At 39.7% G+C, this 72089-nt stretch overlaps 1 protein-coding gene across 1 annotated transcript in view; it reads left to right on the top strand.

Moving 5' to 3' along the window:
- The first annotated feature begins 71011 nt into the window (after positions 1–71011).
- The window catches only part of LOC122792429 (synapse-associated protein 1-like), a 353118-nt gene continuing 352040 nt past the window's right edge, over positions 71012–72089 (top strand). The window contains exon 1 of the mRNA XM_044060219.1: positions 71012–71272. Within this exon, the coding sequence (XP_043916154.1) occupies positions 71110–71272 (163 nt within the window). The 5' untranslated portion in view covers positions 71012–71109. The remainder of the gene's footprint in view (positions 71273–72089) is intronic.

Genomic DNA, 72089 nt, shown 5'->3' with positions numbered 1-72089 from the left:
GCCATTAAAACTCTACCTGACATGCTTTGGATAGTACATCTCCTATATTGCCTTTATAATGATTCCTACTATTACATGTTATATTTATTTTAGCACTGTGTTCTTGTAAAGCAGGCATGGCTTAGTGGTAGGTCATACAGACTAATGTTACCAAGGTCCTGGGTTCGAGACTGACAGTGGGAATTTATTTTTCTGAGCAAACTTTCAAACTGAGTACAGGACCTGTCAATCAAAGTGCCATAAAGGCACTTTTAAGCACTTTAAACCAGGTCTGCGCTGCTTTGCTGAGCTCACGCAAGCACTGGCGGTGAGCTCCGCTAACACAAGCGCACACCAGCTAATTTCTTTGAAAGAAAAGAAAAAGGGGTGACAGGAAAGTGGTGAAAAAGGGGTCACAAAGAGGGTAAGACAGTAGGGAAACAAGCGTGGGATTTGCAAGAGGGATGTAGGTACGGCCCATAGATGCCCATGTCTTTGGCAGCAACAGCTGTGCATTTCCATGTATTTTGGTGAGACATTGGAAACCTTTCACCCCTGAGAGAGGTGTCAGGACAACATTAATATTTGTTGTAGAGCCAATTGTAATTAACTGTTTCAATGTCAAGCAGACATGTGTGCGACATGGACAACTATGTATGGGGCGTAATTTTTTTGTGGGTACAGAGTGCCCTTTTTTTTTTTTTTTGCAGGTGAGAGTGGTATGTCAGGTGAAGGAAGTCGGTATAGCTGGGGAGGTAGGTTGGGTAGGTTAACAGACAAGACAGACAAGACGCATACAGGGGCGGTGTATGACACACGTGGGGGGGTTACACAATTGACGGGGACAGAGGTTAGGATTTCCAAGATGCATGAGCCCACAGATGGCAACAGTGGAACTGATATCCCCACCCATAGGCAGTTGCCACTGTTCCTTCACAGCCGTGGCACGGGCTGTGCTGGGGGCTGTGTAGGCGGGGCAATGGCCGGGGCCGTTAGCTGTGCCACACGAGCCTCAAGCTGGCGTAGGGGCCCAAGAACAGAGTCTTGGATCTCCCTTCGCACCACAGACCGGACACCTTGGAGGGTGAGTGGACGAACCCCTCCGGCCACACTTGCAGAGGGGGGACCGGCCCCATCCCCTGCAGCGCTTCCACCCGAAGGTGGCACAGGGCCACCGGAGGGGTCCGGCCTGGGCACTAGTGCCAGGTGCAGGCGCCAGCTGAGGTGGGAGAGGTGGGTCCGCTGGGACCCGCCTTCCCAAGCGTTCTAGGTTTGTGAGTTGTTATGTTAGTTTGGGTTAGTGGCATTTTATTCCATTCAGATTAGTTGTAACAGCATGCATTGGTATTCCCATCAAACAAACACCCAGATATTAACACCATTGAACAAGGGGCATATCAATATCACATGCATTATTTGAACAGAAATACACAGTCAAACAACATGCAGGGTTGATTAATGGCAACAGGCCATCAGATTTGCAGGTATGAACAGGGCACATGCACGAACAGACATGCATATATTTTTGAAACGGACAAATGTCCATGATTAATGAAATGTTCACATACCATTATTTAGTGGGTGTTGTTCATAGGTTCATAGGTTCATAGATTAGTACTAAGCTAACTGCCCTTGCCAAAGCCCTGTTATATGGAATTATAGGGTTGGGCGGAGATAGAAAGTGATGACACATTCATACGTTACACATTGATTTACATTTGTAATAGGTACACAATTAAGTTGAGGCTGATGTTTCAAAATAAATTTTATTTGACTGTCAAGCTACAACTGTTACAAATACATCAATATCCTACTTATTTTGAATTTGATCAGATACATCATCCTGCTACACTTTGATGACAGGACAGGGGACAACTATGGCTGTTTAGTCTGTCAGATAATCATTCATTCTATCTGCAAATTGTTTACTGTGATCACCATATACAGCATTTGGCCTAGACATTCCAGATTCTGACACACTGAAATCAGTTTGGGATATTAAGTTGTACTTCCCACATGCATTTAGTTCTGTAGAAACACACTGGGGCTACTATATTCAGGGGTTATTACTACTTTATTTATTCATACATGACCCTTTCTGTCACTCTCACACATCCTGCAACTTCTCAGTTCAGGTTGCTACTTCTAGGCTTTGTTCACATGTTAGACTGGTGGTGATTCAAACACTTTCCAACAGCCTCACTTCTGTCATGATTCAGCATTTCAACAGGGGATATATCTCACATTTGACTACCTCAGATTCTGAAGCTGTACTCTCGAGACTACTGCAGGTTACACTATTTTAATTAATGGTGGGGCATCTGTATTACAGCACTGTTTAATTCTATCAATTATATTTCCAGTTAGACTTGCATACTGATGAACTTGTTGCAGCCATACCTGCAGACTTACAATTCCTGCTTGCACATTATATTACTTTTAATCAATACACTGCAGTGTTCTGATACATGCTACAGTACAATATTTATTTACAAGTAATGGGTGGGGTTACTAACCTGCATGGTGGCGCAGCCGCACCAGCCTACGGCCATACATCTCGCGATTCGCAGAGCGGACACCTGCAGCTGTAATATGAAAGAAGTAATATTGGACTACACATCTCCATGGTATCGGCCAGTTGAAATCCTTACATACATAAGCAAAATGTAACTTACTCAGTAGTGGGGCGTTGGGCATATCCCAGGCCTCCTGGATCCATTCAGTCAACTGGTCTTCCTTGCGTCGCTTCAGGTCCGCATGGTGGTGACGGACCTGCTCACCAGTGCGTGGAATGCCAGTAGCACTGGTCAGATCACGAGCCAACTGGTCCCATGCCTCTGCCCTATACGCTCCCCATGAGACCTGGCCCTGCATGAGTTGGGCCTCGTGATGATGGACAAGGAGCCAGACCATGTATCTGGACTCCTCAACGCCCCAACGCTGTGCTCGAAAGCAACGTCCCTCACCTACTCCACTCATTCTAACTGCAGGTCTGTTCTACAATCGTTTCTGCTGTGTATTCCCACCTATGGGGCTTATATATGCCGCTTTTCCGCACATTTCTCTGATTGGCCGTTTTGGAATTGTATCTACTTCACTGGAAATGCTTTATCATGCTCCATTCTGGATTTTATCCCATATATATGCTATTTCTGCCTTTCTAGGTATTGCTGTCATGGTTTAGTACCTTGACTCTAGTGCATGGTATCCTGGGTTCGAATCTGACAACTGATTTTTGATTTTCCTGAAAGATATGAGTTGAGGACCTGTCAATCAAACATGCCAAAAGCACTTTTAAGCACTTAAAACCAGGTCTGCGCCGTTTGCGGAGGTAACGCATGCGCACTGGCAGTTAGCTTGTGGGAGCGCGCAAACGGTGTCGCTGGGATAAACCTTAATTGGCTAGTGACACACATGTTCAGCTAAGCACAGCTAGTTGCAAATGGTTTCAGCCTATTAAACCGGTGCTTAGCAACGGGCACGCAGTTTGCAGCTTTTTAAACACTACTCAGCTACGGGCACTCCGTCTCACAGCAGCTTAGCTATCAGTACATTTCTGACTATTTTTATTATTGTGTTACTTCGGAATATATGCTCCATTTCATTCCATTTTACAAAAGGGAATACATTTACATTTGTACAATACTGTCAGGGGGCTTTTTAGTGCTTATTTACAAAAAAAAAAAAGGCTGTTGTGGGGGCTCGAACCCTGCCTGCCTACTCTTAGGCTGGCAACTCTACCGCTAAGCTATTACTTCTTGGCTTACTTTGCATATTTAGTTCTTATATCCTTTTCCACTGACTGCTAACTGTGATTGCGCTAGTAGCACACCAGCACACAGGCACACAGTAGCAAACATTTACGGGGTTTAAAAAAAAAAAAATGGTTTTAATTTAATTTTATAACATCTCTTCACTTTATACAGTGATGGTCTATCGGGCATGTGTTGTGTAGTGTGTTTATTCACATTTCCATGGCCTCTCTCGTGGCTGTTTACTTTCAGCCATTCTAGTCTTCCGGGGGCGTGTCCGCTTGCAGGGCTTAGCCTACAGACACGCCCCCTACTCTCTTACACGGACCGTGTAAGAGTTGCTAGTGTGATTCAGCATGCCTCATGCACCTCATGCATATGCATGACATGCTGACATCACACAGTTTCACTGCAGCCTCCGTGTAAGAGTTATAACTCTTACACGGAGGCTTCCTGAATTTGGCCCAAGGTCTATAACTAGGTAGCACTACATCTTGATATGAAAGATGGGTTTTACAAAATGTAAATTTTCATGTCAACTGACTTTTATATTTCAAAGGCACACATGGTGACATCAGTGTTAAGGCCTGAAACTGCACACCAAGTCAGCTATGCACACCCAACAAGAAGCGACCAGTTGATTCCATCTTGCACTGCAAGCAGAAAAAGTGAAGAGAAATGAGGACCAGTAGGCAAAAGAATGGCAGTGTAGGCATATAAACCAGAAAAATGGATTAGGTTCCAAAAAGTCATGTTAGTATGACTGCCGGCACAAAAGAATGAGCAACCAATACGGAACTCTGTTCATAAGGACAAGCTGTAAATAAGCACAACTGAAATGTATTACAAAATTTCTGTTGACATCTGTTACCATTGTACCACAGGCCAAAAAACTATTGAGTAACAGTGACCAGTAGGCAAAAAGAACTATAATGCAGGCAATAAGAACAAGTGAAGTGTATTACAAAATACATATTGCATAATGACTTCACTGACATTAGCTGCAGGTGGAAAGACTGAAGAATGACTGTGTACAGTAGGCAAAAAACTTAATGAGAAAGGACAAAATCATTGTTTTAAGTTAAATACCAAACACTGGAGGTGAACCTCAGCTTTTTCTACACAATTCTCTCCCTTTCTTCCCCCCAAACATGTGAAGAGGCCCCAAAAGAATTAAAATATTGATATTACAAGCTCTCTGGAATAGAAGACTAAAGTCTGAAAGAACAAATGTTTAGGTAGAAAGTCACAAGTTTTAAGGGGAGCACACCAAACTATGAGGCAATAAAAAGTTATGGAGCAAAAAACAAGACATTCCCAAAAACTATTCCCACTTTAATTGCAAACCAGCCAAACTTCAGGAATGCAGTGCCACAATGACAGGCATGCAAAATATGTACAACATTTTCATACACCTAGCTACTACTTCTCAATGTCTTGGCACACAGTTCTGAACAAACCAAAGTCATTGGTAGAGCAAAATATTAAAATCATTGACTTGCTAGAAAACCTCATTTATGAGGGACATAACAGAGGTGCAAAGCAAACATCTGGAGACAGACATTCCCACAACCACCTCCATCCCTACCCTAACCCAAAGCACAAGAACTCTGGATAAAAGCACAAAGCCAGGGAATGAACCATGCATTACATGGAGGATATGAAGTCTATTTCTCTAGTAGCTTCAGCCTTCAACAGTGTGCTATATAATCATTTTTTGTGAGCGAGGAACAGACCAAAATATTAGGCAAACATTCTACAACATTCTCCCAGCCCCTAGCCCCCTGTCCTCTCATTACAATAATTCTAGTAGACAACGCCAACAATAATTACAAAACAAATGCTATAATAAAGTTAGAGGGATACTAGAATAGCAGGGTTTGCAATAGCATGCATTAAAACAGTACATTCTGCAGGATTCTCAAAGTCCCCCCAATGTCTCAACTTAGGCCATGGCTTTTGCAGCCTTCTCTATTTTCCTCTTACTTCCATTACTTCTCTGTCTCATTCTTACATCTTGTACTACTCCATTACCACCTGTCCATAGACATCCCACTAATCCCCATACTAACTGCTTCTCATCTCTGCAGTACTTTATTACAATCTCTTCCTCTATCTTTTCCATGAACATCCCTCTGCCTAAAATCAAACTTCCTCCCCCTCACTCTCTAGCATCTAAAACCAAGACTAAGTACTTGACTTACAACCCATTTAATTTCAAACTTTACCAACTTCATGTAGCCCTACTTCTATCAGGAGACATACATCCAAATCCTGGGCCCATCCATCACCCCACCATGCATAACTCTACCTCTCCCAACTTAATAAACTCATCCTCTCCTAACAAACATATTTCCTTTTATGAATGCCCGTAGTATTCTAAACAAAGTTAGTGAAATCCATGCCTGGATAACCTTCCACACCCCTGATGTCATCACCCTAACAGAGACTTAGCTAAAACCCCAAACCTCTGATAAAGACATTCTCCCCCCTGGTTATAATATACTCCACATAGATCACCAAAAACAAAAAAGGGGGTGGCGTAGCCATCCTCTACTCCCACCACCTCACCATTACAAGTATTATTTCAAAAGCCACTTGTACCCTTATGATAACTAGAGACAGATTATGAAAAAACTGGTCACAAACTAAGCTCTCTGCAGACTTACAAAAATATAAAGGACTCAGAAATATGACCAAAAAACACATAAACAAAGATAAAAAGGACTTCTATAACAAACCTCCCACAGCCCTAAAATCTAATCCTAAAAAATTCTGGAACTCTATTAACCAAATATTACATCCCGGTAATCTTAGCTTCTCCAATCCATGCCCAGACAAGACATCTAAAGAAACTGCCACTATCTTCAATACCTATTTTATTGATTCAGTATCTAAGCTACTGAACCCTAACCCAAACTCCTCTACTACTAACATCTCCAACTTTTCTGAACCTACTTCTAATAATATCTTCTCAAATACCTTCTCCCTCAAACTTGTACCTACTAGCTACATCAAAACTCTACTCTCTAAATTAAAACCGCGCTCAGCATCAGCTGACAATATTCCTTCCACTTTTCTTCTACTAGCAGCTGACTCTCTTGCTCTCCCTGTATCTATACTAATTAATCACTCTGTCTCTGAATCTAAAGTCCCTTCCATCTGGAAACAATGGTACACTCTACCTATACACAAAGGAGGCAATTCCTCTGATATCTCCAACTTTAGACCTATCGCTATTCTCTCCCCTCTCTCTAAAGTACTAGAAAAATGTATTCATAAACAAGTTATGCAGTATCTAATACAGGAAAATCTGCTTAAACCCACTCAACACAGCTTCAGACCCAAACATAGCACCACTGCAGCTCTATTATCCTTCCTCAACACTGTCTCTATAGCCGTGGATGACCATAAATATTTTCTTGCCTATTTTTGGACCTCTAAAAAGCTTTCAACACCGTCTCACACTCTCTTCTGCTGCACAAACTGCACAACTTCAACTTCTCCTCTGATACTGTTGCATGGTTCTCCAGCTACCTCACTGATAGATCTCAGTCAATGAGATGGCACTCTGCACTCTCCCCTCCTTTCCCTGTAAAAATGGGTATACCTCAAGAGTCAAGCCTAGGGCCTTTACTTTTTAATATATTTACTAATCAGCTCTGTACCTCCTGTCCTCAATCATCTTTAGTGCAATACGCAGATGACTCTACAGTCATCACCACAGCCACCTCTCCCTCTAAGCTCTTCTCAGCTACTCAGGCATCGTTTAACTTAGTGGAAACATGGCTCTCCAACAACCAGCTCATCTTTAACCCTAAAAAACAAAGCTGTTACTCTTCCTACCTAAAAAAGTTCAACAATATCAAATCCTCCTTCTCCATACAGTCCCTTAATAACACTCCCATTCAGGTAGAATCCAGTACTAAGATCTTAGGCGTAACCATTGATGATCAGCTTAAATTTGACTTGCATGTTAATAACTGTATCAAAAAGACTCATTCAACATTAGGGCTCCTTTACTGTAACAAGAAATTCCTTACCTCTGAAGCCAAGATTACTTTCTCTCTCTCTCTTACCTACCTTCTACTCAGTCTAATGTACAATTCTCAAATTCTCACAAATCTTAACTCAGCACTTCTGACCAAACTCAAATCTACCTACAGCAAAGTAGCTAGATTTGCTGCCCAACAAACCTACAACTCCCATCACTGTTTCTCTTTAAAACATCTAAACTTGCTTGAATTACCCAATCAGCTTCTTCTCTCTCAGCTCCAGACCATCCATTCTATCCTATACCAGTCTTCCTACTACCCAGCACTATCCCCTCTCATCTCCCATTATTCTCCCTCCAGACCTCTCCGAAGCTCTAACCAAGACCTACTACAAATCTACAAAGCCAAGTCTAAATTTGGACACAACATGTACAGCTATCACCCCACTACTGCCTGGAATAGGTTCCCACTAGAAATCAGGACCCGTACACATCCTAAACAATTTAAGACAGCCACCAAAGAGCACTTGAAAAGTCACTGGTCCTGCCACTGCACTCTCCCTCCTTAAACATCCCCTACTTCTCATACCTTAATCTACGTTCTGCCCTTAACTCCCTCTTCTCACTAGCTCTCTCTAGTCTCCCTTGACTGCTCTTTCTATTGTCTTCTAAAATCTATTAAGCAAATCGCCTCAGAGAAACATTCTATTGTAATTGTCTTGCCTTCATGCAACTACATTATGATAAAACTGGGTTTTTGTAAACACTTACACCAAAAACTATACTCATCTTAATGACATATTTCTTTTTATACATCTTGAAATAGTTATGCTCTACTCCTGATTACTGACACTGTATAGCATTGTATTGCTACTTAATGCCTTGTAATAATCCTGTAACATTGCTGTTTAATGCTAATTTATAATGAAAATTGTATAATATGTTGGAGCTTTTCTCCCCGGGCCTCTGCTGAAAAAGCTCAGTTGGACAATCCCAGTCAACAAATGTAAAATAAATAATAAATAAATAAATAAAATAATTTTAGACGAAGTAAACACAAACTAAAAAATGAGGCAAAGGTGTAACATTACGGATTTAAAACAATGTACTTATGAACTCAAAGATGCTAGAACAGATTTTGCAGGAGCATGCATTGCATGAACCCACATTGTTGATGAGGAACAGACAAAAATTACCAGACAAACATCTAAACATTGTATGACAATGTAGAATTCTAACAGCCCCACCCCCTCTCCTAACCTCTCGGCTTACCAATTCCAGAAAAGTCATAAATAACCACAGAACAAAGGTGCAACACAAGGGATAGTTTAAACATTGCCATAATAAATCTGCATGAAGCAAAACCACCACAAGGCAAAGGCACTATATTAGGGATTTAAAACACTGGGCATATGAACTAATAATGATGCTAGAATGAGATTTTGCAGTAGCATGTCTTGTATGATCCCACATTTCTGTGGAAGAACAGACCAAAAATACCAAACATCTGGACATTGTGCAACATTCTCACAGGCCCTACCAACCTCCTAACCTCTCAGCATAATTCCAGACAAAGCCAAAAATAACTGCAGAACAAAGGAGCAACATCGGGGATAGTAGAAAACATTGCTATGATAAACTTAGAAAGAGATTAGAATAACAGAGTTTTCAATAGCATTCATTAAAATATCAGTATATTCTGCAGAACTCTCAAAGCCCCTACCCCCCCCCCCCCAATGTCTCATCACAATTCTGGATGTGGTAAAAACAAAATGGGGATGATATTTATCTGTTATTTTAGTGTAATCATGGTGGTCCATGCACTACAAGAGGATTGTGTACAAAATATAAATTTCTGGCTACACCCCTAAATAAAGGGATAGGGGCTTAAGTTCATGCAACGTTGATAAGCATGCAGTCCATGAGACCATTAAGGAGTCTAGCCCAAGTTTCCAGTTGCCATAAAGCATACCTCTCAACCTCTAAGTGCAATAAATCTGTACAAAGCTAAAACTTATGGGGGGGGGGGTCCAAAATCATGGACAAATTTTATATAGTTCTCTCATAAACTCAGAACTTAGCTAGAACAATAGAGTTTGCATTATCATATATTTTTGAATGATATACTGCCTGAAAAATGTATGTCATTATTTAGTGACTACAATCCTCAATACATTGCTAGAAAAACACATTTTTTTATGAGGAACACACCAAAAATAAAAGGCAAAAATCTGTACATTCTGCAAAAATCTGGACAGTTGAGAGTATGCCATAAAGCCTGTCTGGTTAAGTGACTTGCTGAAGGTCACACAGTAGGAAAATGAAGATGGAAAGATTCAAACCATGTACTCTTACCACTGGAATCAGAACTTTAGTCCTGTGCTCTTACTCCCAGACATATTACAAGTTCAGTTAGAGGAACAGGAGGGGATTGTTGCATTCCTCAGTTCACTGATGGTCAAAATCATCAGGTGTGCTGTTTCCTGCAAAAGTACACAGTGTAATTTCTAAGTCTTACAGAGCCCAGAGCATAAGTAGTACTTGTGTCATTATCAAGGAGTCAGTTTTGCTGAAGAGTGCTTGCACTGTACTGTAATAAATCAGTTAATGAGCAGAATAACATTAAAAGAGAAAAATATAATGCCAGAAGGCATCTGTGCCCAGGGCCGGATCCAGGAGGAGGATACCTTGGCAGCTGCCTAGGGCCCAGTGCTCACTGAGGGACCTGGCCAAGCAAAATTAATAAAAAAAAAATCCAATACAACAACATTAAAAAATACGCTTCTGCTTGGTGTCACTCCTTATAAAAACAATAACTTCTTGTTTAGTGTCCAGCTCCAGTCTATTTTATTGGCTAGAGCTAGAATGCACGCAGACCAAATGAAGACCAGGAAATAGGTGTGCATGACTTAAACTTTGTGTACATAGGAGATGCATGTGGAGTGATTTCTTTAAGGAAACCAAAGCTTTTTTGCAGCTCAGAACCAAAATGTGGGAATTGCTATGTTTAGCATCAGCTCAGAACCAGAACAGGGGAATTTCTATGATAAACAGCAATGGGAAAACATACATAATGGGGGAATTACTATATGTTCAGCAGCAGGGGAAATGAGTCTATATTATATCCTCAAAAGTTGCAAACAGTGAATGCTATCTACAGCGAAAATGCCATTCAGCGAACTGTAAATAGTGAGATCACACTACAGTGAAGATCAGAAAATATGCCCTTTCCTGACTGTAGTGCAGTCTCAGAGTTGGTATATATAATTAGCTGGGGGGAGGTGGAGGGCACAGCCCCCCACAATAGTGAATTTGCTGGACGGCATTTTCACTGTAGATAGCGTTTTCTGTTTACAGCTTTCGAGGATATAATATACACCCCAGGGAAACAACAGCAAGCTGAATGGGGAGAGGAGATGCATTTGCAGTTTAGGTCCAGAATTCTTATATGTACAGAAGAACCAAATGACCTGCCAAACACTTTAACAGGTAGTTGAAGAGGTGTGTGTGTGAAATGCCCAAGTTAGGGGGCACTGTCTAGTTAAATGACATTGTCAGAGTTACACAGTATCAAACCCTGTACCTAAGCTACAGGAAGCTAGAACCTTAATCACCACACCAACAGACAGACCTCTGTTAACTCTTTTTTTTTCCTCTGTGTTATTTTCTATTTTTTGGTAAATCACTGAGGATTACAATCAGTCAATGTCAGAATTATAGTTTCAGTTTTTGTGGTTCAGAAACACATTTAGTGCGAAACATGTTGTTCTGCTAAGTTTTAATGTGATTCAGAGTACTCAGCTCTTATCTGTCTCCAGTTTACACAACATCTCTGATTTTACCTCTTATTTATGCCCTGCCCTTGAGGAAGTCACTTTATAGTAAACAACAGCATCATCATATGAGCCATGTTCTTCGGATGTGATCCTTGGTTTCCTTAATGTTAACAGAGTGTTTACTATTTAGCTGCAAATATGAGTTTAATGTTAATATTTTAACTGTGAATACATTTTTAATTTAACTTATTATTTATTTATTTTGCTGGTACATAGGTGTGAAATACACTATGTCTGGGCTACAACACTTTGTCTTGTACTTAGTGGGTGAGAGGTTTGCTTAATGGTTAAGGTGTTTACCTTACAAACATAAGGTGCAAGGTTTGATTCTCACATGCAGTAATTGGCTAGGCTGAAAATGTCCCACAAAGGCTATGAACCTATGAGTAAGGCTTTGTGCAGTTAGTTTCTTCCTGTAGTACATGGTTTGATTCCCTCAGCCTTCATTTGTCTTCTGTGAGAGTCTGTTAAGTGACTTCACCTGAAAGTACTCCACAGATGCTCCTGAGAAGAAACACTTGTGTCCAGTGGGTGCTTGGTACATTTGTTTTTTTGTATTTTGGCATCCTTCACATCACCACAATTTATTCTTCAAGGGCAGTAGGCACAGATAGGTGTAGGTAAAGCACTGTATGCCAAGTTGTTTACCAGCAGCAACCTCTGCATTAGAAATAGTTCTCTTTAATGTGTAATTATTCAGATGACTTTTACATCTGAAGAGATTGTGCATATTGGCATAGCATATTTTATCTGATGGTTAATATTTCTTTTGCTCTCATAAATACTTGTAGTTAAACTGTGCTACATGTGTCTGTATTTTATGCTATGATGGTAGTGATCTTATACAATTTCATGTGGCTCACCCAAAGCTAAATTACATAAGTTATTTCTTCATAACAAAAATGAGTTTACGCAGTCAATAAAGTTAATATAACTGGGTTAGATGTGGAGGTTGTAGGCTGTCAGTGAATGGAAGTACCTTTTGTTCTTATCATCTGTTCATTTTTAAGCAGTCTTTAATTTTAATTTGGCTTTGCAGGATGTGTGTGTGTGTGTGTGTGTGTGTGTGTGTGTGTGTGTGTGTGTGTATACGAAACAAATTTGAAATATATGACTTTGATCATCATTATTGGTATTATTTTTTTATACAAACATCTGAGAAGAATGTAGTCAATAGTGTAGCTATAATTGCTTGGTTTGGGGAATGGATGTCCATTAATAAACATGACTGACCCTGCCGAACTGATAAAGTTAAAATTCATTGGTCTGGCCTTAATTGTTGAGAACATATATTGGTGGATTATAATAACAGCAATTTGAGAAGCCTTTTATGGTTGAAATGTTCTGAAATAGGTACTTTTGTCATTATATGTTCATACATTTTGTTTTACTGCTTACTAAAAGAAAAACAAAGTTTTCCAAAGGTAAGGAATAGAAGCTGCTAATGTTTGCTTGTAGCATTACAGAACAACATAGTAAGGAGAAAAAGAATGTAACATTAGTCATAAAACAAATGCAACTCATAAATAATTTCCTACATCAGTCAATCCCCCTCCCAAAAAAAAATTCTTCCCACCGCAAGGACTGGGGAATAGAATCATTTTACAGTCCCTAAATTTTACTGTGTCATTATCAATGAATAACGTTTGTAGAATTGTGATTTTCCTGTACTTTAACAAATCACTATATGAGCAAAATAACAAGAAAACATAAAAAATGTGTTACAAAACATTTGTGCCTCAGAAAGAATAGTTATCCAAAGTTAAGGAACAGAAAGTGTGTCGTATTTTATTGCAGACTTACTTAATAAGAGGGAATAAAGAACATGGCATTAGTTATAAAAGAAATGAAAATAAGGTATTTCCTACAACATTCAGGTAAATAAATAAATAAAAAAATAAAAATCTTTCCACTGCAGGCACTGGGGGACAGAACTATTCTCAATCCCTTCCTTTCCAGTAGCAGCTGCCACACATGAAACTACAAGGATCTCTATGTGCAGAGACAGTTTTGACACCTCAGTAATAGTGTAGGGGGAGGGACTGTCAATTCATCTTAGACTACAAAAGGATACTTTGAACAAAGGCCTGCAATTTAGCTACTTTTTGGTTTCACTGTATCACACCTCTCAAGTGTACCTCATTACGAGGAATGTTCCTCATTTTGCGTCTTAAGAAGTTCATGTTCTTCATTGTTCCACATTGAAATGGTCTGTCCCACATTCATTGCTAAGAACTATTTTTAGCTAATATAATTGATAAATAATACTAAATCATATTAGTCCATGAAAAGAATGTCTTGCAAGTACAACATGACATATTTTAACCACTGCTAAGAACTATTTTTAGCTAATATCCTTGATAAATAATACTAAATCATATCAGTCCATCAAAAGAATATTTTATAAGTACAAAATCACATATTTTAACCATTCTGTGAGCTTCCTAGTTGAAGTTATCAAGCTGTTAGCATGAACTCCACATTTTGTCCATCTGTTCCACATTCTGATAGGATGTTCCACATTTTGGAGATTGGACGTTGAGAACCATGAGCTGTAAAACTCCTTAGTATAGTGTAAAACGGTGTCTGAAACAATCATAAATGAGGGTCATTCCAGGAAAAGAAGAAGCAATCCTGTTACAGAAGGTATATAAAGTGACAGTGACTGACACAAATACCATTATATGTCAATCGGATGGGATTACACCACCAGCTCATTATGTTTAGCATAAGTCATATAAAACAGACTTGAAACTGATTATGGGAAGTAGAAAGGGTTAAAAAAAACAAAATCACATTGATATTAGGGTTGCCATCTTTTGCTGCAGCTGAAACCAGACAGAGGTCACACCTCTGGCACCACCCTAACTCTGCCTATCCCAACCTTTTTCCCACCCATATCCACACCCATTTTTGTGACATAACTTGTCAGGTCAGGGGAGGTGGGGTGGTTTACTTTTCCCTGATTGCATCATATTAGTGATGCTTTTCTTTAAAATAAAAACAGTTCAGAGTCTTAATTTTAACAAACAACAGTATTCTTTTTGTTTTGTTGAACAGAATATTAGAGTTTGTACATTGTTTTCCAGACTACTGGAGAATTATTCTAATTTTCAGATAGTCCAGAAAACACCCGGATAGGTGGCAAGAATAGTTGATATGTTAAGCCCCATTGGCAGACATTTGTGGGAAAACATATTAAAATTCTATAAAATTCACTCAGAGTGATTTTGAGGTGTTAAAATACACTAGAAAACAAAGATAGAGTGAAAAAAATAGATTTTTTTTTAGTTCTAAGGTGGAGTTTTCCTTTAAACTGAATACAGACCACTCCCCCTTTATTCCACAAACTACCAGTATTTTTACATGTTAAGCTTACTCTGCTTTATCCCAGGTTAAACACAAATGCAAGCCACCATTTTTTTTTAACCCAGACTCAGAAATGCAGTAAGAATAATGAAGCTCATACACCTTTTCTTCTAATTATGTAAATGTTAGCGATGAAGAAATAAAACCAAAACTACAATACAAGTAACCAACAGTTCTGATTGCCTCTACTTAACTAAGCTTTTTTGGTTGTGTATTGGTAAAGTCAGTGGTGCTGCGGTAGCATTGTTGCCTCACAGCAGGACGTTGTCCCGTTCAATTCTCAGCTAGAACGTCTTCTGTGTGGAGGCATGCGTGAATGGGCGTGCCTTCATTGAAGGTTGTGCATCAGGGCTGGTAACTCGGCACATAAAAATCCACTACCAAACATTAGCGGACCAGAGTTCCACTGTGGCGACCCCTAACTGGGATAAGCCGAAAGAAACAACATTGGTAAAGTCTCTCCCCAGTGATGGAAATAACAAAATCCAAGTTCACCATATTAGTGTGCTTGTACTCATAAAATACAAACCTCCAGTAAATATGTGAGGTATGCTACTTACATTGGTTTTATCAAGTGTTCCTCTCTGGTTTACAGTTTAACTAAGGAGATTTGCTTATCTCTCTAATTTTTTACTGTATTCCCACAGACTCCCTCAGGAAATGTTCCTACAACTGTCCAGAGTTTCACAGAATGTCCAGATTTTTCTCTCATATTTTTGATCTTTCCTCATAAAATTTGGGATTTTTTGGCAAATCATTGGGGATTGTTTTCACTAAATAATAATATAAATTTGAATTTTAGACTTCATATCCGTCAGAGAATGCATGTTAACACAAATCCTGTTTTTCTAGAAACTTTCTAGGTTTATAAGAGCAATATTTAAACTCTGCCACTATTTCTGAGCCTTTGCCCCCCCCCCAATATTTTTGGCTTTGTCCAGATTTTTCATGCTAAGTGGTAAGCAGTAGCCCCTGGCAGGCCATAATTTCCTTAGAAGTGTAAAGCTTTATCAGCAGCTTATCCCATGCTGCCTGTTGTGTACAGCAAGGTTTCTCCTCAGTTTGTCACCCCTACACATCTAAAACCTTTCCTGAAACTGATGTGCAAAAATGCCTTTGGGGATGGTAGCCATTAGATGATCAACTTGGTAAAAGAACCAGTTTTTCTACTCTTATGAAAGCACTTTGCTACTGCGGTGGTGGTGCTGAGGTAGCGTTGTCGCCTCACAGTTATACGTTGCCCATTCGATTCTCAGTTAGAGCGTCTTCTGTGTGGCGACATGCGTGAATGGGCATTCCTTCGTTGAAGGTTGTGCGTTAGGCCCGGCAAGCCAGCACGTAAAAATCTACTGCCAATCATTAGCGGACCGGAGTTCCACTGTGGCGACCCCTAACCGGGAAAAGCCGAAAGACACAAACAAATGAAAGCACTTTTCTATAAAATTAACCAAGAAGATAACTAAAGACATGTAACTAAATTTAATCATTTGCACCAGTCTTATCACATTTTGGCCTTCTCTGAACAGAATTCTGTGCCTGCATGCATTACTCAGTCATTTAATCACAAAGTTTAAAAAACTGTTGCCCAAAATATTAACTAGCCTTCCGTTTGCAATCAAGATCTTAAAGTTCTGCATCAGTAAATACAGTTCTCAGGCATCTGACCACCAGGTCATAAAAATCTGCCGTCAAAGAAATGTTTTCTTTTTTTTTATTTAATATATTCATTCATTTATTCATTCATTCATTTATTCAACATGTTTACTTGGTGGTGAAAAAACCTGCCCATCATTGTGTTAAGACTTGAGGAGGGGTCAGTTTCTGAGCTGCCTCCTTCTTAACTATGCTTTCCAGGTGGTCTGAACAATGAAATTACCAAAATAAACTCTTCTAATGCTTGTGCAGTCTCCTTTCATGATTTAATCAGACATTTTTATTTACTGAAAATCCATTCATTCTGCTGCCTGCAAATCCCAGTGTTTTTTTCTCTTCTTCTTCTTAAGTTCTAGTATCTGTTCTTATATACTAAAACTCAAGTAAGCAAGTTGTTCTTTTCTTTATCTCTTTACCACTCTCTTTTTTTCTCTCCTTATTTTTATTAAGACTGCTCATCTGTGTTTACATACTCATATCCAAGTAAGCAGTTATTTCTTTCTTATTTCTCTTTTTTTACTAACTCTGTAACCGGGCATTCTAAAATTAATAAAATCGGACTTACCTTATACTCTGCATTTCATTTCTATGTCTTGAGCCACCAGTTTTTATGTTGCACTTTACTAGTGCTTCCAAAGTATTTTCTGATGCTTCTGAAATCTTCCTAGAATTGATTGTGTTGGTCATTTCTTCTCTTTTCTCTTGACTATTCTTAGGATTTTCTGTTCTTCTGCTCAAAAGCTGTCAAAACTGCTAAGGTAGTAATGGAAAAGTCAGAGTTGCTTTGTTCCTGACCTTTTTAATACCTCCTCAGCCAGCTTGCCCCTCCCCAACCCTTCTGACTTATCCTGACCCTACCTGGCCAATACCCCTACCCTTGGATATCTGCATCTGAGCTGACCTGCCTTGTACAAATGGTGGCTTGCTGCAACCTGGCTAACCAGCTGCTGGTGTCAAATTATGTCATCTCCCCATCTATTTATCTGTCTGTCTGTCTATCTATCTATCTATCTATCTATCTATCTATCTATCTATCTAATCAGCAACTGCAAGTACATAAAAAAACACCCCTTGATATTCAGTGTTATGTGTTAAAGGAGTGCATTTTTCAGCTGAAATGCGAACCAGTAATCATACCTCTCAAGTAATTTTATCAAGAATTCTGGACAAAGTCAAAATCATGGGCAGATAAAAAGGCAAAAATCAATGAGATAGTTTAAATATTGCTCTCATATACTTAGAATTTTTCAAGAAAAATATTTTTTTTTCATTTCAATGCATTTTCTGAAGGATATCAAGCTTGAAGCTCTAATGTCTGCCATTATTTAGTGACTCTGTCCTCAATGATTTGCCAAAAAAATATATAATTCTTATGAGGAACAAACCAACAAATGAGGCAAAAATATGGACATTCTGTAAGGTTCTGGACAGCTGAGAGGTATATCTGAGCTGCACAGTAGGACTGGCCGAGTCAGAGAGTCAGCGAGTGGCTATGGGATATGGGTAAGTCAGTAGTAGTGAGCACTTTGTTCAACTATAATGCTATGCAGTCAAAGGAAAAAAAAGAAAGAAACCAGCACTTAACATGCAATAAAGTCTGACATTTGTAGAAAATGCATTGCTACTAAGAGACAGTGTACTGCTTACAGGATAGATGAGCAAATGCTAGATTGAATCTTGTTTTGGAGGTATAGTACCTTCCATATTCTTTGGTCAAGAATTTGTGACAAAGATAAAATGATTGTAGGTCAAAGCAATAATGTCACAGACATTTTTAAATAGTGCTCAATTCAGAACAGCTTCTGCATTAATGTTCATTTTGCAGAACAATAAAAAGTATGAAACTCTAACATTAATATTATTGACTGAGTGTAATAGTAATTTATAAGCAAAGTAACAAAATATTACAAGGGACAAATCAAAACTAATCAGGGATGCACTGCATAATTAGGGACAGATGACAGGTATGTTTGGATTCCTTTGCAAAGGAAATGCCTTGTTCATAGGTATGCAGGAGCGGCCTTAGGTCAACTGGTGCCCTAGGCAAAAGGGCTCCATGGTGCCCCCCACCACATCACCCAGTGCCCCCATCCTGGCCTACCTGCACCAAATAAATACTGGAAAAGTGCCCCTGCTAGAGTGGCGCCCGGCTGGCTATGTAGGTATGTACTATGTTAATGGCCCTGGTGCCTTTACAAGCCTAGCCATAGGATTACCCTGGCATAGTGTTACCCGACCATAGTTCCCACTGCCTCTGTCAAGTAGAGCCACTGGAGTTATCCCCGGGGTGAATTTTCTGTTTCCCATCCACTCATCAAGATTTCTCTTGAAGACGGTCAGCGAGGTGCTCTGCTTGACATGTATATAAAGTCTATTCCATAGCATGGGCAGTCTCTGGGTTATGAACCTCTCCCTCCAGCATGTTCTGTTAATTGTGGTAATGAGGTTGAGGTCTCTGGAGCGTGTGGTGTGGAGGGATTGGGATTTCTTTAGATGTAGCATTTCTAACAAAGCTGGGTCAGACATGGCTTTGTAAGTCAAGCAGAGATCGCCTCTAAGTAGGAGATATGAGACAGAGAACAGTTGGAGGTGTTTGAGTCTGTCCATATAGGACAAGTGTTTATGGCCTAGGATCCTCTTTGTGAGGTACTTTTGTGGCCTCTCCAGTTGTTGCAGTTGTCTAGTGAGGTACATGCAAAATGGGGCACTGTAGTCAATGATTGGCCTAATGAGGGAAGACTAGAGGGAGACAATTACCTCTTTCTTCCTGGATGTTAAACCCTTAGTAATGAGATGTGCCACATAGAAGGACTTTCTGACCACAGTGGCAATGTGGTGACCATTCGGTAGGGACAAAACCTGAGTTGAGGCTTTGATGAACAAGGCACACAGGTGAGGTGCCAGTTCACTCTGTAGTTCATGTAGAACACAGCCAGGGATATTGTCAGGTCCCATAGAAGATGTATTCTTGGCCTTGGACAGTGTTGTTTTAACCTGTGCAGCAGTATTACTGGGTGCCTGGAAATCTACTGGTATTGTGATTAGTCCTTTGGGGGGACGAGAGGGGTAAAGTTGACACTGAATCTGTCGGCCAGTATACTGGCAATATCTGCTGGCCATTCTGAATTAGACTAACATAAAACAATAGCCACTTAGACTCTCATGTGAACATTAGTAATGCATGGACCATAGTGTTAGGATTGAATACATTTCTTACATTTTTACTTACCAATGAATTACAAAAATGTACTTTGTTCAGTCCTCCTTGATGTGCATGTCATTAATGGATCTACTATAAGCGCTCGAGTCCCAAGCTCTTGACTACTGTCTTGAAACCAGAGACTTGAGTGTCTTGTAGCTTAGCTAGGCTGCCTCTTTTGCTTGAACTTGCATGCGAGTTCAAGGCAAGCAGCTGTCTCAACTTACCAGAGCACATTATTCACGTTTGAGTGAGGTGTGTACGGCAGCTATGGTGATAGAGAGGGAGGGGATGGGAGTGTGGATTACAGCAGAATGTTGCAAGCAAGTAGCACACAAGTACTTGTAATAGATCCTATCATTGACTTATGCTTTTTCTCATAATTGAAATCCATTATCCTCTATGGTGGCTTCTGTAAATGAAAAATCTAAACTTGTACTGATGGTTCCTCTTTTTTTAACCCCTTTGGGGAAATTTGTTTCTACAACCTTGTGAAACAAGTACATATTAATTATAGAAAAGTGTATACATTTTTGGGCTTTGTTGTACTGTACTGCCCCACCAGCCATATCACTCAGGATTGGAATAGGCATAGCCAGATTGATTGAGAAACTTAATGCCTGTGACGTGGTATGCAAATTTGTCAGTGACATCATACATGCATTGATTGCTGATTAACATGTGAGTTTTGAGTGTTTTTCAAGGAAGAGGGAAAGAGTTTGAAAGTGGACTGGGTGTAAAAGCTCACTTGTATTATGTTGTATGTCTTTTTTTTTTCTAGACAATAAGGTATGTTTGTTTTTTTACTACTTTCACATGCGCAGCTGTCTCAGTATCAATACCAGTAGTAGGTAAAGAGAAAGATGAAGCAGTGTAGTCTTTGTTTATCCTCTTCCTCAATGTAGTGCTAACTTTGAGTTGGTCTCTTGAAGTAGAAATGGGTGTGGGGGTGCAAACCCCCAGAAGGGGGGGGTGCAGGGGGGCTTGCTCACCTGCAAAAGCAAGGGGATAAAAGTAATATTTGTTTGTGTGCATGTGTCTGTATGTCTGTATAAATGTATACATAGATAGATAGGTTCTGTAGTAGGTGTACCCACAAGCCAGTGTCACCCAGCCCTTGTAAATGTCCAAACATGTCGGCAAGCTAAGATGACCATACTTGTTACTGCTTACTTTATGCAGTATGGGTTGTACTTTTCTTAAAATAATTAAGTTAAACAAATGTTTTTCAATTATATATCCAAACAGTAAAAGACTTCTACCAGATGTATACAAGGCAACTGACAAACACACGCTGTGGAGCAGGTCCCTGCATCATACCTTTCAATTTTGTTAAAGAATTCCAGACAAACTGAAAAATACTGGGGGATAAAGGTGTAAAATTGGAGAAAGTTTTAAATATTACATAAAAAGTCAATGGAACAACAGAATTTGTGTTAACATGCATTTCTCAACTGTGTGTATAAAATTCTAACATCTCATGTAACCGAGTAACTGCAATCCTCACTTATTTACCTGAAAATTAATATTTAAGGAGGCTTGGGTGGCAAAAGCCAGGGAACCTTTTTTGCTAGGCTTATATAGGCCCCAGGGATAATACCCTAGTACCTCCATATTAACCTATGAACCTATGGACAAGTCAATAACATGAGACAAAAAAAATCAGAGGCATTCAGCAAAACCAGGGACAGTTGTGAAGTATGCTCTGTACCTTGTCCTAAGAAATGTCACCACATCAGGTGTGATATCACTTCTGTGACCAACCTCTATTTTAAATACAGAGTATTACAACACAAAACCATTGGAAATACACTTTGCATTCCATGTGTTCTAATCTAGTCTTAAAACATAAAAATTCTCCATCTTAGTGAGCCCTTCCAGATTATCAGAAATGAATAGCTATTTATCCTTTTTCATCTCCATCAGAGTGATTAATGAAAGCAGGCTTGGGTGATCTGGACTCATGGACAGACAGGATATATGGACAGATGCCTTACTCAGATGTTTTTGGATTTTTATTCCCAAATGTTGTAAAACTTTCATCCAGTTAAATCAAAATGCTTATAAATTAGACAGTAAAGTAGGGCATATGACTGCCATTTTCGTGGCATACACACAGGGACAGCCTCTCACAGCTAAGCTGTTAGACAATTTAAAAATCACCATCTCATAAATTAATGGAGCAAGTTGATCATTTTAAATTAGCATTCCAAATAATCTATCAAAAGTCAGAAGGGGACATGCAAAAAAAAAAAAAAAAACAGTTAATACATTGCTTTTTAGAGCAAGTAAAAGGGGTCTCACTTCCAGGAGATATTAAATGCATTTATGAGGAAAATTCAAATACCCTCCCTGACATAATACAAAAACTAATGAGGAGATGGACTATGGCCAATGATGGGACATTATTCACGCATCATACTTTTTCTTTGGACGTATGTAGTGAGCCATTTCAGATAATACGTGAGGTAAGAGGTTGAGGTAGAGGACAATGGTGTGATCAACCCCCATCAGAGAGAGCTGTGTCAGCACCTCCAGCTCCAGGTTTGAAAGCAGGTGATGAGCAAAAGGTATTAACATGCTTTTCCTGTAAAAAGATAGGAGATGATAAGCAAAATTGTGACCATTGCAAAGTCTGACATAAAAAGAAGGAAGAACAGGGTATGTTTGCAAACACAGAGCCAAAAGATTCGCAAGACAAGTCAGGACAACAAGTCAATGTGGCGAGACCTTACAATATTGGTAAAGACTGCTATAAGGTTCATCAATACACAGGGAAAGGGGATGTATGTCTTGTAGATTTTCAGGCAGCTTCGCCTATAAATCCAAAATATTTAGAAGAACAAGCAGAAGAGATAGTTTGGTGACAGTTATGAAAAAAGATTGAAAAATTTAAATATGTCGATCACTCAGACACAGAGGAATATGACAAACAAAAACATGCAGTGTGCCATGTTGCATTTGAAAATAAGGGTGAGGATGAGTGGACTCCCTCACAAGAGGAGCTGCCCCCCCCCACTCTGGTATCTTTCCTGACTACCTTTGAAAAGGGTCGAGATGGATGACCACTGATTGATATCTGGGTAGAGGGGTCACTATAGCAAAATGTTTTATTGGATACAGGAGCGGCAGTATCCATTGCAAATAGACAGTTATCTGTAAATCCTATGAAAAAGGTTTGCATCTCAGCATTTAATGGCACAGGATGCTATGCAGTAAGTAGCCAAGATGTAGACATAAAATTTCACCAAGAAGGACAGTCCTGGAAGGGTATATTTTTGATGCATCCATCCTGCTCAACTACCATTATTGGTATGGACATTCTAGGATCTTTGGACATAGTAATTGATTTGCCTAACAGCATTTTGTGGATAGGAGACAGGGAAACAGGACAGGGATAGGTAAGTGCAGTTTGCTGTGCAGTCCCTCTGCCTGAGAAACCTGACAAGCCTACAAGACATGTAAATACAGACAGTGAGGATGCGTGGCAGCATTTACAATAGCAATTCCCAAACCTGTGGTCCAAGGGATCCAGTGATTGTGGAAAACTAGAAATGCCAGTAGGGATGGGTATTGATCAGGACTATATACCACCATATCAAAAACCAGTACCCCATTCCTAGCGAGGCAGAAGAACATATGGAAAAATGTATTGCAGAATGGGAAAAGGAAGGAATTATACAAAAAGGCAACAGTCCCACAAATTCCCCAATCTGGCCTGTTAAGAAAAAAAATGGTAGTTACCGTCTTGTCATTGATCTACAAAAGGTTAATCAGCACACAACTCCTAGAGCACACCTAATTCTGGGAGTTCCAGAACTGGCTGCATGTATTAAACCGCAAAGTAAGTGGTTTACATTAACAGATTTAGCAAACATCTTTTTTGCTGTGCCACTCAGAAAGAAAGACTGGCCAAGATTTCCCCTTTACTTTTAAAAACCAACAGTATGTCATGACAAGGTTACCATGGGGATTTCAGAATAGTCCAGTTATTTTTCATCAGACAGTACGGTCCATTCTGCAATATTTGGAAAAAGATGATTCAGTACTGCATTACACTAATGATATTCTAATTCAGTCTGAAACAGTGAAGGAGCATGTATGGCTTCTTAAAAAAGTTTTCCACACTCTGCAGTAGGCAAGGTTTAAGGTTAAAAGTGAAAAAAATCAGTTTATGCCACAAGAAGTTAAGTTTCTAGGCACTATCATAAAACTATCAAGAATGGCTCCTTGCCCAATGTGTGTGCAAGGCATTTTACAAATTGAAAAGCCACTGACAATAGCAGATCTACATAAATTCATGGGAATCATGAATTACAATAGGAAATGTATAGAAGATTATGCAGCTGTGGCTGCCCCTCTATACAGAATGTTACAGGAACAAAAGTATTCCAGCCTTTTAGAGTGGGGACCTCATGAAGATGAAGCATTTTCGGAAATAAAGGTAAAGTTATCACAAGCTACAGAGTTAAAAGCACCCAAGCCAAGCCAAAGTTACTGTTTGTATTGCAAGCAGCAGCAGGGGAAAAAAAACATTATCTGTTGTACTATTACAGGAATGGCAACAAGGTAGGGACAGCAGAATGGTAAAAACATTACATCGAGTCACTTTCTGTAGTCGAAAATGACTCCAGTGGAAATGAGCTATCACCCATATATCCAGCAGCTGTTAGCCATTTACTGGGGTATTAAGCAAACTGACTATTTAACTGTATTTTCCAGCATTATAGTACAAACACCACATCAAGCAGTAAAAGCTCTGATAGATGATTTTGAAATGAATAAAATCACAGATGGTATTAGTCAAGCAGTTTTTGCAAAATGGATAGCACTTTTTGGAATAAAAACTGTTACCATACAGACAGGGGACAAATATTATTTGTCAGATCACATGGGATATGAAGGAAAACAGCATAACTGCTTAGAAAAATAATGTCACCTGATGTACAATTTCTACCATGTGACTTTGACCATTTTAAGCCATCCGTCTTTGTGGATGGAGCATGGTTTTGGGACAAAGGCAAGTATTGGACAGGATTTGCCGTAGTTCTGGAAAATCCAAAACTGGGTTCTCCCACACTAACCAAGTTACCAGAACATATATCAGCTCAGAGAGCTGAATTGGAGGCAGTACTGTATGTGCTCAAGTATTACAATCCTGTTAACATTTTCTCAGACAGTGCTTATATAGTAAATTCTTTAAGACTGCATATGAACACTTGGGTAAGATGAGGATTTGTAGACAGTGCAGGCAAACCATTACAGCATGCTGAAGTACTAAAAGACATGCATAAAGTAATAGCAATGTCAAATCAACAGGGACAGCAGGTCATTTTAAAGGCGAAAGCACATCAGAAACCAACAAGTGAACATTCAGGTTAAATGCGTTAGCTGACACGTTAGCAAAACAAGCAGCACAAAATGGAAAATAGATTTCAGAATATGTACATACTGATGTAGAAGTTAGTGCCTTAAAGGAGCTAGATGAACAGTCATTAGAAAAAGATCTCATAAATATTCAAAAACAACAGGGCTTAAAAGAAGAAACTGATCAGTGCAGGCTAGCAGGAATACTACCAAAGGAATACTATGCATACACTACTTCTAAAGGATTACAGTTGCCATATGTGCCATTTCAGTTGGCATGGCAGTTGGTCAGGTTAAATCACCAAATACTGGGACATCTAGGAGCTAATACATTATGGGCAGTTGTAAAAGAAAAATATTGGAACCCAAGTTTAAAAAGGTTTGTGGGCTAATTGTAGAAGAATGCCTAATCTGCTTACAGGTAAATGCTAAGAGCAAAAAATCTCAGTTACATCAGGTACAGCCAGCAGATGGGCCATGGTATGCAGTTCAAATAGATTATGCAGGTCCTTTGCCAATAACAAAGGGAGGTTACAGATACCTACTAGTAGTTGTGGATGTTTTCTCAAAATGGGTAGAGACAATTCCCACCAAAACCATGACAACAAGGACAACGGCAGAAGTCTTATGGCAAAATATTTTCTGTTATTGGGGTGGCTGAGAATCAGTGAATTGGACAATGGTCCACAGTTTGTTAGTGATTTAATAAAGCAAATGTATAATCTGTTAGGAATTCAACAAATATTTAATGTGCTTTATCACCCACAGTCAAATAGATTTGTAGAGGGAATGAATTGTACACTCAAGGACCATCTCAAAAAAGCAGGTCTTGAAAAGGGAAATATATGGGTGCAACATTTGCCAGGCATTCTTATGGGCATAAGGGCAACACCCAACAGCAAAACAGGAATATCTTCTTATGAAATTATGTCAGGGAAAAAATGCCATTATAGTTACCTTTTGATCCTGACACACAAGACAGTAGACCTATGTTAGAAATCAGTAAGCATCGGCAATGGTTAAAACAACTTACAGAAGCATGATTACAATGCAAGAGAGCAAGCTTTCCATCTATGGAAAAAGGTCCCAATATTACTGCCGGAGGAAAGCCTTCCCTGTGGAACAAAGGTACTAGTAAAAATGTTCCAGAAGGAAGGACCCTGAGATAGCAATTAGCAGGGACCTTTTGAAGTAGTGGAACAAATAGGTTCACTGGTGTACAAAATAAAAGTTAAAAAGGAAAACAGAACAGTTCTAGTGCACAGAGATCAAATGAGAGTAGTTAAAAGTAGTGAAGACATAAAGTCACAAAAGTGACATGCATATATTTTCTTTTCAGAAAATGAAAACAAAGCTGTCTAAAGTGCACCTGTTTGTAATACAGAAGAGCAGGGGTGGCTTGTGCTATTGGACTGCCGGACTGCAGCCCCCCAGCTGTAAAAATAAAGAAAGTATAAGAAAATAAAAACAAATTCAAAATTCGCACTAGTCCGGACTGCTACTGAGACAGTCTGGAGCATGCGCAGACTGACTGTTTCAGCAGCAGTCCGGACTGGGAAACATGTAAGAGCAGAGATCCCAGTAGTCTTTGCAGTTGTAACTGCATAGACTGTTGCTGGAAACTCATCGGAGTCGGACTGCAATGTCAGCAGTCGGGGGAAGATCTCACATATGTGGACGGGCAGGTCAGCAGCTATGGATTTATGTGGATGGGAATTTGGAGCAGCTATATAGGTAAGGGGTGTGTGTGTGTGTGTGTGTGTGTGTGTGTGTGTGTGTGAATGCCCCGGTTGTTATATACTGGTGGCTAGACTCATGGTGGTGTGTTAGGGAATACCTCAGGCTTGAACCCTGTACCTTGTATGCAGGTGTTAAAGACCTGAATTCCCTACCCACCACCATTTGTAAAAAAATTGCAGATTTTTGCCTCATATTTGATCTGATCTGTTCCTCATAATATCTGTGGTTTCTAAATGTTGCAATGCTTAATATTTGATGGTGCAGTGGTAGCATTGTTGCCTCACAGCTGCAGGTTCTCAGGTTTGATTCTTGGCTGGGGTGCCTTCTGTGTGGGGTCTGCATCTTCTCCCTGTGCTTGTGTGGGTTTGCTTTTGTGTCCTCCCATGTTACAAAGACATGTATGCATTATTTCTTCCTGGGCCTCTGCTGAAAATTGTTTTTTTGTTCCAAGTCAGACTGTCCTAATTAACAAATGTTAAATAAAATTGACAGGCATTTGAATTTCAGATTTCAGGTTTCTGAATGTTTAATTCCTTACATATTTGATGGTGCAGTGGTAGCATTGTTGCCTCACAGCTATAGGTTTTCTGGTTTGATTCTTGGCTGGGGTGCCTTCTGTGTGGAGTCTGCATCTTATCCCTGTGTTTGTGTGGATTTTCTCTGGTGTCCTGCCATTTTACAAAGACATGTGTCTGCAGTATTTCTCCCTGGGCCTCTGATGAAAATTGTTTTTGTTCCGTCAGAAGTAAAATTGACAGGCATTTGAATTTCAGACTTCATATTCTTCAGAAAATACATAGTAACACAACCTAAGTTTATAAGATGAATATTTGAAATTTGTCCTTATTTTTGGGACTGTATTACCCCATTATTGGCTTTGTCCAGGTTTTTTGTGCTAAGGTTGACAGCTATGGCAAGAACTGAAGTCACTGAATATGTCTGAGGGCTGTATTCCCTCATTACTGGGTTTGTCCAGGTGTTTTGTGCTAAGAGGTTGACAGCTATGGTGAGAACTAAATTCATTAAATGATTACCATTTAAGTTTCAGTCTTCCGCTCTTTCACAAAGCAGCTGATTTGGCGTAGTGGTATGTTGCTCTGACTGTTTTGCACAGGGACCTTGGCAGTAAAATGTATGGTGGTAACACAGCATTTTTCTTTCACAAAGCAGGTGATTTGGCATAGTGGTATGTTGCTCTGACTGTTTTGCACAGGGACATTGGTAGTAAAATGTATGGTGGTAACACAGCATTTTTCTTTCACAAAGGAGCTGATTTGGCATAGTGGTATGTTGCTCTGACTCTTTTGCACAGGGACCTTGACAGTAAAATGTATGGTGGTAACACAGCATTTTATTCTAGCAGCTTTCCAAGATTATACAATCAATGTTTAATGTGTCCCTGGTTTTTGGGCTTTTGACCCCCCCCCCAATAAATTTGACTTTTTCCAGATTTCTTATGCTGCAAAGTTGAGATGCAGTTGAGTATTGAGTAGATTTTACAAGGAGCTGAGAGCTGCAGGGGAAGAGAAGTTTAGTGCTGCTTATGCTAAGTCAGCTTGCATTGTTAATAGCACAACAGGTTGTGTACTTGCTTTGATGCAGAAGGTTGTTGGTTCTACTCCCACAAGGGGTGAATGCTGCTGCTGTACTGAAAAAGTTAAGATACTAACTATGAGCCTGTTATCAGTTTACCATCCATTTCCTATTGCAATATTACTAGCTTATCATTTTAATGTAATATAGGCAATTTATTCCTCAGGGGCATCAGACACTTTATTTTTCGATGAAACCATGAAATATAAAGGTGTTTGCTAGCAGCAACCTCTTCATTAGTTACAGATTTATTTAATGTGGAATTATTTAGATGACTTTTTTACTTCTTCAGAGATTGTGCATATTTACTGATAATGGTGGGCTGTAGAATTGTGCATATTTACTGATAATGGTGGACTGTAGAATTGTGCATATTTACTGATAATGGTGGACTGTAGAATTGTGCATATTTACTGATAATGGTGGACTGTAGAAGTTTGAGTAGACTTTTATGATGGAAATGTTCTGAACTGGGCAGTTTTGTCACTATGGGTGCATGCGTTTTGTTTCATTGTTTACTGGAAAGATGTTCTGAAATGGGCAGTTTTGTCATTATTGGTGCATGCGTTTTGTTTCATAGTTTACTGGAAAAATTTTCAAAACAATAGGAAGATGTATCAAAGAGCACATGTATGTTTCATATGCAAGGGGCCTATGATTTGAAAACAGCCCAGAATTAATCTTTATCTGCCACTGGTAAAAAGTATTTTCTTTGAATGTGGGTTTCAATGCTGTTTCAATGAATGTGAGTTTCAAGGGCAGAGAAGTTTTAATGCTAAGTTTGTTTAGCAGATGTCTTGGTGTTTGTGCTGTAAAATGAAAAATAAAACTTTCAAATGAAGTCCAGATCATCATAGAAGTAAATCAGTATGCACATTAGTGTTTATGGTAAATGGAGTGAAATAGCCAAGTAATGGATCATTGGAATGGCTGCAGCGGGAGGCTCCATTCGACCATGATTTTGTGAGGGGGAAGGGTGGCAAACTTAAAGACAGCCCCAGCTGAACTATACCTCCCAACTGTCCAGATTTTCAAAGAATGAATAGATTTTTGCTTCTTATTTTTAGTTTGTTCCTCATAAAATTTGTGGTTTTCTGGCAAATCATTTAGGAATTAAGTCACTAAATAATGACACACTGAGCTTCAGACTTCATAACCTTCAGAAAAATGCATGCTAAAGTAAGACCTGTTGTTCTATCAACTGTCTCAGTTTATACAAGAGCAATTTTTAGTACTGTTCATATGTTCCCCCAATATATTTGGCCTTGTCCAGATTTATTGCATCAACAGGTTGAGAGGTACATGCTAATAAATTGCTTTATAGAATTAGGCATAGCCAAACCTCTCAACTGTCCCTGATTTTGGCTCAAAATGTTGCTCTTCCCCTTAATAATCCCTCTGCAAAATAGCAATTTTGGAAGAAAACATGGAGGGTTTACAATTAAGAAATAAATGTAATAATCAGAGTTATAGATTACTTTTATTTCAGAAATGCATGCAGATTCTTTTATTTTGTCAGCTGCCCAAGTTAGCAGTACTAATATTAAAGTGTCCCTTCTTTGACAGGTTCCCAGCTGTATTGTGTGGCTATTTTATATTTTTGCATCACATTTTTGGTCCATTTTTCATAAAATTGTGTTTTTTGGCAAATTAGTGGCAAATCATTAAAGACTGAAGTTAGAAAATAATGACAGTCATTTGAGTTTCAGATTTCATACCATTCAGAAAATTCATACTAATGCAAGACCTATTCTATTATCTTTCTAAGTTTATAAGAGCAATATTTAAAAATTGTCCTTATTTTTGGGCCTTTGTCCCACTTCTTTGTATGGCTTTGTCCAGATTTCTTGCTCTGAGGTTGAGAGGTATGACAAATGTGTCAGGGCCATCACAGTCAGCCAGAGACATTTCAAATTGTGACATACTTGTTTCACCCCACTCCCCCATGTAGTGACTCTGGATGTGTCGAAGCAAGGCAAGGATTAGTTATGCAGTGTAAATGTGCAGAGTACCCCCCCCCCAATCCAAGGTAGACACAAGTACTAGAGTGGCTTTTCATCTGTCCTTGATTTTTGCAGAATGGTCTGGTTTCTGTCATATTTTTTGTACTGCTGATTTATGCTTATTACTCAAAGTGCCTGTTGCTCTGTGTTTAAGTAGCAATACTTTAATGACCATCAGGTAAGCTTGGCTGAGATCGTAAGATGCAAGTAAGCTTTAATAAGCATACTGTTAAAGAATTGCCAACATTGAAAGCCTTTCTAATGTTGCCATGTAGATAATACTTAACTAGATAATGTATAAGCCTTGGGTATTGAAATGCATATGACAGTATTTGTAATAAAGGACAGGATTACATTATTTTAAGAAGCTCATTACACTTGGAGACTTCCAGTCATCTCTGCAGGCTTTACCCGTAAAGTAAACAGAATGCCAATCGTGTAGTCCATAACCTGTACAGTAATCCTTTTAAGCAATGTATCTTGATCTTATTTCTTGTTTGCTTTTCATTTTTTACTTTGATCATATTTTCCCCATGAAACAAGTAGATAGTTATCAGGCATCAGGTCTTTTTTTAGATAAGAAACATTTTTACAAGTCAGGGCATCAGAGATTTCTACTTTTAGCATGTTACTTGGTACTTTAATAAAGCTGAATATAAATTATAGTTAGAACTGCAGTGCAAGAAGTGGTTTGAGTTGAGTGCTGCTTGTTTTTCTTATACTTGATTTTGACTGACATTCCATATTTAAAAAGTAATTTATTTTTTCATGCCTCACAGCCTTTTTGTTTCCATCTAGATATTAAGTAAGCTGTCATGCAGCCAATGCATTGCAATACTTTTATTCTTCTACACTTCATTTTGTCTTGATTGGACTCTGATAATGACGATTTGGCACCCAGGGCAGTGTATTTAGTTAGTTTTTGTGGTTTTGAGCATAGCTCCTCCCCTTTCTAGTTGGCCGCACCCCTTCCCATTGACCCCACCCATTCAGCTGTCTCCTGCAGCCCCCCTCTGATTTGAAATCACCAGCCGCCACTGCAGAAGAGTAAAAGGCAGACAACTGTGAATATAAATAATTATGTCAAAATGTGTAAATTTAAGCATGCGTTAGTTAAACCAATATCTATTTTGTTTTTTACACTTTTTATAATTATATAATTGTACCAGGAATAGCAGAGACCCCGGCAGAAAAGGTATACAGAAGTAATATTACTAATATAAGGTTGTGGTGGGTAAATGGTACTACAAATAGAACTCAAAGTAATTTTTCTTGTCCAGGGGGACAAAAATGTCACATTGGGATCTTTCCTTTGACCAGAGTGTCACAGTCTGGAAGACAGCCAGAAGACAGGTATATGTCTAACTCTCACAACGTAAAGCAAATGTATCTTCACAAAACAATACTGGTATAAAATGCTGCATACTCCAAGGAGAAAGAGCATTCTTTCAGTTTTACACTGACTTTGTAAGCAGTACTGCAGATGGGTCTAAAATAGAACTACAGCCGGGAAATAGTATTAACAATTCAGTAATTATTGGGAGACAACCTTGTCTTTTTATTATCAGAACCTTTAATAATAATCCTACAGCCAAGTCTGATCAAGTAATCAGGGTGCCATCGACATGTACAGTAGTGAGACAAAACTACCAAAAAACAGTAATACACTTTAATATCTCATTCCCTCCTGACACTACTGGTTGTAGAAGATGAAGAGCATGGTACGATACTCCTAAGGGGGATGGGAACAGGTTTAGGTACATTGAACTCGATTGATATAGAGATATTGGCAAACAGATTAAAACTGACAGGCCAGGATATTTCACAAATTATACATTTACAGGCACAATGGTTACCTACTATATGGACATCACAGAAGAAACATGAATTTTCAAAAATACTTTTTGCAATCTTTTAATAACTCTTGGATTAGCAGGTTAGGGTTTGATGTTAATACTACTAAATTTGTAGACTGACTACATGTACATTGCAGTTTTTGTATATACAAATACAGAAGAATTCAGTGTAAATAAAATTAATGTCCAGTAATGAATATGTGTTGAGAACCATGTTTAAAAAATGGGTCCCAAGTACCAACTGGATTGAAATGCATGGGCAGCAAACATTCTGCATAGATACATACTGTACAGGAAAAGTTACACATTATAATGTAACAACAAAAGTAATGTGTCAAGTTGCAGTTTTACCACTGGTTTTTGGACCACCATTCTAGCCCTACCAGTATTGGTTACCCCAGGCAGAGGGAAATTATATTGATTTACAAAACCGAACGCACAAAATTGAACATTGTAGTCATACAGCTAATGGACTGGTGTGTGGGTAGCACTCACCATAGGTTCATAGGTAGGTACTAGGCTATTGGCCCTAGGGCCTATATAAGCCTAGCCAAAAAATGTACCCTGGCTTTCGCCATCCAAGAAAATTATTTTCCTGTGCCCCTGTCTAGCAGAGCCACAGAAGTGATCCCTGGGGTGAATTTCCCATTTCCCATCCAATCATCAAGATTTTTCTTGAAGAGTGCTAATAAGGAGCTCTGTTTGACATAGATAGGTAGTCTGTTCCAGAGTATGGGAAGTTTCTGGGACAGGAATCTATCCCTCTAGCATGTTCTGTTTATTGTGGTGACAAGGTTTAGGTCCCTAGAGCGTGTAGCTCGGAGGGATTAGAATTTCTTTAAGTGGAGCATGTCCAACAGCTCTGGGTTTGACATAGCTTTGTGTGTTAGGCAGAGATCGCCCCTGAGTAGACGATATGTGATGGAGTAAAGCTGTAGTTTTTTGAGACAGTCTGCGTAGGGCATCTGTTTGAGGCCAATAATCCTCTTTGTGAGGTATCTCTGTGGTCTTTCCAGTTGTTGTAGATGTCTTGTGAGGTACATACCAAAAGGGGCGTTGTACTCTATAATGGGTCTAATGAGTGATGAGTAGAGGGGAACAATGACCTCTTTTTTTTCTGGATGAGAATCCTTTTGTGATGAGATGAGCCACGTAGAAGGATTTCCTGACCACTGTAGAGATGTGATTATCAAAGGAGATACTACACTCCACCTGTGTCCCAAGGTCTTTTATAACATTTTCAGCATTAAGTAGACTAATAGCTATGTGGTAGTTCATGGGTACAGAGTTTTTACCAAAGGGGATGACAATACACTTTTTGGCATTTAGCTTCAGGCCATGGCTTTGACACCAGGTATCTGTCTCAGTGAGGCCCTTTTGTAGTTTGTCCACATCATTAGGAGTTTTGATTATGGCTCCTAGTTTGCAGTCATCTGCAAACTTTGTTAGCCAAAGACCTTCTGTGTTAGCCTGCACTTCAGAGAAGTAGATATCAAACAGGAGAGGACCCATGACTGAACCCTGTGGTACTCCACTTGTCACTGGTTTGAAGTTGGATTTGGAATCCGCTACTTTCACAGTGTGGGTTCTGTCTGTGAGCCAGTTGGCAACCCGTCTTGTGACATAGGGATTTATACCTAGTTTAGTGAGCTTATCTATAATTCCAGAGTGGGGGATGGTGTTAAAAGCCTTGGCAAGATCTAGATAAGCTGTTTGAACCATTTTACCCTCATCTATGGTTTTGGTGACTGCTTCAAAGAAGTCAATCAGGTTTAGGAGACATGATCTGCCTTTTACAAATCCAAACTGGGCAGGGTCCAGAGTTTGGAGATTACCAATGTCTTTGTTTATGAGTTCCACAATGATACGTTCCATGGCCTTGCAGACCAGGCTCGTCAGGCTAATGGGGCAGTAGTTCCCAGGGTCCATCATATATGAATCATGTTTTTTACAACATTCTGTAAATTTATTTAAATGAACAATTTTACCTTCTAATTTTGAGATGTTTACAGAGATAGTACCACAGTTTCTATGTATTGTAACAAATCAAAGCTTAATATTTACTAAACAACGTCCTTTTGTAGGCTGTCTTAATAATGTCACTCGTCTAACATGGTATAATGACACATTTGTGTTTACTCCAGAAAGTAAGGCTGCAATGTCTTTGAGATGGAATCCACAAGCTTTATCAATGATTAATGTAGGATTTTCCTTAGAATCAATACATAAGGTCATAAATGAAAGCAAACAGTTAATTCAACAATTGCAAAACGTTTATAGAACAATTCAAAATCACAAATTAAATTCTGTAATTGTAAAAAAAATATTTTAATCAAGTTAGTGGAAAAAAATGGAAGCAGAAACAGCCCATAATTGGTGAGCTATTTTTGCAGGATGGTATGCAAAAGGAAAAAAAGTTGTTAGACTGGATTATCCACCCAATTCTGATAGTAATGCTTGTTGTCATTGTATTAACCATGTAGCATTGTGTTTTAACCTGTTGTATCAAATGAAAGCTAAGGGTTTTGTTTCCTACTGTGTTTTCTGTAAATCATGATGAAGATTATGATCTGACTAAAGAATGCATATCAATGTAAACTGTTTTGTGTGTTTTTAAAACAAAAGGGGGAACTGTTAGAATATATACATTTAAGCAGTTAACAATAGTGCATGTACAGGGTGGCCACGGTGGTGCAGTGGTTAGCATTGCTGCCTCACAGCAAGAGGTTCCCTGGTTCAATTCTTGGCTGGGGTGCCTTCTGTGCGGAGTCTGCATGTCCTCCCTGCAGTCATGTGGGTTTCCTCCGGGTGCTCCTTCCTCCCACATCCCAAAGACATGCTGTAAGTGGATTGGACACTCTAAATTGGCCCTAGATGTGAGTGTGAGTGTGCCTTCTGTGGAAGGTTGGGCGCCGGGCTGGCAACACGACACCATAAGACTCCACTGCCAATTGTTCTGCAGACCATTGTTCCACTGTGGTGACCCCTAACCGGAAAAAGCCAAAAGAAGAAGAACAATAGTGTATGTACATGTCTGTTTGTCAGAATATATATATATATATATATATATATATATATATATATATATATATATATATATTAATGGGTTAAAACTTTCTTAGCTGAAAATTAGTAGAAAAGTAGGAAATAAAATAGAGTAGTTAATTACTATATATGTTTGTCATCCATACTGTGTGTGATAATTGTTCCATGACTAGTACAGCTGCAAGGAGAACTGCAGATAAGGATGACTTCCTAATTCCTGACTAACACAGGTCCAAGGATGACCAGGGACAGAAATGACTTCCTAAGTTTTAAAGGCTGTCACATAATTTACCTTGAAACAGAACACAAATTAATTTATCAACAGACTGCATAACATCTAGCAAATACCAAAAGTATTAACTTCAAAAGATTGCTTTCATGAACAGGATCTGAATGGTACTAAAAAAATGTGTAAAAGGACAATAAAACTGAATGTTGTTAGATCTGCTATTTTGTTAGATCTGGTATTTTGTAGAAACACATAGTTCCAAGGTACATGGAGAATTATCATCTGTATCTGTATCGAAAAGCAAACCTTTTACAATAAAAGCTGTAAGCTGTAACATATAGTACATGTTGTCTGTTACACAAATAAGTAATTTTATTACTAACTGTGCTCAAGATGTTAAAGTACAGTGTTGTAAAGTATATTTGTTATTTCATCAGTGAGCAGCCTGCTAAAATTTATCAGCACCTTAATATTCAAAATCCTAAAAGAAGACTATTTCCCTCCTTTGAAAAGTTTATACCCCATTAGACAACAGGCTTTATCCCTAAGGAACACTCAAGGTGACATCATCTCCCTAATTGGGCCTTTTAAAACAGTTGTAGGTGAGCAGGCATTTTCAAGACTAGGTCCAGCATCATGGAAATATTTGTTTTCTGAATGAAAGTGTAAAGAAATTCTCAATGTTTTGAAAGCAGCCACATCTGAACATTTATATAAAGAAACAACTTGTAAATGTTTTAGTGACAAGGCTAACTACCATGCTCTGCAGCAATCTCCTTCCTTCTCCCCATCTAACCTTCAAATTCCTTACTAAAACATATGGATTAAAGACACAACATTCTTTAGCTCTCAGCCAGCCTCTTAGCAACTGTGTGATCTAACCTGACAAATACTAATGTTTACTTTGCAACTGCAGATTTAACTTTGTAGAATCAAAATGTCTGACATAATTGTGTAAAATCAAATTGCCTGACTCTGCACAAATGTCATATTGCAAATTGTAGACTCGTTTTTTTTTTCTTTTACTGGTTAAAATTGTTCAAAGTGACTTCTGTAACTTATGTACTCCAATCATTTTATTTGGATAAAATTGTTCAAAGTGATTTTTGTAACTTATGTACTCCAATCATTTTATTCTCAGTGATATTTCTATTCAGTGTAAGTCTGTTTGTGTTTTCAGTTTTATATGCATACATTTACCCAAGTTGTAGCTGTAAAGGATCTCCATGCCAGTTCCCTTTCCTGGTTAGCAAATAGTAAATAAAATAAATAAATTTCTTTATTAGAAAAAGGTCTCTGAACTAAACAAAACTCCAAAACTCAGGCACAGCAGACAGTATTAACAGGTTAGCCGTAAATACACTTTAGAAGCACATTGATGGAATTGAATTAAATAAAAAAAACTAGCACTTCCCAGATATCTTTGTGACTGATAGCAAAGTCAAATCTGGTTAGAACTGGTCAATCCAGTAGCAGTGTGTAAAAAGGAAATGCAGCATATAGCAGCACAGATGCATTATAAGACCTGGAAAACCTGTCTGCATTGGCATTTTTCATACGTGGTCTATGACTGAGTGCAAACTTAAGGGGTTGCAGGGACAATAACCATCTGCCCAATTTATTGTTGACATCTATCTGTTTATGTAGCTATTATATGGCTGCATACTCAGTAACTAAATTCTGTCCCATTTGGTCTGACTGCTTAATCATAACATCTTCTCTGATCTCTCACTTGGAGCTTAATTGGCTCCATATCTTCCCATTATTCCTGTAACTTTTCCATTTCATTACCTCTGACCAGCTCCAAACATTCCATAAATTCATTGAGTAGTCCTATTAAGTTCAATAAGTCAACTTTGTCACTTCTAAGCTGTCCATGACCTTATTTCTATATAGTCTCAACATTAATTTAGGCTCTTTCAGCTCAGGGAATGGAATCATAGAACTACTCCTTTCCAGCTCATTCGCTGCCTCAGCTCCTTCATATCTCACCAATTTTTCACATATTTTCTGTCTCTCTCTCTCTCTCTCTGTCTCTGTCTCTCTGCCTCCTTCCCACAACACTGAGGGACAGTAATTTCACTCATCTTTATACCATTGTCAAAAGAGATGTACGCACAAAAAAGACCTAAATAAGTTTTCTTGTTTATGCTACTAAGTTACATAACAAACACAAAGAATCCACCCATCCATCCATCCATCCATCCATCCATCCATTTTCTAAGCACAGTGACAGCAAGCTCAAGAGAACAGACAAGACACTCTTGTTCACAGTAAATCTCCAACTCATCCTTTTGGATCTCCAGGCATTTTCAGACAAAACAATGGATATACTCTCTCCAGTGTGTCTTAGGTTTATTTCAAGGCCTTATCCCAATGGGTTATATATTTTACACCTCAGTGGGAGCTGTCTAGAAGTCACCATTACCTACAAACTATCTTAACTGATGCCTCTCAATTCAGAGGAGCATGGGCTTTACTCAGATCCTCATAGTTTGTCAAGCTCTTCAGTTTGTCACAGAGAGTGAGCCTATCAACTAAGCGATGAAGATCCGTTTCCACTGCTTGTATTTACAAGCACATCCTTTTGTTTATTCACTAAAGATACCAAGGATAGGGAGGTAGAAAGTAAAATGAAAGATTTCAACTTTGACTCAGTTCTGACATTACTTCACTTCCACAGTCCAGAACAATGTCTGTAGTGCAGATACTGCTGGACCAAACTGCAATTAATTTCACAGCCTCCAGTACTTTAACTCCTGGTTCAAACCCAAGTGTTAGAAAAATATGTAATGTTAAGTTGTCAATCTCTCCTTCATTCTTGCTGGATGGGTTCGGAGCCGATCCTCGGCTCTGACTCGGCCACTCTAAAAGCTCGAGAGCTAGTTTCACTGGCTCGAGGCTCCCCTATATCCCACAATGCTAGGTGGTAACTCCTCAGATCTCGTTTGCCGCTACGCGATCGAGGTGCTTTTTTCAACCGGTTCAGGTTAGTTGAATCTTTTGACAGTTTTAGTCAGTCAGACCCCCTTTAAGTTAGCTCTTTTTATAACTTTTAAATAGTTAAATACTTTTAATCCCCTTTTAGTTAATTTTTCACTAGTTTCCTATCCTAAATTATCGAACCTTTCCCTCGGGCTTTAGGCCCACTCCCTCCCTCCCTTGGTAGTTGGAGTGTCTGTGTTTTTGTAGGGAATTTTTTGTTTAAAACTTTATAAGTTTTATTTTCAAAAGTGTAATCGGTGTGTGTGTGTGTGTGTGTGTTTGGGATTACACTTTTACTTCTCTTTGGACATGTCCAAAGAATCAAAGGTCTCAGGATTCAAGAAGTGTGACTCGTGCTGTCAGAAGATGTCTCTGACAGACGGTCACACTTCTTGTGTTTACTGCCTGGGACCTTTGCATCTGCAGGACTCATGTGCTGTTTGCCATGGCTTCAGCCCTAGAGTCCTGCAGGAGCGAAAAAATAAATTAATTCTAAGAGGCTTATTAAAGCCTGAGGGTCCCTCGACTCAGTCATCGGGGAGACCCTCTAAGCCCTCCAGACCTTTGGCTCCAGCCTCTGAGCCGACTTCTGGGGGCTCTAAGTCCATTCGAACATTGGCTCAGGCTGGAGCCGATGAATCTCGAATTCATGTACCTACGGTGTCCTCGGCTCCGGCCCGAACCGAGGAAGACATAATTGAGTTGGCTCCGATCAAGTTATCGGAGCCGACAACTAAAAAGAGGTCCCATTCTCCATCTATCGGCTCCGTTCATTCGGCTCCAGCATCACCTTTGCTGTCTGAACGGAGCCATAGATCCCACTCTTCTAGGTCTTCCAGGTTATCGGACCATGACCTTCAGAGAGTAGTGAGTCGACTTCTTAAGTCCGAGGCACTAGCCCAGATGCTTCAAAGTCCGACTCAACAGTCGAAGACTATCCCCACCACTCAAAATATTCCTCCTCTGACTCTCTTGAGTTCGGAGCCGGGGCGGTTCGGACCCGAGACTGTGATGGTGTCGGAACCGATACCTTTGTCTTTGGTTCCGTCATCGGCTCCGATGTCTTCCTTGGAAGAATCTCGGCACCGGACTTCCCTCGTCGGCTCCGAGGGGGCGAGTGGCATCGGACCCTTGTCCGACCCCGCTCTCCTCTCGGTGCTTGGCTGGTGAGTTCGGCTCCGACATCAGCCTCGGAGCCATCACTGTCGGTGCCGGGGGAGGTTTTCAGTTTTTCGGAACTGAGACCTCCGGCTCTGCCTGACAGGGGTGCCTTTGAGGTCATGAGGAGCGTGTTAGAACCAGGTTCTAATCCACAGTCGGCTCCTTCTGCCCTTCCCTCCATGGTGCCTCCGGTGATTTCTACTCACTCTCTTGTTCCCGACCGTAGAGAGCCAGCTCCTCAAGTTTCCCCTGTGGGGATCTCCTCCTCTTCCGAGGCCTCTCCTGACCCTGTAGGAGAGCCCCCTAGGAAGATGCAGTGTAAGAGGAAGCACATTGACTCCCCTGAGTCTGTCACCTCTGACACTGATTTAGAGGATTCTGAAGGTTCCCCTCATTCCCCCTCTGAAGATGTCTCCTTCGCAGACATCCTTGAAATCTTAAAACAGAGGGGGAATTGGCCAGCCCTCAACCCTTCAGAGGATGAATCAGTGTACCTTGAGGCATTTGGCTCTCACCCTTCCACCTCCTGGGTGTCCCCTCCCTTTGACCCCCTTAAGCAAGTGGTGGCAAAGAAGGCTTGGGCAGCTCCTGACTCAGTGGAACCCACCCCCAGGAGACCATCTAAGTTCATCACGGCCCCCAAGGATAAAGAGTTTCTGACCAAAGGCATCTCTGTTGATGCTATGGTGGTGGCTGCAGCTACCAAGAAGGAGTTAGCTGATCCTTCGGTGCCTGTTCATCCTCCTAACAAGGAGTCTAGGTCAATGAACAGGTATGGGAAGCGGATGTTCTCGTCAGCGACCTTTACTATGAGATCGCTGAATTACCTGTGTCATTTTACTCGACTTCAGAGGGACTTACTCAAGGAAGCGAGTGAGATGTTGAAGGACCCAACAGCTGCGGGTTTTCAGGACAGGATGAACTCTCAGCTGGCTACCCCTAATTCTATAACCAACTCCTCCATGCGCCTCCTTTCATATGTGGCTGATGGAGCAAGTAGAGCGGCAGGTACAGGTGTAGCCTTGCATAGGCACGCCTGGATGCGGCTTTGTAATTTTGCGGACCCCTTTAAGGCATCCTTCACTAATTCCCCCTTTGATGGATCATCCCTCTTTGGTCCTCAAGTGAAGGAAACCCTGACTAGATGCGAGACTGATGGCAAAACTCTTTCTGCCGTCGGAGTCTGTTTTTCTACTCCTTCTAGACCTTACCCCAAAGGTCAGAAGGGGGGAAAGATGTGGTTCTGTAAACAATCTCAAGGAGACTTGCCTGACGCACAGAGTCGATTCCCCTCTAGAGGCAGAGGGGGGAACAACAATGGTAGACGCCGTCCCAGAGGCAGAGGGGGCCCGCAGAATCAGGGCAGTCGAGAATCCTTTTCCGACAAGCCTTTTCAGCATCCCTGAGGTGTTGCCCGACTGTCCACCTTTGGAGGCAGTCGGGGGAAGGTTGTCACTGTACCCAAAAGCCTGGCTATCCCTAACTCAAGACAAGTGGGTACAGTCTATCATTTCCGAAGGCTACAGAATCCCTTTCCTTTTCATTCCAAAGCTGTCCAAAAAATCCCTTCCAGACGTTCCACCCAGTCAAAGGGAGCAAGCAGCATTAGAAATTTCAAAGCTGCTCGCAAAAAGAGCTATTCAACCAGTGCCAGCAGACCAAGTAGGATCCGGAACCTACTCCAAATTCGTTTTGGTTCCAAAAAAAACAGGGGACTGGAGACCCATTTTGGATCACAGCAACTTGAACAAGTTTATCAAGAAAACAAAGTTCCGGATGGTCACGCTGCAGTCCATTCTTTTTTGGAACGGGACAGCTGGATGTGCTCTATAGATCTCCAGGACGCGTACTATCACATCAAGATGAATCGACGCTCCAGGAGGTTTCTCCGCTTCAGGCTGGGAACCAGTCATTTTCAATTCAGAGCCCTGCCCTTTGGTCTCACTACAGCCCCCCGAGTGTTTACCAAATGTATGGCAGTGGTAGCCTCTCATCTGAGATGTCAAGGATTCCAGGTGTTTCCGTATTTAGACGACTGGCTCCTTACAGCCCCCACCAAGCATCTTTTACTCCTCGCCAGAGACTATACCTTTCGCACATGTCAGGCATTAGGCATTTCAATAAACTATGAAAAGTCTGTCTTGTCGCCTTGTTGTGTTATTACTTTCATAGGCGCAAATCTAGACACAGTCAAGATGTCAGCCAGACTCACAGAGCAGAGGATAGCAGACATACACAAACAGGTCTTTCTTCTTTTGCAGAACAACAAAGTCAAAGCCAGACAGATCCTGAAAGTCTTGGGAATTATGGCGGTGGCCATCCCTCTCCTACCATTAGCTCGCTTCCATATGAGGATTTTGCAATGGATGCTCTTCACACAATGGTCTTACCAAAGCCTTCCAATGTCCCATCCTATTCGGATAACTCAGTCGTGCAAGAGTCATCTCTCTTGGTGGATCACATCTCCTCAGCTCCTCCTAGGGAGACCTTTTGTCCCTCCCCCTCCAGTTGCTACAGTGACAACGGACGCCTCCCTGATCGGGTGGGGGGGGGCATTTCCAGGGCAGGACAGTCCAGGGCATGTGGCAACTGTTCGAGTGCCACTTGCACATAAACGTCCTAGAGATGAGAGCAGTGCTTCTAGCATTGCAAGCCCTACAAGTCTCTCTTCCCAAGGGAACTATAGCAATACAAACAGACAACATGTCTGTAGTGTGGTACATCAACAAACAAGGCGGGACCAGGTCTTACCCCCTATGTCGAGAGGCACTCAGACTTTGGCAATGGGCGATTTCTTCTCAGCGAATTCTGTTAGCAACGCACATGCCCGGGAAGTCCAATGTGATTGCGGACAAATTGAGCAGAGCTATTCTCATGCCTCACGAGTGGTCTCTGAACAATTCAGTGTTGGAGAAAGTCTTTCGAAAGTGGGGCAGGCCTTGCTGCGACCTTTTCGCTACTCCCCAAAACAGCAAGTGCGACAATTTTTTCACCCTCTTTCCCCAACCAGGCCATCCCAGCAGAGACGCTCTAGTGCACGTTTGGCCCCGGGGACTTCTATATGCCTTTTCTCCCTTCCCACTGATATCCCAGCTGATACAGAAAGCCATCGCTCAGGAAGCTTCTATGATCCTCATTGCCCCTTACTGGCCTCGACAAATTTGGTTCCCCTTTCTCCACCGTTGTCTGTTGGAACAACCTTGGCATCTGGACCCAGTTCCAGACCTCTTGACCCATCAGTCGGGTCAGTTGCACCACTCCCTTCCCTCTCTGAACCTCACAGCGTGGTTCCTCCAATTCCGACCTTAGCCAGGCTTCCTTTGATATCTCACTCAGTTAGAGATATCTTGATTGCCTCTCATAAATCTTCCACTCGGAAGATTTATCGTAGCAAGTGGAACGTTTCTCCTATTGGGCGCAGTCAAAGAATATAGATCCTTTCACTGCTTCTATTCAAACAGTTCTAGACTTTTTAGCCGAACTTTTCCATGCAGGTTCGTCCCCATCTACCATTAGAGTTCAATTGGCTGCAATTTCGAACTTTCATGTTGGAGTCTCAGAGTCCTCCATTATGTCTCACAAACTCTGCAAGGCCTTTTTAAAAGGAGTCTTTTTACTCAAACCACCCATCAGAGATCCTCCTCCTCAATGGGATCTCAACTTGGTTCTGGCATCCTTAATTCTTCCCCCATTTGAACCTACGGCTTCATGTTCTATAAAATTACTTTCGTGGAAGACACTCTTTTTAGTAGCTATCACCTCAGCTAGAAGAGTCTCTGAACTCCATGCTCTGTGTAGTCGGCCCCCTTATCTTGTGTTTCATAAGGATAGGGTATCCTTACGTACTAACCCGTCCTTTTTGCCCAAGGTAGCTTCACTGGCAAATTTGAATCAAACCATTGAGCTTCCTGTTTTCTTCCCTAATTATTCTAATAGGTCAGAACAAAAGTTACACTCTTTAGATGTTCATCGCCAACTTAGGTACTATTTAGACAGGACCAAACAATTCAGAAAATCTGACCAACTGTTTATTTCTTATGCAGAAGGTAGAATGGGCCTTCCAGTCTCTAAAGTTTCTCTCTCTAGATGGCTTACTTCATTGATTACCCTAGTGTATGAGACAAGACATCAACGATTGCCATCCAAACACAGGGCTCATTCAACTAGAGCTTTAGCCACTTCTGTAGCTTTCCAAGACAGGCTGCCTATTGATTCGATTTGTTCGGCAGCTACTTGGGCTTCTCCCCATACCTTCATTTCTCATTATAAGTTGGACTTGGCCTCTAGAGACCAAGCCAACTTTGGTTCCACTGTACTCAAGAGTCTGTTCCGATAGGCCACCCGGGACAAGGTGCTAGGGACGCGGTCCCATCCAGCAAGAATGAAGGCGAGATTGACAACTTAACATTTAGAAGTTATGTACCTACCATAACGTTCCATGTTAGTTGTCTTCTTCTCGCCTTCTTTCTTGCGTCCCACCCTCCTTCCCCCTAGCCAGGACAGACCTAGAAGAGTTTTCTTCTTTGTTCCTTATGGAATTTTATTGCTGGCCTTAGCTTTCAAACGAGATCTGAGGAGTTACCGCCTAGCATTGTGGGATATAGGGGAGCCTCGAGCCGGTGAAACTAGCTCTCGAGCTTTTAGAGTGGCCGAGACGGAGCCGAGGATTGGCTCCGAACCCATCCAGCAAGAAAGAAGGCGAGAAGAAGACAACTAACATGGAACGTTATGGTAGGCACATAACTTCTAATTAATGTATATGTTTAGTGCTTATTAAGAAATAAGAAAGATATAATGTATTTTATTCTATTAATGTTATGACAAGAAAAATGAATTCATATGAAACTGCAAGAAGCTTTTGGAAACTGCAGTGTGCTTTTTGCAAGTTGGCCTCTGACCCCAGCAGCTGCTAGCTCAGCAAGTATTAATGTTTATGCTTCTCACAAGTGATTATCTGCTGGGTCAGGAAATTAAATGTGTGAAATAATGAGAATCTTCTGCTCTTTTCCACTTGAGCAATCGACCTTGTATATGTTGCTAGATAACGCACCGGCTGCAAGGAGGAAGTGATAACATGTAACAAGAGAAATGTATTGAGAACTGTATCTACTATTATGTTTGAATTAATTTAGAACCTTGAGTGGAAACATTTGTAAAAGGGTATTGTAACTAACCAGGTGGCTAGCAAGGCCACGTTGTTTACCAGAAAAAGTTTTTAAGCAAAATGTAGTATCAGCATTTTAGATGAATAGAATATTGTAAGCTAAAGTGATGTAAAACCCCTTGTGACTGACTACGTCAGCCTGGCGGGTTAATACTAGTAAGAAATACTATAAAAGTTGTGTTCTTCCTGTTTCATTCAGACAAAATTCTGTACTTGTACGTTTTTTGCCTCCTGGTGTACACTAGTAAAGAACCTGAACCTCCTGTGTATTGATGTTTTTATTACAGTATTTTTTCATTTAACAGATTGGTCCTTTGCGTACCGGAATCCCTCAGAAGCTGCGGATCAGAGCGTAGCGGTGGTTGCAGACTGCATGCAGGAGAAGATACCAAAATGGTTCTTCTTGAGTGAAAAGACCTCTGACTGAATTGTCTTTAAAGGGGCTGGCCACTTCTGTGGCTGAAGAGCGGATCTCCACTTCGAACCGCGACTGCTCAATACCGGAGGCTCAGGTAGGGAGACTTTTTGCCTTTTTTCTGTTTTAGATCAGGGACTAGGTTACAGTAAATATTGTTTTTTTGTCAGATTTGTCATACAGATCAGGGACAAGAAAAATTACTGTTTATTTGGTCATAGATCAGGGTAACAGAATAAGGTAGGCAGTTATTCTAGATAAACTGTGAAAGGAACTGAAGTTGTGGTACCACGTGGTAAAAGGGTTACATAACATTTATTAACATGGGAAATCAGTGCACTAAAACATCGCGAGACCCGCCCCTAACCAAAGACGCAAAATATATGCAACTACAACGTGCAGATAATGTTAGATATTATGCAAAATGGGTTAACAAATATGAATTTGATGGGAAATTAGACAAATCTTCAATTGTTAAACTTCTTAAACAGCTTAAAAGTGATACAAAAGGTCAGGCAAAGAAACAACGGCAATTAGGCATTCCTCAGGCACACAGGTGGATTGAGGAAGCAAACCGTAGGGAACAAAAGAGTAATAATTCAAAGGCATTGTTTTTAGACAAAGAAGATAATAATATAGTAGTAGCAACGGCTCCTCCCCCCCACTCCCTTTTTCAGGATATGAAGCGGGTGGACAAGCTGGTCCACCTCCGCGGTATCCTAATGTCTCAGTGAAACCGAAATTGTTTGTTAGAGATCCCATTAAAACTAGGTCCCGAACATGTAAAACACAGGGGGACATAGACTCATATCAAATGGAAAGAAATTTACAAGCTGAGAGTGAGGAAGAAATATGTCCACTTATAGAGGTACCAAATCCTCAGGCAGGACAGGTTGGGCAGGACCCAACCCTCTTGGTATATAGGCTGTGGACACCGGAGGATATCCGGAAGGCTACTGAGGGAATTGCCCATCCAAAAGTTAATTTTACAAAATTCCTAGAAGATTTACAAGGCATGAGGTTAAGTTACCACTTAAATGGGGAGGAAGTAGAAAAAGTAGTTAGACAAATTGTAGGTCCAGATTGGCACATGATTTGTGGCACCTGGAATCCTCGTAATGCAGAATTTAAGCCACTCCCACATAGTGACGCAGAACTTGACAATAGAGTAAAAGGCCTTACAGACCGAATCTCTGAGAAATGGAAACCTAGAGCAGACTGGACTTGTATTAATCAATGCATACAGCAAGAAAATGAAACCGTAGACGGGTACTATGCCAGATTATTAGAGTGCTTTAACAATCATAGTGGCATGACAGTTCCTGAAAATCAAACAAATCATTCCCCGTATGACCAACAATTGAAAAATGCATTTTTAAAAGGTTGCATTGCACCTATTAGTAGCTTCATTACGAAGCATATGATAGATCATCGAACAAGTAGGTTACAAGCCTTACTTGAATATGCTAGACATGCTGAAAGACATTTTAATAGCAAAAAGAAAAAGAAAGCGCAAGTCTTCACTGCTGAAGACGGAGCTGAAGTTTATGTATTACAGTCTGGTAAAAGGGTAAGAAAAATGCACAGGAAATAAACAGTCTGACAAATGGTCAGAGGACTTTGAAGAAAGGAAAAAGAGAGGTGAATGCTTTAAATGTGGGAAGAAGGGACATCTAGCTAGGGATTGTAAACAAAATAAGAAGGTAACCACAGAGGATAAGGGAGATGAGGACTGACTATATGATGGTGAAGATACACCATACGAGAGTCAGAAATCATCGGGAAAAGACAATAAAGAAAGAACAAATGTAAATGTGATAGAAGGAGTAGAGGAAGTGCAAGTAGACATGGAGGATGAAGAAAATGAGATTTTAGATTTAGCATTATTGAGCCTAGAGCTCTACCTAGCAGACACAAAACCGGAAGTTACACTTCTGGTGGAGGGGAAGGAAGTTAAATTCCTGTGTGATTCAGGAGCGTCACGGATTCTGATACACCCCTCCAAGTTACCGGAACATTCAGAATCACCTGATTATATATTAGTGAAAGCTGCAAATGGACAGCTATACCGGGAACCACTTTCCCACGATATAGCAATAACTGACCCTGTTTCAGGGATGACTCAAAGGAGTAAAATTGTTGTTTCTGCAAAATGTCCAGTAAACCTATTAGGTAGGGACCTTATGCAGATATTTGGCATAGCAGTAGTTCCGTCTATGCAGGGTATGGAGGCACAGTGACAAATGGATACTTTTGTGGTGCGACCAGAGGGTGAAACTTTTTACTGGTACAGCCAGGACTTAGTTATGACTGGTCCAGGGGCAGTGACCGAGGAACTGATGAACGTAGCCATCAGTAAATCCCCCTCCCTTGACACTGACAGATGGCATTTGTTGCATTGCACTCTGTATTACTGTAGCACACCAGGACCTGATAAGGAATATGAGCAAGAATTGTTCAGAAATCATGCAAACAGATTAGTGTTACGTAATCTGTACTGGGATACTGAGGGAAACAGTGTTGTTAGCTGTTCATTACCTCAAGAATTCCTTGCACTATACAAATCTAATCGATTACCACATGTCAGTTTAACTAAGAACAAAAATGTAAAATGGGCAGACCTAGGAGAAAAGGTAACGAGATGGGAGAAACAAACTGATTTAGAATTATCAGAGCAGGGAATACAGAAACAAAAACTGAATTGGCTAACACAGGCACACCCAGCTGTACACTTGCAGTCTAGCGAGGACAGCTGATTAGCATTCTTATTAGAAGAAGAGGAGAAAGCCTTATGTAACATACCAAAGATTCTTTGGTCAACAGGCAAGTCAGATGTAGGACTTATTCAAACAGCAGGACCAGTTACTATTACACTGAAGTCAGCATTTAGACCACAGAAGAGACAATATCCTTTGAGAAAGGATGCAGAGATAGGAATCAAACCTATAATAGCAGCATTACTTAAAGAAGAAGTACTGGTAGAATCTCCTGATTCACCATGTAATACACCCCTATTTCCTGTTAAAAAGGCAAACAGGGAATGGCGTATGGTTCAGGACTTACAGGCTGTAAATAATGCAGTAATACCTAGAGCACCTACGGTGCCAGATCCACACACTTTGTTAAATGATTTGAAACCTCATCAAAAATATTTCTCTGTGGTAGATATCAGCAATGCCTTCTTTTCAATACCTATACATCCTGATAGCCAATATTGGTTTGCATTTACATTTCAGGGGAAAAGGTATACCTATACTCGACTACCACAGGGATATTGTGAGAGTCCAAAAATATTCGCACAAGAAATGGCTAGTAATTTGGCTGGATTCACCCCACCGGGGGGTAGTCAAATTCTACTTTATGTAGACGACATCTTGCTAGCAGCCCCCACCCAGCAGCAATGCAGGGAGGATACCATAGCACTGTTACAATTCTTAGCAACACAGGGACACAAAGTAAACAAAAGCAAACTACAGCTTTGGAGAAAACAGGTTAGATATGTAATATCCAAAGAAGGTAGAATACTAGATGAGGATAGAAAAACAGTGATTTTACAAGCACCCAAACCAGCGACCAAGAAGGAAATTATGTCCTTCCCGGGAACAACTAACTTCTGCCGGAGTTAGATACCAAACTATGCTTTGGAATCTGCTCCACTGACCGACCTCATATACAAAAAGCTGATGGCAGCACAGGATTTATTACAATGGACACCTGAAGCAGAAATAGCTTTCTGCAGGTTGAAGCAATTGATAGCTTCTTCATTAGTCTTAGGACTACCAAACTATCATAAACGTTTCTTTCAAACTGTAGACTGTAAGCAAGGATATATGACATCAGTGTTGACACAACAACATGGGGATAAGCAACGCCCCATAGCTTACTATTCATCACAGTTAGACCCAGTGGCGCGATCCTTGCCCCGCTGTGTGCAAGCAGTGGTTGCAGCTGCAATGGCAGTACAGGCTTCAGCCTCAGTGGTGTTATTCCACCCTCTCACATTGAGAGTGCCTCATGCGGTTGCGATAATTTTACTGCAAGAAAAGGTAGCTTATCTCTCTCCTGCTAGACTCCTTTCCTGTATGACTATACTGTTGAGCCAACCTCATATGACAATTGAACCTATGAACGATGCACAACATTAAATCCATCAACTTTGCTCCCAACTCCTGCGGATGGCACACCACACAGTTGCCTGCAGGAAATTGAGCAGAAAACCTTACCAAGACAAAATCTCACGGATATTCCCTTGGATAAGGCCGAGGTGACATATTACGTGGACAGCTCATGCAGAAGGGGCCCTACAGGGAAAAAATCTAGTGGGGTATGCAATAGTTACAGACACTGAAACCTTAGAAGCCCAATCTTTACCACATAACTTGTCTGCACAAGCAGCAGAATTGATTCCCTTAACACGAGCTTGTACCTTAGCAAAAGACAAATGTGTGAACATATATACTGACAGTCAGTATGCTTTTTCTACTGTACATGTTTTTGCACAGCAGTGGAAAAATAGAAGGATGATAACATCTATGGGTAAACCAATTAATCATGCACAATTTATTTTAGAATTGTTAGAATCTATTCAGTTACCTACTAAAGTAGCTATTTGCAAATGCGTAGCTCATATGAAACAGCAGGACAGAATTTCAAAAGGTAATGCGAGAGCTGATGCAGCTGCGAAGCAAGCAACTTCAGACTCAGAAACTTTACTTTTAGACGAGGAATTACAACCCTCTGAAATTTTAGACCTAGAAATGTTAAAAACAATGCAGACACTTACTACAAAAGCAGAGAAACAAAAAACGGGCTGTACATCTCCAAAGAGTAAAAAACAATTTTGCCGTCTAATTTGTTTAGATATACAGCTTTGTTGAGCCATGGGCAGTGCCATGTCTCAACAGGGGGGATGGTACAGTTAGTAAACCGAATATTCCAAACATATGGATTCACAAATTACACAAAAAAATTTTGTGCGGCATGTCATATTTGTAACAAACATCATGCACAAGGGGCATTTAAACCTAAACAAGGAAGTTTTCCTACACCGCCATATCCGTTCCATACTATTTGTATGGATTTTATAGAACTGAACAAATGCGATAACAAAAAGTACTGCCTTGTCATTGTAGATATGTTTTCTAGATGGGTGGCAGCTTTTCCGACCAAGAATCCAGATACAACAACAGTGGCAAAAGCCCTCATAAAGGAGATTATTCCTAGATTTGGCATACCGGAAAGAATTTATAGTGACAATGATACACATTTTGTGAATCAAACCATACAACAGTTGGGACGTTTCTTTGGGATTTCCCTTAAGAACCATTGTGCTTACCACCCTCAGTCTGCAGGACTGGCGGAGAGGCACAATGGAGTCCTCAAGAACAAACTTAGGAAGTTAGTCAATGAAACCCAAAAGAACTGGGTGCATTGTCTGCCTCTGGTGCTGCTGAGTATGCAAACAGTTCCAAATGCAAAAGGTTTAACTCCTTTTGAAATGGTGTTTGGGAGGGCATATTATGTACCTCAGTGGAAAGCTATAGTTCACTAGCTAGTTATATGAGGAAACTGTTAACAAATAAATCTCTCTTGCAGTTTAACTCTTTTTCAGATAAAGAACAGACCAGACCACTGGAAGCGATTCTAGCCCCGGGGTCCTGGATCTGGGTGAAGGTAACAAAGAGGAAGAATTAGGCAAGCCCGACGTGGGAAGGACCATACCAGGTACTGCTGGCCACGCCTACTGCAGTCAAAATAGCTGAAAGGTCATCTTGGATCCATTTGACACACTGTAAACCAGTTAAGAACTTTCAACTTGATAAAAACATTGTAACTGTTATGCAACAAGAACAAAATGGCCAAAGATAGAAATTCAGACCAACCTCACAAATGTTGCATAATCATATTATTGAGCGTACACTTGTTGACTGTACTTTTGACAATTCTCTTTTTGTTGTGTTTTTTTCATTTCTCAACCACACAAGTAAAACTGGATAAACGTGATGAGACATCCATAGACTGGCATCCAAACTTTAACACATACCTAGCAATTAAACGTGTATATGCTGAGACTATGAACATTTCAAACTGCTGGGTTTGCACAGCTATACCAACAGCATATGGAGGACTACTAATGTCCGCTGTTCCTTTAGGGATCAATGAGACTTGGGAGAATTTGCTTTTTGACACAGGAACTGTAAGATCACAGGATAAAATAGCATTGTATTTACCTGTTACACAAAAAGGGATTGTGTGTTTTTTAAAGAATGATACTCTCCAGGTGGGCTGGAGTAACTGTAACATAACAATATCTTATAAATGTTATATTAAGACTAAAAGTGGGGGTAATGTTTGCAATACTAACTATGATTCATATTTGAACTCAATGAAAATGACATTGAATGAAGTACAAAGAAATCCTGTTTTGATTAAACAATTGTCAATCATAGATAAGAAAATGTTTCATGCAGGGCTAGTGCGTATTAGCACTAAAGTTGAAAACTGTTATTTTGTGTGTGGGAAAAAGGCATACAAATGGCTACCTGAGAATTTGTCTGGCAGTTGTTTTTTGGGCTACCTGGTTCCAGCCATATGACACACTGCGGAATTACCTCTGGGTAAAATACGGAACGTGAGAGATGTTTCCAAGAAAACCAAAGATCCAATCGAAAAACCTGTGAATTCAGTAGGGCGAGTTGAAGCAGGTTGGAAAGACCATAATTCTGTGAAGGACAAAGACAAATTGACTCATATGGACTTGAGTGACAGTGTTATATCTTGGGCAGGTATACTCCCAGTGTATGGTGCAGTCAAATCGATTTGGGAGCTGAGAAAACTGTCGAAACTTCTCGAAGTAATGAGTAATGCAACTTTTTCTGCTCTTGAATTAGTGACTGATGAACTGAATGCCATGAGAACTGTTGTGTTTCAAAATCGGATGGCTCTTGACTTCACCATAGCGGCGAGAGGTGGTACATGCGCGCTTATCAAAGAAGAATGCTGTGCGTACATACCAGATAATAGACATGAAATCCACGACCACCTGGAGGTGATTCAGCAAATGTCGGCCATGACCAAACCAGGCCCAAACCCTCTGATGGATTTTTTCCAGAATCTGTTTGGGGGGGTGGGGTTCCATCCTAATGAATATTCTGATTGCCATTTGTGTGGGTTTACTCCTATTAGGAGCATGTGTTTGTTGTGGAATCCCCTGAATGAAAAGATTAATTAAAGATTTTATAGATATGTCTGTCTCTGAAACCTTGTATCAAGACATTGAACTAGAGGAATTGGTTCCAAATGAAATTCTCCTTGAAGTCTAAACTGAATGACTCTCTTAACTGCAAGTCCCAAGTGGAAGAGGTTAGAAGAAGAAATAAAAATTGTTTAAACTTCTGAGAATAGAATAAAAAGTATTAACAGGAGGGAAAATGTTAGAAAAATATGTATTAATGTATATGTTTAGTGCTTATTAAGAAATAAGAAAGATTATAATGCATTTTATTCTATTAATGTTATGACAAGAAAAATTAATTCATATGAAACTGCAAGAAGCTTTTGGAAACTACAGTGTGCTTTTTGCAAGTTGGCCTCTGACCCCAGCAGCTGCTAGCTCAGCAAGAATTCATGTTTATGCTTCTCACAAGTGATTATCTGCTGGGTCAGGAAATTAAATGTGTGAAATAATGAGAATCTTCTGCTCTTTTCCGCTTGAGCAATCGACCTTGTATATGTTGCTAGATAACACACCAGCTGCAAGGAGGAAATGATAACATGTAACAAGAGAAATGTATTGAGAACTGTATCTACTGTTATGTTCGAATTAATTTAGAACCTTGAGTGGAAACTTTTGTAAAAGGGTATTGTAACTAACCAGGTGGCTAGCAAGGCCACGTTGTTTGCCAGAAAAAGTTTTTAAGCAAAATGTAGTATCAGCATTTTAGATGAATAGAATATTGTAAGCTAAAGTGATGTAAAACCCCTTGTGACTGACTACGTCAGCCTGGTGGGTTAATACTAGTAAGAAATACTATAAAAGTTGTGTTCTTCCTGTTTCATTCAGACAAAATTCTGTACTTGCACATTTTTTGCCTCCTGGTGTACACTAGTAAAGAACCTGAACCTGAACCTCCTGTGTATTGATCGTTTTATTACAGTATTTTTTCATTTAACACCAAGATATTTAAATTCCTCAACTCCACTTAGATTGCTACTCATCTCTCACCTGCAAATAGCAATCCACTATTTTTTGAGAAAACCCTGCTGTCTGACTTGGAGGTGTTGGGTTTCATCCCCACCACTTCACAGTAAGCAGTGAGCTCCTCCAGTGTATTAGTAATCACACTCACTTGCTGTCAAAATGAAAACATTGACAAATAAAGATGCATTCCTCACCTCTCCAAGCTTGTTACTCTCCAAACCTCCTAGCACCCTGACAGCTTATCTACGAAAATCATGAATAGGAGGGGTGATAGCAGACAGGAGGCACTAAACTGCACACAGCATTGGCCCAGAGACCCCATATTGTTGTAGCATTTCCCACAGGACAATCCAATGTATGTGTTTGTATATCTTCCTCCGGACCATGGAAAATATTTAGGTCATACTGATAAGCTCCCACAAACCCTTCAATATTCATGCAAGGACCAAGAGCTGATGCAGTGCTCCATAGTTACGACATAATACACATTAATCCTAAATCAGAGGCTCATTTACCAGATATGAAGTTTTCTACATAGCATCATGCAGTAGGGTGTCACAGGGAGATACTAAGGAACATGGTCCATGTGTAATTGTAATGCTTTAGTCTGTGCTCTTTTTTGAAAATGGGTACCACCACCCATTTTGTCAGTACAATGATACAGTCTCTATTATATATATATATATGTATATATATATATATATATATATATATATATATATATATATGGATCTAGGTTATAACATCGACAACTAAGAAGAGCGACAGCCAGTTCCCCGACACGAAAACACAGACACAGACATAATCGAAACTGCAAATCATGGACATTGCACAGGTAATGGGTTTAAATTACGCTAATCTTGCCTACCATAAGGACTAAGTAATACAATGATCGTAACACATGCATAACACTGCCACACTTACTAAAACATGGTAGGCAAGATTAGTGTAATTTAAACCCGTTACCTGTGCAATGTCCGTGATTTGCAGTTTCGATTACGTCTGTGTCGGTGTTTTCGTGTCGGGGAACTGGCTGTCGCTCTTCTTAGTTGTCGATGTTATAACCTAGATCCATATATATATATATATATATATATATATATATATATATATATATATATATATATATATATATATATATATATACAATACTAAAAAGGTTCATAACTATAATATCTAACAATATTCAGCAACTTCAGCATTTCTGGATAGATCCCATACAGTCTTACAGCATTACCACATCAAAACTATTTGATTGCTGCAGTGACCTATCAAAATGTAACTGTAACTTGTTTCTAGCACTGCCTTCTCAAAGAAAGACATGTCCCTCTGGGTCAGGAGTTCCTCAAACATTACGTCCATCTACTGACAATGCATCCAGCTAAGATCAGCATTTCTTTATCCTTCCTGAGAAAAGCCTGGGCAATGTCCTGCCTCTTGAGTGACCTCATGGTTAGTCAGAACCTCTATGAGGCCATCCTAAAGTCATTTACCATAGCCTTATCTAACCCCTCCCAAATGCGGGCCTTCACTTTTGGAGCTGCTGCACCTGCTGTAATCTTGGCCTCTGTTTTTGCTAACATTGCATGATGGGCCTTTTTGTTTTACTTAACAGCAACTATTTGTGTCCACCAGTGGACCCAAGGGTACTACCATGGAAAGCAGTGACTACCTTGACATGGGGCCACATGGACTCCACATCTCTGGCCTCCATAGTATATGAGAGAAGCTCTTTCAGAGATAAGAGATGAACTCATTCCACATTGAAGCATCTGCTAGGAATCCCTATGGCACCTTATTACACATTTAGGTTTTTTAGGTCTGTTCATCATCTGCCCCTGTCATCTGAATTAAGTCATTACTAAGTAATGTTCAGCTGACAGCCCAGTATCCCCCTTAAGCCAGATATATAGGAAAAATAGTCTCAGCTTTGATGACATGACTACAAAGTCAGTCACTGACCTTTGACCCAAGATGTTCCAAGATAAATTGCACTTATGAGCACTCTTGTATTTGAACATGGTGCTGATTATAACATTGCATGGCTAGCACAGAATTCCAATAACAACTCTTAATTCAGGTTTATATCAGACTGGCTGCATTTCTAACTCATGCCACACCAAGTATCTCCATATTTCCTTAGTGAGCACTGAAGCCTCCCAGTAGAGGTACATAGTCAGTCAATATTAAGCACTGCTCCCATAATCTCCAGGAAGGATCAGTACTCCAAACAGATGTTAGATACATCTGAATAAATAACACTGCTGCTCATAATCACCTCAAGGAAACTATGTAATCTACTGACATAAACACTAGTTGCATTGCACCCAGTCTGGAGCTTGTGAGGATCTTCTCCACATCTTTCTGGGCACTCTGTGAGAGGGAGAGAGAGGGAGAGAAAGTGAGAGAGCACCCCTGAATGAGATGTCTGGTTCCAAAAATATTGGTATGAGCAGAGGTAAGAACAAGTATATTTCACTGGTGGTTTTCCAGTTTCTGCATATTTTTCTGACTTTCTTCCTAGCAGTGAGGAGATGTCCCACATCCTATCAAGCTAGTTTCCAGTGCCAGAATCTAGTCAAGGGTAATTTGCCCTGCTCACCCCTGCCGCGTGACAGGCATAGCACCTGATCTTTACCCTTTCTATGGTGCATACAGAGCCCACGTGCTAGTGACACTTAACTCTTTGAGACCAAGCTTCACTGGAAGTTATCCAGCCACCAAACACTCATTTGTAAACTCCATCCCAGGGCTATTTCCATTGGTGTTCAATTATTTAGCAATCTATATACCACTAAACCAGTCTGTCTTTATGGAAAAAAGTCAGTAAATCTAGGAGCAAAAAAGCTAACCTTTAAAGTAAAATCACAATGTTTTATCTAAATTATAGCAGTTGAGAGGTATGATTGCCTTTGCATCTTCTTTGATGCACATAAATATATTGTCAAGATGTGCCTGTCCTGGTTAAGTAGTCACATAAATGAAACATTTATTATACTTTAGGACCTCAGCATAGACTGGAAATGTATCCTATACCCAAGCTCAACTCATCAAGTCAACTAAGCAAACAAAAGCTGTCACACACCCAGCAAGAGTCCCCGTATAGAACAAAATCAGTACCAAAATGACTCAAATAATCCAGTACAGAAAACAAGGTAACAAGGTTTAATAGCAAAGCTTTCAAGACAACTTTTCCTCAATGTTTACAACACTCAATTAAAATCGTCATCTTTATATACATACACAAAATGAGTTGTCTAATCAACAAATCAAGGACAGCCATAATTAAATAATTATTAATTATTAAACCACTCAAATTGAGATTTTAATTGACCTTTCTAAGCATTGTGGAACAGCTGTCTCAAAAGCATTGCTATTAAACTTTTTTACATAGTTTTCTACACTGTTAGGATTATTTGAGTCCTTTTGGTGGTCATCAAGTCAACTACCAGAACTGAAAAGTATCTGAAAGTAACAATGTTCTTGTTTGTATACTAACATCAGTCCCTGGAAATACAACAAAGGCTGGCACCATGACAAATTATGTAAGTAACTCCTAGACATCTGTGCAATTTAATCCCACTTGTTGTTGTTGTTGTTGTGTCTTTAGGCTTTTCCCGGTTAGGGGTCGCCACAGCAGAACTCCGGTCCGCTAAAGATTGGTAGTTGATTTTTACGTGCTGAGTTACCAGCCCTGACGCACAGCCTTCAACAAAGGTACGCCCATTCATGCATGTCTCCACGCAGAAGACGCTCTAGCTGAGAATCGAACCAGACAGTGTCTTATTGTGAGGCAACAACGCTACCGTAGCACCACCACCACGGGTTGCAATTTAATCCCACTACAATGTTAAAATCATCTATCACTTTATATGGTACAGGCACCCAAAACATTGATTTCCCAATTTAATCCCACTACAATGTTAAAATCATCTATCACTTTATATGGTACAGGCACCCAAAACATTGATTTCCCAACTTGTAAAGCTGTACACAAGAGATTTATTTAGATCTTCCAGTTACCTTATCTCAGAGACTTTGATAGTCCTCAGCAAAACAGCAATCTTAGCATTTTTGGCTGTTTCTAAGACTCTGTTAAGAGCCTCTCATACCATAAGAGTCTCTCATATCACCCTCCTTCTCCTTTATTTAAAAGAACTTAGCACAGAAGCCAACTGTGTCAAATGCCATCTCCCAGTATAATCCTAATCACTAAGACAAGGCTTTATCTCCACCAAAAATGTCCACAAAGGTTTATCCTCTACTCACTTGTTTTAACATATTTTAAATAACTTATTAGCCTGTTCTTCCCTGTTTAGCTCATCAATTATGTGTATTATTAACTCTTCTTAATTCTGCTTCATTATCTCTGAAGTCGCTAATCAACTACTGAAGTTCTTCAATGGCTTACAAGATTGGCTGTTTGATTTAGGTATCCTATTAAATGCAACAAAGCTAAAACTATGTTGTTCACAAGTAATTATCTTGACAGTAATTTGTTTACCAGACTCTCTATAAAATAAATAAATAAATAAATAAATAAATAAATAAATAAAGTCAATAATACTGGTGCCATAACTAAAGTAGTCAATAATATAAAACTCCAGTGTTATCCCCAACTATAACCTGAAGTCTAATCAACACATAATCAAAGTTATCTAAAAACTTACTAGAAGCTCGGATTAGTATACAAAGCCAAACCTTACTTTACTAATCATGGACAAGTCACTTCAATTCATTCATATTTACTGCCCAGCTCTTAAATACTTTCCTATCTCTACTGAGCTGCAAATCACTTAGTCTAAATGAGAACAGGCTTACAGCAGAGTGGCAAAATCTGCAGCTAATCTCCCTAGCAGATATCACAAATTCTATTTTATCATTTTTTTAACTATATTTATTAAATCAGAATTTATATAATAATATGGACACACATACATTAATGGAAAATAAATCAAACTATAGCAACATTTTATTATTTCCATGCATATACATATATTTTCTTTTTAACAATTATCATTTCTCCAACATTACATGAATAACTCAATTCCTTCCTTCCATTAAACTAAGCCCAGTTCTCTTGGACATCATTCTACATGTATTGTTCCGAGAAATTCTGTTTATTTCTATTAAATGTGCACATTCCCTTTTCTAAACATCCTAGTTCTAGTTCTGTTATCACCTTGGCGATATTCACTACTTTGATTAAGGTTGGTTTAGATTTTGATTTCTATTTTCTAGTAATTGCTTTTTTGGCAGCTAATAGCATTACACTTAGTAAGGCCTTACCATAGGTTCATAGGTTCATAGGTTCATACTAGGCTATCTGCCCAAGGGCATTTATAAGCCTAGCCCATAGTTATGTGGCTTTCGCCACCCCTTTAGTTTGAATAAAAACTATGCCTATCATTTTGCTGTGCCTCTGTCAAGCAGTGACGCTGAAGTAATCCCTGGGGTATATCTGCAATCTCCCATCCATTGGTCAAGATTCCTCTTGAACAAGACCAGAGAGGTGCTCTGCCTCACATGTACCGGGATTTTGTTCCACAGCATAGGGAGTCTCTGGGTGATGAATCTGTCCCTCCAGCACGTTCTATTTATAACCGTGTCAAGGTTTAAGTCTCCCGCCCTTGTGGTTCTGAGGGATCTAGATTTTTGAGGTGAAGCATATTCATCAAATCTGGGTTTGACATGGCCTTATATGTCAGGCACAGGTCACCTCTGAGCAAGCGGTATGAGACTGAATAGAGCTGGAGTTCTTTCAGTCGGGCAGCATAAGACATATTTTTGAGACCCTTTATCCTTTTGGTGAGGAACTTTTGGGGCCTTTCAAGCTGCAGCAGGTATCTGGTCAGATACATTCGAACGGGCATTGTACTCAATCATAGGTCTAATAAGTGATGAGTACAGGGGACGATGACCTCCCTTGATCTAGATGTGAATCCCTTCATGATCAGGTGGGTGATATAGAAGGTTTTCCTAACTACTTTAGCAACATGAGTGTCAAACGAAGGCTACTGTCAACCTGGGTCCCCAGATCTCTGATGACTTTTTCTGTGCTCAGTGGATTGCCACCTATATGGTAGCTAGGGGTAGCCTTGTTTTTCCCAAAGGGTATGACTATGCATTTTTGGCGTTTAACTTCAGGCCATGGCTCTGGCACCAGTTATCCATTTCTGTGAGGCCCTTCTGGAGGATATCTGTGTCAGATGTGTTTTCGACTATGGCCCAGTTTGCAGTCATCTGCAAACTTTGTCAGCCATAACCCTCCTGTGTTTGCTTGTACTTCAGAAAAGTAGATGCCGAACAAGAGTGGACCCAGGACTGAGCCCTGTGGGACACCACTTGTGACAGGCTTTGAGTCTGACATGGCTCCAGCAACTCTGACCCTGTGGGTTCTGTCACTTAGCCAGTTTGCAACCCATCTTGTGATGTATGGGTTTACATTCAAGCTGATGAGTTTTTCGATGATACCTGAGTGGGGTATTGTGTCAAGGCCTTTGCCAGGTCGAGGTAGGCTGTATGGACTGCCTTTCCCTCATCAATGGCCTTGGTGACTGTCTCGAAAAGTCAACCAAGTTTAAGAGGCAGGATCTGCCTTTGACAAAGCCAAACTGAGTTGGATCCAAAGTCTGCAAGTTCCCTATGTCTTTATTTATGAGTTCCATTATGATCCTCTCCATGGCTTTGCAGATAAGGCTTGTCAAGCTAATGGGGCGGTAATTTCCAGGGTCTGTGGAGGCACCGCCCTTATGAAGTGGGACCACAGTCGCCGTGCGCCACTCCTTGGGTGCGTATCCTGAGGTGAGGCTAAGATTAAACAGCTGTCCTAACTGTGGGTTTAATTCCTCATTGAGTTCATGAAGCACACAGCCGGGACACCATCCGTCCCATGGATGCTGTGTTTTTGCCTTAGTGAGGGCAGTTCTCACCTGGGCGTTGGAGATGTTTGGGGGCTACAATCCTCTGGAATAGATATCTCTCCTTTTGGGGAGGGGAGAAGTTTGCACTGAACCTGTCAGCCAGTATGTTGGCAATGTGTGTAGGTTCAGTAATTTTCACATCATTTTGAACTAATTCTGAGCATATCTGGGAGTTTCCTCCTAGGTTTCTAACATAGCTAAAGAAGGCCTTATGATTCTCTTTAGAGTCCTTGGCGATTTTTCTCTCAAAATTTGCCTTGGATGATTTTATGAGAGCTCTTAGTTTTTACTTATAATGATCAAAGGTGTCTTACCTTTCAAGGATTTTGCTCTATCTTGTAGTAGCTTCCTCCTTTGTTGTAGAGCTTGTTTATGGCTGGGGTCCACCAGACTGGACGCTTGCCTTTGGTACAGAGAGTCTTAGTTTTGTTTGGGATTGCCTGATCCATGCAGTCCTGTAGGTGCTGGTAGAAGGCATTTGTAAGTGATTCAGCGGTTTGAGTAATGTTTACCACTGGCTCAGGGGCCTTAAAGGAGACCACACTAGTTTTTAGAAGTGTGAAATCGGCTTTTGAGAAGTTTTTCACTGTGGTCTTTTTTGTTTCAGGTGGGGGCGGGATGAGGACCTCCAGCGAGATTAGTTTATGATCTGATCTCACCAGTGAGGGGCATACTTCCGGTGTTGAACATTTTGATCCCATGTTCGTGATGATGAGATCAAGTATGTTTTCTCCATGTCTGGTCAAGTCTGATCCTCTGTACCAGCTCAAAAGAATCACTTCTTTAGTTACAACCATATGCTTCCTCAAAAATGAGACTGGCTGTAGGTGCAGAGGTTGAATTTGCAAGTTGTAGTTCCTGCAGTACATAGTTTGATTTCCTCAGCCCTTGTCTGCCTACTGTGTGGCTTTGAGCAAGTCTCTTAACCAGCAAATGCTTCCAGGTCCTGAAAAAAGACTGTGTCCAGTGGACTATCTGATTAACAAATATGATTTTTATTCATTTATTCATTCGTTCATTCATTCATTCATTCATTCATTCATTCATTCATTCATTCAATTATTTCTGACAAAGTACTCTGAAGGGATTTTTTAAAATCTGCCAACTTGTTACTTTTCTAAAAACATGTTCCCAGTTGCCTCTCTCTTTCTCATCACACCTCTACCATTTGCTGTCTATCTGAGGCAAAATCTTTCTGAAGTATGTTTGTATATATGAAGTAGCTCTAAAGTATTCCTTCAAATCAAGAAATCCTAAATCATCTTGTTCTCTGGGTAGGATCAACTTATCCATTTAAGTTGTAGCCCATCCCCTCCCAAATAAACGTCTTCATCTCATGGTCCACACATTCTTCTCTGGTTGATAAAAATGTCTTACCTGTATAGGAAATCAAAGGGACTAAAAACATTTTCACTGCTTGCAACTCACTATCCATATCCAAATACAAGTGCTTTCAGTTTCTCACTTTTTTATTCTCTTTTGATTAGTCTCTTCTAATATATCAGCTTATATTGGCTGCCACAACGGAATCCTTTTTAATCCATATAACTTGATACTTTATCGTATCATGTTCCCATAAATATGGGTATTACTGAACCAGTTCATGTGTGGATACAACATTTACCACTGTAGCCTGTGTCTTCTCCTCATTAATTTTACACACACACCTCAAAATAAGACTTGATGTGATCTCAAAATCTTCCACAACACTGACATTTTCTGGATTTTCAGATGCAAAATAATATCATCTGCAAATAAAGCTAACTTTTCCCGATCATGACTTTTATTCTAAAGAAAAATCATTGGACAGAACTTGGCCTTATACTGACTCAGATAAGTTAAAATGGATCACTCTATTCTTTATACCCCAAGTAGATATCCTATCATCTATTTTATATTAAACTGGTATTTTCCAATACATTGCTTGATGTTAGAGGGGAAAAATTAATTAAATTCTCTAAGGACAAAAGTCTACCAAAGTGTTTTTCTATTTTCAGCTTCCATGTCAAGCTCTAGAATAACCTGCTCGTTACAACTCGGACACCCCACATTTAAGTGAATTAAAAAAATGCTACCTAAATGCTAGATGGATTTGCATATGTAGAGTTGGATGGCTTTGAGTAGTTACTTATGTACTCTTATTTTAGTTGGCATTTTTCAGTGTATATCCAACCCCAGACCTTTACCTACACTCTCTTATTTTTATCTTCTTCCTTATTCTTCTTGTAACTTATCTCTCTATGACCAGCCTCTGACAAGCATTCGTCTGCCTTTCCTTATAACTCATTTTGTTGTTTTGCTACCATTCTTCCTTTTCCACATTCTGCCTGCTTTGTTTAGTTTTCTGCCTTAATTATATTTCCACCTCAGCTATAAGCATGCCACTCATGCTTCCTCTGTCCACTGACTTGTCTGTAGTGTATGTATCTGTACGGCATATTGGAATTCTCCAGTACAATTATATTGCCTATAATTTTGATGCAACCAAATGAGCTATTTTAATACACATGTCATATTATTAGGTGACTCCGTGTGACATATATGAGGCTAACAATATCTTTTCTTATGTATATGACAAGTATTGTCCGTTAACCGCATTCAGCTGTATTTTTAATATATGCTTTTTATTTAACTTTCTAGTGTTTAATTTTCCACATTTTCTGGATTACAGCTTTTGAGAAATGGGTCCACTTCATCTCTTTGAATACTTAAAGCTCAAGTTTCAATTGCTCAAAAAATTAATTTTTTTTAGCAAGGAACATACTGCATTAATTTGCATGTCCTGTGGAGGACTTCTCCCCCACACTCTCCTTTCTAACTTTATTATTCTCAGTCTGAAATGACTGCATCTTGAACAGTAATTAGTGATAAGCAAAGAAAACTTGTCTTTCTCCAGGAGGTTGCAATCTCAAACCAAGCAAGCAGAACAGTGTTCCCATGTGACTGGAACAACACAATAGGAGCATGTGCCACCAGGAACAACTAGTTACTTGGTTACAGGTATTCTCTCTTCAGCTGCCGGTGAAGAGTTTTTTTTTTTTTTTTTTTTTTTTTTTTTTGAATAATTCTCCAGTACAATTATATTGCCTATAATTTTGATGCAACCAAATGAGCTATTTTAATACACATGTCATATTATTAGGTGACTCCGTGTGACATATATGAGGCTAACAATATCTTTTCTTATGTATATGACAAGTATTGTCCGTTAACCGCATTCAGCTGTATTTTTAATATATGCTTTTTATTTAACTTTCTAGTGTTTAATTTTCCACATTTTCTGGATTACAGCTTTTGAGAAATGGGTCCACTTCATCTCTTTGAATACTTAAAGCTCAAGTTTCAATTGCTCAAAAAATTAATTTTTTTTAGCAAGGAACATACTGCATTAATTTGCATGTCCTGTGGAGGACTTCTCCCCCACACTCTCCTTTCTAACTTTATTATTCTCAGTCTGAAATGACTGCATCTTGAACAGTAATTAGTGATAAGCAAAGAAAACTTGTCTTTCTCCAGGAGGTTGCAATCTCAAACCAAGCAAGCAGAACAGTGTTCCCATGTGACTGGAACAACACAATAGGAGCATGTGCCACCAGGAACAACTAGTGTGTGAGCAATTGTGATGCATGCAGAAGTGTCTGGAGTGACCACAAGCCCCCAAGAATGTTGTAGGCTTCTAAATATAAACACATTTTTTTGTCTCTGTTTTTTAAACAGTACTGATTTCTAATGAAATATCCTGATGTTATGACATACATTTTAGATCTTCACTTTTTCTGTTTTATATTGTCAATATTTTATGTTGAAATTGTTTGTACTTATGACATATATTTCTTTGAATTTTTCTCCTAGGACCCATGTTCAGAAATAAAATAGTCATAAATATTCTTCTTCCAGGTGATGTTCTGGTTCTCTCATTCTTTGAATGAGCTATCAGAAAGGCCACATTTTATAGATTATTCTTTGCTTGCTTACTAACCAGGTATATCCAACAACTGGAATGTCCACAGAGGTTCCTCACTAAAAGAATACAGGGCATAAGCAATATGTCCTACGCAGACCGCCTCAAGGCCTTATCCCTGTATTCTGTCTCCTACAGGCTGTTGACGGGAGATCTATGCCTGGCATACAGGGCATTGTCAGACCCCACTCTGATGGACCTCCTTCATATCCAGAAAACAAACAGTAACATAATTACTCATTCTAAAGACTTAAACCTTACCTGTGATATAAATAGGACCTGCTGGAGACATAGGTATGTATCCCAGAGACTACCTTGCCTATGGAACAGGTTCCTCATCCATGTGAAGCAGAGTTCCTCCTTAACCCAATTCAAGTGCAACTTGGAAAACTGGATGGGAAACCCGAAATTCAACCCTGGTTTGGCACCTGTGTCTCTAATGCAAACAGGTAACCTGTAAATGGTTCATCTCCCAGGCCCATGCTTACACTTATCAAGGGTATCAGAACTTGTCAGAGATTTGGGATGCATGGCTAAGCTTAAAAGGGCCCTTGTGGTCATTAGCCTAGTAAACACCTATGAAACTATAAAAGGGGTTTGCATATAAAGATCATATCAGACAATCTTTCTGATGGTTCTGATTTTTTTTTGGATGAGCTGCAGTAGCAACTGTTGCAGGCAACATTGAAACAGGACAGATTTATTATATAAAACAATAGCTCTTACGAGGTGCATGAGTGGTTATAATGCAGCTGTCAACCTATCCTGAAGGAGTGGATTTGTATTGTGAAGCTAACTTTATTGAAGGTACCAGTAATGTTTCACTATGCTTAATGAAAATAGTACCAAAGTAATACTGGTTGATGCACAGCTTGTTAGCACCAGAGAAAGCAAAATATTTTTTTTGCCAATCCTTGCCTATTGATTATCTGTCTATCTGATTGCCAAGACTCTGCTCATTCATTTCCTAGGCCAGTCAGGGCACAGTCATCATCTAGGCAGCCATCATGGGATTTTTGTGATGTCGTCCACTACTATATCTTCTGTATCCACACAAGCACTAAAAGGAAGGAAATGCAATGGGGGCATTAAGAGGCAGTCATCAGTTTCTATGAGTGATGTGCCCCTCCGGCAGTCCTGTCCTCCCAGAGATTCATTACTGAGAAACACACCCAATAATATGCCTTTCAACCTCCTCCTATCTGGTTTCTTTAACATCTGAGATACTACTTGTACCTGGATCAGCTGGGTTGTATTCAGGGCTTTTGTCCTTCTATGGCACGAAGCCAGCTAAAAACAAAATGTTCTGACTGGACTGTTAAGCATTGCAAAAGCATTTAAGCCCCAAGCAATCAATAATTGTAGAATGCTACATGTTTAACCATATAAGTCAGTGGTCAGAGGAAAGGATGTCTGGCTGTATAGCAATATTGTAACTGGGTAGGGAGTTGTCATTTCAGAAGAGGATTAGATGAGATATTAAGGAGGAGAATAGTATGTGGCATGTATAATGACAGCATACAAAAGTGACTTCTAGCATAGCCTTAGTCAAATCTTTAAGAACATATATTTCTATAGAAAAACAGCATAAGTTTCCACTGAGCTGCAATAGGATGTCTTAGTGCACAGAGAAGCAAAATTTTTCATGGTAAAACATAATGCCATGAAAAAGCTTGTTGGTATAAGGAAATACTATAGAGGCAAATGAATCACTCCAGAGGTAGTAAGGATCAAATGAAGACATTAAATAGGATGCTGGGGCAGTAGTGCATATCATTCCATTTACTGACTGTTTCAGCATATTGCCCCAAAAAGAACAAGGGTATTATTAAAAGCATATACTGGTAAACAACCAGCAGCAGTAGGAAAGAACAAGGTGTCAGTGACATATAATGATAAAACACAAATAATGGATTTGTATGTGTCTGGTCAAGTAGGACCTCAGCTGTATTACAAGGAACAGCTACATAAAATTGACCTAGCTCATATTTCAATAATGCCTTAGATGGTGCATCACAAAATGGTGACTATGGACTGCATGAGTCCCTCTTAAGGAATGGAAACAACCAAGCATCAAAAAGTGGTACAGTGCATGTCATATTTTAAGTGTAGAATCACCTGTGCACATCCTTAATGAGATTCTTAAGAGTTCTCCAACAGGGGTCCAAATTAAGAATATGTGTTTTGGGTGTCTGAAGACATGACATCAGATACGTTACTAGTGGTGTCATTCAAGAACATTAATTTATAAATCCAAATAAGTTAACCATATTTGTTTCAAGGTCATTGAATAACACAAAGTAAATGAGTGAAACCCAAAAAGAAATTAAGACCTAGCACTGTTACACATTCAGTGTACTTCAGAATAAAGAATCCAGATGTGATCCATGGAAACCATATCGCCAGACAAGTACCAATGGGTGAATGACTAAATAAGTGCTTATGAATATATATATATATATATATATATATATATATATATATATATATACATATGGATTTACTAGACAATCTCGAAATAATGAAATGTCGAATTACTGAATAGTGGAAACCCCACATGCCCAAAAACCCAAAACCGCAAACAGCACAATCGCGACCCTACACACACACACACACACACACACACACACACACACACACACACACACACACACATACACCTACCTAACTACACTAAAACAAACATAACAACACACACAAACACAACATAACACACAAATACACCTACCCTACCTATAAGCAGGGGGGCAAGCCCCCCTGCACCCCACATGTAGGGGGCTGCACCCCATACTCCCCACTTATATATTCTAACTCCGAGGTCGCACTAAACACACAAACACACAAAAAACACCACTACACATACTCACACATACTAAAATCCCTAGTCAATACCTTTGCACAAACACCACTTACCTGAAACCCCAGATAAATCCACAAACTGCACCACACGTCATGAATGCAACACCACAATAGCAGAATCGACATTTCCGCATTCGACATAGTGCAGTTTCACGTAACTGCACTTTCCACTGTTTAGTCTTGATGTACTTAAATTTGATATTTCAGTACGTCGAGATTGTCTAGTGAATCCATATATATATATATATATATATATATATATATATATATATATATGTGTGTGTGTGTGTGTGTGTAGTAGTCCAGCTTCAGCAATTCAATTCCAGCATATCTAAAGTCAGGAATCAACAAGTGTATTGTCTCCATAATCTTCTTATTTTGGCTTTTCCCAGTTAGGGGTCACCACAGCGGATCACCTGTCCGCTCATGATTGGCCGTGGAGTTTTACAATGTTGAGTTGCCAGCCCGGCACCCAACCTTCCACAGAAGGCACACACACACACACTCACACCTAGGGCCAATTTAGAGTGTCCAATCCACCTGCAGCATGTCTTTGGGATGTGGGAGGAAACCGGAGCACCTGGAGGAAACCCACACAACCACAGAGAGGACATGCAGACTCCGCACAGAAGGCACCCCAGCCGAGGATCGAACCAGAGAACCTCTTGCTGTGAGGCGACAATGCTAACCACTGCATCACTGTGGCCACCCATTAAGTCTCCATAATGGTGTACAAAATATCCAAGCAAGGCTAATGTAGACAGTAACCACCAGTCAAAAACAGAAATGCAGACCGCAAATGCTGGAACTGAATTGTTAGAGATGGACTGTTTATTTCGTTCCGCGTACTTCCTAGCTGGTAAGTGCACATATATGTATATATATATATATATATATATATATATATATATATATATATGTGAATATATTGGTCTATGTTGTTTGATCGAAATCTCACAATATCGAACAAGCAACATCGAAATCTCATTACAGCGAAAGTGCACTACATCAAAAGTGCACTTTCGCAAAAGCTGGTTCTCTGAACCGGAAAACAAAACAAAACAAAACTGCTTTAAACAGTATTTTGCAGGGGGGGGCAAGCCTCCCTGCACCTCCCCTACTTAAATATACTAACTCTAAGATTGCACTACAGTGGGGAAAAGGATATATTTCCTTATCCCCACTGTAATGCGCTTCGGACAACCGGCTTTTGCGAAAGTGCACTTTCGATTTAGTGCACTTTCGCTTAAATGGGTTCGATCTTCTGATTGTTGATAAACTGAGTTTTCAATAATCAGAAGTAGACCCATATATATATATATATATATATATATATATATATATATATATATGTGTGTGTGTGTACAATCAGACCAGTGCTTGATGATGAATATCTAGAGAAGAAGGTATTAGGAGTTGCAACACAAGCAATGAAGATAAGGAAAGAAACAAATTTCACAGTGATGGAACTACAGTAGCTATCTACTGCCATGATGGGTGGTCAGGCTTCTAGATGGATTATGGGCTCTAACACCACACCATCTACAATGTATGACCAGTAGACATGTCAGCACCTGACATTCATACCAAAAATGTTGCAGAGCTCTTGATGGAGGAATCTGCCTTGGGGTATGGGTGGGGGCATTTTCTAGATGAAATTATACAGGCCATTGAAACAAGCCTAGTTGGGCTTCTAGGGTACTAGTCTGCTAAAAGAAATTCCCACAACACTGGAGCTAAGGAAAAGGGAAGGTCAGGGTATCTGGTAAAAAAATACTGATAATAACTTTTGAAACAAATAATAATAATAATAATAACTGAATATTACATGCAAACAGATACTAAGATGACTTAGTGGCATACCAGGTTATGTTGCTACCTCACAGTGCTTGGTTCTACAGTTTGGTTTTCAGTTGGTTATGTCTTTTGGGTGGAATGTGCACATCATCTCTGAGTCTATGCTGCTTTTTTGTTGGGTGTTTCGGTTTCTTCCCACATCCCAAAGGTATGTCATAGGTGAATTGGTGTTCCTGTAAATTATCTGTAGGGGTATGTGGCTGCGTGAGAGTGTGTATGTGAGTTATACAAAAATTTGGTTGCCTTCCACCTGGCAAGTACCAGGATAAGCTTCTCCATAGTCACAAATAGGATTAATCAGGTAATCAGTGAATGAAAGCATTAATATATATTACTAAATGCATTGATACAGTAGTAACAGTAATAAATGTTTATTGTTAACTATTAATTGGAATATTCCATAGAATGTTTTATATGATGCATGCATGTAACTAAATAACACATGCATTCCTATGCGCGCACACACACACTCACATATTTACATAAGTTATAGCAACCCTTCTTTGTATAGTTAGAAAATTACTGCCTTAAACAGATGTTCCTGTTGTACTTTTGATATAGTTAAGTAGTTCCAACTGACATGCATTTTTAAGAAGGAAGAACGTGTAGTGTATGGTGATGCTACTGTACACAACAGAGCATGCATGCATATGCACTTTTCCGGCTGGGACGTGTCATTCAATCATATTTCAAACAGCAGTAAAGATATGACAACCCTCTCCTGAGTTCATCAAATGTATTTGATAGTTGTTCATATTGTTTAGATGGTAAAAAAAACAATAGTTTCAGTTTATAGAGCAGTAGTACATTCCCACATCTCACAGGCATGCTAGTAGGGGACTAGTGATATTTCAAACTGCTTTAGGCATACCGCCCAACCTCTTAACACAAGATCTCTGAACAAAACTATAAATGATGGGGGGGGGGGGGGGCAAAGCCTCAAAACGGGGGACAGATTAAATTTTTTTTTATAAACTTAGAAAGTTGCTAGAATAACAGATTTTGCATTAGCATGCAATTTCTGAAGGATATGAAGTTTGAAACTCAAATGTTTCCTCATTATTTAGTGACTTTGATCCTTAATAATTTGCCAGTAAACCATAAATTTTATGAGGAATACGCTTCAAATAAGAAGCAAAAATCTGGACATTCTGCAAAATTCTATACAGGTGAGAGGTATGCTTTAGCTGCATGTGTGTGTATGGACCCTGTGATGGACTGGCATCACATCCAGCAGTTATTTCCTGCCTTGCACCTGTTTCTTGCTGGGATAAGCTTTGGTTCTTCCAGGACCTTAATTACATACTCCTCAATTGTACAGATTTTCCCAGAATGTCCAAATTTTGGCCTTATAAAATTGTGGTTTTGTGGCAAATCAGTGGTAAATCATTAAAGATTGAAGTTCAAAAATAATGACAGACATTTGAGTTTCAGATGTCATGTCCTTCAGAAAATTCATGTAGTGCAAAAAAAACTGTAATTCTATCAACTTTCTAAATTTGTAAGAGCAATATTTAATAAATAATTGTCCCTAATTTTTGGCCTTTGCCCCAGTTTTATTTATGACTTCATCCAGATTTCTTGCTGTTAGAGGTTGAGAGGTATGCTTCATTATGATAATGCTGGTATTGGAAACTAATGAATTGTTAAGAACACACCAAATGGAATCTGCTTTAAATAAAACATGACTCAACAAAGTCAACCCAGTGAAGGCACTGCATAGTCTGAAACTATACATGAGAATGCCCTTTATACATTAAAAAAAGGCTATTGCTACAGATTGTATTACAACAATGGTTGATAAAAAGTCTGTGCTGGAAAGAAGGTAAACCACATTTCCCAGAATCCTCTGTTCAGCACATGTGCAGTTCAAAGACAGTATGATTGTCAACATCCTGTGCATGTAGTTTCTTTTTGTCAGTATCATGAAGGCTTCTGTTTGTTAGTTGTTCTGTTTTGCTTCCTCACCATGTTCACTCCTCTGTCCTTCAGCAGTTGGGTAGGGGTTACAGCTCAGAACAGAGAGTTTCAAGATGTAGAAGAAAGTCAATTACAGACCTCAGCAGCACAGAATGGAACAAGAAGCAAAGAAGAGCCAGAACCGCTTCTACAGCATGCAAAAGTGCTGGGAAGTAAGTAGTTAATAATCAAGATAAACTTATAGTGGGTTCTGGTTATTGAAATCACTGTACTACTGCAGTATTTTGGAACTGTTCCTTTGGTGACAGCCTTTATATTATTACTTTTTTCTGCTACAGCATTTCTTTCATTGTTGCTTTATATTTCTGCATGAGTATAGTTATGTAACTGGGCATGTTAAAGTTTAAAAAGCCACTGATGTAACAGTAGTAGTAAGTATAAAAAAATGGCGAATGATTAGCCATTAAGAAAATTTTTGATATAGTAATATTTAAAATTATTTTAGAACAGAAACTGCAGAGCTTGAGTTTTCAGTGGAATGACTTCCTCATGCCATGCATATCGGCAGTATGAGTCCAGTGAGTAGCTGTGGGTCTGGGTATGTTGATAAGATAGAGTGCTCAGATTTCTTTATGGGGATCTGGTAAAATGACTAGTCCGACACTGAATGTGTGGTATGTATTTTAGCATGCTGAAAGCTGCATTGTCTGTTGAGGAATGTCTCTGGGAGGATGCTGCAGGGTGAGAAAATCATGATTGTTCGTATTTGTATACACAAGGATGCACAGCAGCAGCAAAACCCTGCTTTGTTAGCCAGTGACAAAAATAGTTTATAAGGAAAGGCATTTCCCTCAAGAATTCACAGTAAGTAATATAATGGTGTGAAATAATATGTAAGGTATAATTTGTGTAAAACAATAAAGTTTTGTTACAATGGATCAGCGACTTTGAACACTTGACATGGCGGGTGAGTTCTGTGCACTTCTGCATGCTTAATATACTAACTCCAGGGATGCTGTGCCTTGGAGT

Source organism: Protopterus annectens, chromosome 1.part2 (assembly GCF_019279795.1).
Source record: "Protopterus annectens isolate FY-2018-M chromosome 1.part2, PAN1.0, whole genome shotgun sequence".
NCBI lineage: Eukaryota > Metazoa > Chordata > Ceratodontiformes > Protopteridae > Protopterus > Protopterus annectens.
The sequence above is the reverse complement of the archived record's forward strand: the minus strand, read 5'-3'. Positions and strand labels throughout refer to the sequence as shown.